General features: G+C 36.8%; 1 protein-coding gene across 1 annotated transcript; it reads left to right on the top strand.

Moving 5' to 3' along the window:
- The first annotated feature begins 14462 nt into the window (after positions 1-14462).
- Positions 14463-56497, top strand: LOC149261648 (filament-like plant protein 7). The gene is made up of 8 exons (XM_089422559.1): positions 14463-15260; positions 16486-16568; positions 16693-16843; positions 26284-26420; positions 45039-45207; positions 45487-48190; positions 48315-48396; positions 55064-56497. The coding sequence occupies exons 4-8, from the start codon at positions 26316-26318 to the stop codon at positions 55319-55321; spliced, it is 3318 nt and encodes a 1105-aa protein (XP_089278685.1). The 5' UTR covers positions 14463-15260; positions 16486-16568; positions 16693-16843; positions 26284-26315; the 3' UTR covers positions 55322-56497.
- Positions 56498-72089: the final 15592 nt, after the last annotated feature.

Genomic DNA, 72089 nt, shown 5'->3' with positions numbered 1-72089 from the left:
AATGTAGAGTTATCCCTGTCGGTGAGGAGAAGATGTCTTTATACTCTTCCACAACCTTGTCCACTTGCATTTTTTGCACAAAGAAGCCCTATGTGGAGGCCATGGATGTGGCTGAGATATTCCCCTTAATTTGAGAGTGAATTAGGAGGAAGATGAATTTTCTAGTTTGGAGATGATCTTACTGCATTGCTTAGCAAATATCAGAGAAATAGCACTAGGAGGGGCTGCTCCTAGTATCCTACACATTTTTCTTCCAAAAGGAGTGATAACAATGTGAGGTCTGGACTCATACTCAACATGATGCTTGCACAAGTACAATTGGCCCAACAAAACATCATAAACTTCAAGGGGAGCAACATGACACAATACCTCGTCCATGAAAGGCTTGATGTTGTAGGGCAGGCAACACTATTGGCTGACGCAAAGATCTCTCCCTTGGTGGAGCCACAAAATGGTGTATGGTTGTGGGTGTGGCGTTGTTAATAGGCCTAACCACTTTACGACCTCTGCTAAGATGAGCCTCTTTTGACTCTCACTATTGACAATGAATCACAATGGAGCCCCCTTTACCCACATTTGTGAGTGGAAGAGATGCTTACCTTCCTTCGGATCTTCAGGTTCCTTGTGCTGGGCCTTGGTGGTAGCAACAGTGGCATTGGGTTGTACATCATTGATCTGTTTCCCCTTGCCGGGATTTGGTTCAGAGTTGGAACTTGCATTTAACTTTGAATCTTTCATCTCAGCCACCAACAATTGCTTCGCGTGACACTCATTTGTGTTATGGGTTGGGCTTTTGTGGAAATCACACCACTTTCCCATGTCCTTCTTCGTCTTCCCATTGTTATTATTTGCTTGTGTCTTCAATGGGTTGTCCTGGGATGTTCCACCTTAGCTCTGTCCTTTGTTTTTCAGCTTGGGGATGCCCTTACCCTCCTTCAGATTCGTAGAACTAAGGTATCTCTTCTTCTATTTGATTTTTTGCTCAATTTCGATAGCATATCGGTACGTTGTGCCAAGCGAGGAGATGTCCAGGAAATCCTGGATGTATTTGTGCAGATAATCACAATACTTAAGCACTAGATGTCACTTAGAGTCCTTGATACCCAACTTCGTGCGCAAAGTATGAAATATATCCGTGAACTCTGGCACATCTTGATCCCTTTCCTGCCGTAGTGTGTTCCATTTTATATATTTGTCTTCGTAGAACCCTACAGGGTAATACTATTCCTTAATAACATCCTTAAAAGAGTTCTAAGGGGGTGCAAATAAAAACAATGCAAACTCCTCCATGGCCTTTTTCTCATAATAATTTTCCCACTAGTCCTTGATGTGCGAGGGGGGGGGGGGGGGGGGGGGCTTTAAGCAATGCATAAGTGAATTTTCTCTATTGGAAAAATCATGAACTGAAAAATATCCTTCCACCAGATTTAACCATTTATCTACAACATTTGCATCTATCTGGCCTTCGAATATACAAATATCAAATTTGACTTGTACCTTAAAGGGGGTGTCACCTCCAAAATGATTGTTGGATGAATATGTGTTGCTTATTGGTAAAAATGTCAACGGATCTGGGAAACATTATCAATCATTTCATTCCTCTATTGCTTGAGGGCTTCTTCGAGCAACAATTTGAAAGGATCTCCTACTCCCTTGTCTTTCTTTTGTTCTACCATGGAAGGTTGTTAAGGTCAGCGAGGATGAACAATCATGCAAGGTTTCAAGTAGTTCGAGTCCCAACTCCTTACATCCCAACCTCATGAGGACATACAGAGAAAGTGCAGATCACTTTATGATACCATTAATCCGGATTTATGCAGGAATGAAATGAAATACAAATTTAAATTAAAAAAACAGAGTTACAGCAAAAAGGAACTTCAATTAATAAATAGCAAATACTGAAAACTATTTACATGCAAAATGGAAGCAAAATAGCTCAAGTTGTAGTAGCTTATCTCTGAGAAGAGATGTGAAGTCTACATGCCTTTTGAACTGTGTTACAATGAGGCTATTATGTCTTTTTATTATGAAGAAACAATAAGAAATCCTAGACATCCAAAAGATTAACCCTAGGAGATGAAGCGCAAAAAAGTTATGGCCCTTGATGGGGTTAGTTGGAACGTCAACTTCCCGAGTTTGTAAGTTTGGTATACGATCTCCATTTGGCACACACGGTAGCTGATTAGAAAGGTTTATCCAGGAAAACAACTTTCGATTATGAATGTGAGTCTTCAACTCATGTTTTCATGTTTCCCCAAAAAAATGCGATTTAGGGCGTCAAAACGAATCTGGAAGTTCAGGACTTGTAAAACTACAAAAAATAGAAAATTGCATTGGGGGTCCAAGTGCAATAAGCGGGTGGCCACCAATATTCACCTAGATCAAATATAAAGGTGTAGTGTAAATAGAAAAGTGATACAATTTTGAGAATGAGTATCTTGGGAAGATGAGAACCTTAATGTCCCTTAGTGTCATCAACTAGGGATGAGGGGGAGGAGGGATAACTTCCCTCCCTTAATCTAAGAATCTCAATATCTATTGCTCATAACATTCAAGGCTATAGAGAGGAAAATCACGAGAGACCATTAGCTATAAGACTTTGAAGTGTAGGCTTGTGGTGTGCCTTACTGTCTAAATGATGTAAATCTCTACCAAGATATAGAGAAACTCAACTATTTTCTAGTGAGGAATGAACTATCTTAGGATCTAAGACAACATCTCTATAAGGGTCTTGCTAACCAAGCACAATAACATCTTGAGGTTTCACAAATCTTGCAACTAATATGGTGTTGTTGTTTGCTTACCTCTTACTCTCCTTGTTTGTTGGGAACACCAAAAAGAAATGTATAATCATCTTAGTAGCTTTCAGTTGGGGAGGTGGGGGTTTGCCAAAGTGAGTGAAATTATAGTCGAAGTGCCTCCCTCTTGAACAAGGCAAGTCTTGCTAACCAAGCACAAATAACATCTTGAGGTTTCACAAATCTTGCAACTAATATGGAGTTGTTGTTTGCTTACCTCTTACTGTCCTTGTTTGTTGGGAACACCAAAAAGAAATGTATAATCATCTTAGTAGCTTTCAGTTGGGGAGGTGGGGGTTTGCCAAAGTGAGTGAAATTATAGTCGAAGTGCCTCCCTCTTGAACAAGGTAAAACATGACTAGTTAAAATATCATAAAAGGATGGAGAAGGAGTTTTGACACTCCTTAAAAAGGGAAAAATACTATCCTCAAATCTTGTAATAGATGGGGCAACAGCATATGAAGTGCTCCTCAATATTTGTCTTTCAAAGATTGTAGATTAGGTAAATCTCATTTGCTTATATGTTATTATATTCAACTTCAACCTAAAGCATATATGATTTGATTGGCCCAAATGAATCTTAAGAGTATGCACTTAGTGACAAAGTGAGTAAGGAGGTCTAACAATGAAGTTGTCCCTCAAAACCACAAAGTCCTCTACATAGAAGGCCATCCTAGGTTTCAACTGTGTTGGGGGTGGAGGGTAATCCGAGTAAACTAAATGTATTTTCATAGGGGTCCTTTCTAATATTCCTATTCAACTTCTACTTATTTAACATAGATTGGCTAAGGACTTCTAGAGAATATTTAAATGTGAGGAGGTGATCCATCAAGATACTAATAAACTATAGTAAACATGTGGCCTCCACAAATTAGTAGTGAATCCAGATGAGAGTATTGATCGTGGCAATGGATTTTGAGGAGTAGCACGTGAGATAACAATCCATACTAGTAGTGGAGCCAACAAAGCTCTAAAAGCAATGAAGAAGTGAGAGCAATCTAAAAATGGTTTCAATCCAAAAGGGGCATGCCACGAACTTTGCTTGAATTATGGTCTAAGGAATTATCCTCTTGCTTCTGATAATACATCGAAGCACAAGGACTTGGATTCTCTCAAACTTAGATTAAATAACCATGGGCTTGATAATGTTGTCCTTGATCCATGTTGAATGATACATCTTAATTTTTTTCTTTTTTTGAAAACACAATCTTTTGAGAAGAGCAACAATTTTGTATCCCTTGTCGATTTGGTGTTAGAGAGGCTTCCTCCAACCAAATTTAGGCCTTGAAAATTGCACCACCAGACATGTCTAAGACATGGGGATTTCAATCTTCAACCTCACCTCATGCCTCACCCTTGCTCACTACTCAAGGAAAAAAATAAATTAGTGTGTGATGTGTGAGGAGAAATAAGAGGAAAATAACAAAGAGTGTGAGAACTATGGAGAAATGAGAGAACTTAGGGAATAAAATATGAGAAAGTGATAAAAATGTTCAAAGGTAAAGTTGGGGAGATGAGAGAACAAATGTGAATAATAAAGGGGGAGTGGCGCTCGAATGCAAGGGAAAATAGAGATATTGAATTAATGAGGTTTACCTTTTATTGTTAAGTGGGTTAGCGGTCGAATACAAGAATGTTGGCATTTAATAATGATGTGGGTATTTTACCATACATCGTTGCATAACCTTTTAATGCCTCCATGTGTTGGTCAAGATCCCAATCTACATAGTCAAGGTTTTGACTTATATACACTAAGGTGATAATGGCAACTTACCACGACTAACTTATTTTAAAGTCATCTTCATGATTCATATTATTGGTGTGTTTTATTTCCTTTCTTTCTATAATAAATTTGGTAGTGCAATGATTGCTTTTGGTTAACATTTTGATTCAATGAAAAATAGAGCGTTTGGTGAGATGGTAATGTTCACCTATATTATAGTTGGTTATTTGGTTATTATCAACTATATGTTATTCGAATAGTTTACATAGATATTATAAAATAAAAGAATGAAATTTCAAGAAAGCCTTGAATTAGGAAATTATTTAATTTTATGGAGGAGAAACTCTTTTTATTTAATTAAAGAAGAGTTTTGGTATTTTTTCTAGATGTAATTTAAAGAGACAAACTCTTTTCCCCCTTTTCACTCGAATTTAGCTAAAAACTATTCTTGGTAAGATCACAATGTTTTGTCATTAAATTTATATTTTTGAATGAAATAGATTGAACACCTTGAAAATTTTGTGAAACACTTGGATTATATAAGCTCAAAAACTTCAAACTACTACTTTCTAAAGGCGTAGTCTAATTTATACATGAAATAACTTTTTTTCACAAAATTCACCAAAATCTAATTTATGTTTTTGAATGAAATAGATTGAACAAATTGAAAATTTTGTGAAACACTTGGATTATATAAGCTCAAAAACTTAAAACTACTACTTTCTAAAGGTGTAGTCTAATTTATACACGAAATAACTTTTTTTCACAGAATTCACCAAAATCTAATTTATATTTTTGAATGAAATAGATTGAACACCTTGCCTTGGTGCAAGAGTTGGTCATATTTGACAACTCGATACAACTAGACCCTATGTTGGTGAGTGTTCTTAATCTTTGTGTCCACGATTCAATCAGTTGTCGCATGTTCAATGCAATCTGGGTTGAGATCTGTTGGTGTCAACTACTCAACAATGTCTGATGTGTCCAACAATGGTGGAAAGTCTGGTCGAAGGTGGTCCACATTGAATATTGGATGTAGGCCAAGGAATGGGAGGACACTTAGATCAAAATCATTGTCACCCACAACCTTAGTGATGGTGTAAGTCCCATATCGGAATAGTTGAAGCTTCTGATGGGCTCCTGCAAGGCGTTCCTTCTGCAAATGCAACCAAACCTTGTTGTCCACTTGAAACTTATCTAGCACTCGATGCTAAGTTGTTTGTACTTAATATTGGATTTAGCCAAAATATCATGAACCTATTGGCAGATCTGTTGAATGCATTCAATAAACTTGATGGCTTTATCAACTTCAAATTGAACATGTGTAGATTCTGCTTTGGTGGTTGTAAGAGGCATTGCAACATCAGTGGGACACAATGGTTGAAATCCCAAGCCCACCTAAAATGGGTTGTGGCCAGTTGAGCTATGGAGAGCTTTGTTGTAGTTGTGTTGAAACTAAGGAAGACTCTCATCCCATGTTCGTGGATGCTTAAAGTTGTAAATGCATAGTATGTGCACTATCATCCTATTGATGACCTCTATCTGGCCCTCAGTCTAGGGGTGGAAGGTAGTCAACTTGGTGAGCTTGGTATCCAACAATGACCAGAGGCTCGACCAGAATGTGTTAAGGAACTTGTTATCCCAATATGATATGATGGTCTATGGGATCCCAAAATGTACCCACGCCCTTTCGAAGAAGAGCTTGGCAGTGACTTCCATTGTGATACTTTTTTTGTATGCGACTAATATGGCCATCTTAGAAAATCTATCAACGACTGTAAACACACAATAATTACCATGCTTGGTATAAGTAAGGCCAAACATATATTCCACAATGATGGATTCTCAAGACCAACTAGGAGTAGGCAGAGGGGCATATTGACCTTGCTTCTTGATGGTTGGCTTAGCAACGACACAAGTAGTGTAGGCTCTGATATATTTGCAAACATCTTGTCGAAGTTTCAGCTAATAAAAATAATTTTGAGTAACACCACTATCTTCTCCATGCCAAAATGCCCTCCTACCCGACTATAATGTTCCTCCCAAATTAGCTTAGCACGCTCGCTTAAAGGAACACAAAGGTGTCCCAAGTAGTAAAACAACAGGTCCTGGAGTTGGAAGTCTGGAACCTGCTTTCCCTCCATCTACATCTAGTATGTGGTGACAAATTCAAGATCATTTATGTATAGCTACATCCATCCAGAAGTCTCGTGCCCACAAGAGTTGAGAACCGTGATCAGTGCTACAATCGGGGGCCAACTGAGGCAATATGCAACATGATCGGTGTTACTCTTCTTGTATTTAATGTTCATTTGGAATTGTTGCAGATGTGTGGACCAATTTTTATGGTGATCGTTATGTAACTTTCCTCGTGTCTACATAAATTGAAGAGGTCGTGATCTATGTGGACGTTCATCTCCTTCCCCATAATATAATGTTTCTACTGCCTACAAGCCTGCACTATGGAATACATCTCCTTATCATAGATGGGGTATCTCTAAATAGTATTAGAGAGTGTCTCACTATGATAGGCCACCAAATGCCCTTTTTGAGTGAGGATTGCACCAATAACATATTTAGAGGCATCTGTCTCAATCTCAAATGGTTATTACATGTTTGGAAATGTGAGGACTGGAACAGAGCAAAGGTCGTGTTTTGGCTCAATAAATGCCTTCTATTGTGACCCAGACCAAAAAACCTTTGCTTTCGCTCCATACTTAGTAACTTGAATTAAGGGCCAAGTGATATGAGGGAATCCCAACATGAATCTGCAATAGAAATTAACAAGGCCCAATAAACTACGATGCTCTGTGAGACTCATCGGGGTTGGCTAATATTGAATGACTTGGATCTTAGTTGGATCCACATGCACACCTTTCTCATCAATAATGTAACCCAGATATTGGACCTTGTCCATGCCAAAGGAGCATTTTTCCAAGTCTGCACATAACTTGTGCTATTGATGAGTATCCAGGACCTGCCCAATATGTTGCAAGTTCTCTTCCCAACTCTTACTGAAGATGAGGACATCATTGAGATATAAAATGACAAACGAGTTGGTGAAAGGGCGTAAGATTTCATCCATAAGCCTCATGAAATTTGTGGGGCATTTTTTAAACTGAAGGGCATGAACAACTACTTGAAAATACCCTCCTTGGACTTGAAAGCAATCTTCCACACATCTGTGGGTTCTATTGGAACTTGGTGATACCCGTACTTCAAATCAATCTTGTTGAAGTATTTTCCCCCCTTGAGTTGATCAAGAAGGTTGTTAATCCGTGGAATTAGGTACTTATTCCTAACTGGTGAATTTGTTCATGGCTCGATAATTAATATAGAGCCTCTAGGTCCCATCCTTCTTCTGCATGTGTATAATTGGACTCCCATAGGGTGAGGAACTTGGTTAGATGTGCCCTTTTTGTAGCAGCTCCTGGATCTGTCACTTGATTTCCTCGTTTTCCATAAGAGAGTGGCAATAGATTGGCCCATTGGGTAGAGGTGTGTTGGGGGGTCAGATCGATAGAGTTCTTGACCTGATAATGCAGAGGTACCCCTGTGGGTGAGGAGAAGATGTCTTTGTACTCTTCCACAACCTTGTCCACTTGCATTTGTTGCGCAAAGGAGCCCTCTATGGAGGCCATGGATGTGGTTGTGATATTCCCCTTAATTTGAGAGTGAATTAGGAAGAAGAAAACTTTCCGAGAGATGATCTTACTGCATTGCTTCGCAAATATCAGAGAAATAGCAGTAGGTGGGGCCGCCTATAGTATTCTATACATTTTTCTTCCCAAAGTAGTGATAACAATATTAGGTCTAGACTCATACTCAACATGATGCTTCCACAAGTATGATTGGCCCAACAAAACATCACAAACTTCGAGGGGAGCAACATGACACAATACCTCGTCCGTGAAAGGCTTGATGTTGTAGGGAAAGCCATACTGTTGATTGACTCAAGGATCTCTCCCTTGGTGGAGCCATGCAATGGTGTATGATTGTGGGCGTGGTGTTGTCAGCAGGCCTAACCACTTAATGACCTCTACTAGGATGAGGTTCTTTTGACTCTCGCTATTGATAATGAATCACAACGCAGCCCCCTTTACCCACATCCATGAGTGGAAGATACGCTTACCTTCCTTCAGATCTTCAGGTTCCATGTGCTGGGCCTTGATGGTAGCAGCAATGACATTGGGTTCTACATCATTGATTTGTTTCCCCTTGTTGGGATCTGGTTCAAAGTTGGAACCTACATTCAACTCTGAAGCTTTCATCTCAGCCACCAAAAATTGCTTCGAGCGACACTCATTTGTGTTACGGGTGGGGCTTTCGTGGAAATCACACCACTTTCCTGTGTCCTTCTTCATCTTCCCATTGCTATTATTTACTTTTGGCTTCAATGGGTTGTCCTAGGATGTTCCACCTTGGCTCTGTCCTTTGTTTTGCAGCTTGGGGGTGCCCTTACCTTGCTTTGAATTCGCAGAACTAAAGTCTCGCTTCTTCTATTTGAATTTTTGCTCAATTTGGATAACATATTGGTATGTTGTGCCAAGTGAGGAGATATCCAAGAACTCCATCTCTGTGTAGATGTATTTGTGCAAACAACCATGATACTTAAGCACTAGATTTTGCTCAAAGTCCTTGATACCCAACTTCGTGCACAAAGTATGAAATATATTCGTGAACTATGTCACATCTTGATCCCTTTCCTGTCATAGTGTGTTCCATTTTATATATTTGTCTTCGTAGCACCCTACAAGGTAATACTATTCCTTAATAACATCCTTAAAAGAGTTCTAAGAGGGTGCAACTAAAAACAATGTAGACTCCTCCAGGGCCCTTTTCTCACAGTAATTTTCCCACCAGTCCTTGATGTGGGGGAGCTTCTTTAAGCAATGCAAAGGTGATATTTTCTCTATCGGAAAAATCATGAATTGAAAAATATCCTTCTATCATATTTAACCAGTTATCTACAACATTTTCATCTATCTGGCCTTCGAATATACAAATATCAAAATTGACTTGTACTTTAAAGGGGGTGTCACCTCCAAAATGATTTTTGGATGAAGATGTGCTGCTTATTGGTAAATGTCGACAGATCTGGGAAACATTATCCATCATTTTGTTCCTCTATTGCTTGAGGGATTCTTTGGCAATAATTTGTAAGGATCTCCCACTCCCTTGTTTTTCTTTTGTTCCACCATAGAAGGTTGTCGGGATTAGCGAGGATGAACAATCTTGTAAGAGTTCAAGTAGTTCGAGTCCCAAATCCTTATATCTCAACCTCGTGAGGACATGCACAAAAAAACAGAGAAAGTGCAGATCTCTCTTTGATACCATTGATCCAGATTTATGTAAGAATGAAATGAAATACAAATTTAAATAAAAACCACAGAGATACAATGAAACTGAACTTCAATTAATAAATATACAATATTGAAAACTATTTACATGCAGAATGGAAGCAAACTAACTTGAGTTGTAGTAGCTTATCTCTGAGAAGAGATGTGAAGGCTACATGCCTTCTGAATTGTATTACAATGAGGCTATGAGGCCTTTTTATTATGAAGAAACAATGATAAATCCTATACATCCAAAAAATTAACCCTAGGAGATGAAGCATGAAAACCTTATGGGCCCTGATGGGGTTAGTTGGAATGTCAACTTCCCGAGGTTGTAAGTTTGGCATACAATCTCCATTTGGCACACACGATAACCAATTAGAAAGGTTTATCCAAGGAAAGAAACTTTCAATTACAAATGTGAGTGTCTTCATCTCATGTTTTCATGTTTCCCCAAAAAAATGCCATTTAGGGCCTGAAAACAGATCTGGAAGTTCAAGACTTGTAAAACTACAAAAAAAAAGAAAATTGTTGAAATAGAAAACTGTGTTGGGGTTCTAAGTGTAATAAGCGGGTGGCCACCAATATCCACCTGGATCAAATATAAAGGTGTAGTGTAAATAGAAAAGTGATACAATTTTGAGAATGAGGATCTTGGGAAGCTGAGAACCTTAATGTCCCTTAGTGTCATCAACTAGGGATGAGGGGTAGGAGGGACAACTTCCCTCCCTTAATCTAAGAATCTCAATATCTATTGCTCATAACATTCAAGGCTATAGAGAGAAAAATCATGAGAGACCAATGTCTATAAGACTTTGAAGTGTAGGTTTGTGTGTGCCTTATTGTCTAAATGATGTAAATCTCTACCAAGATCTAGAGAAACTCAACTATTTCCTAGTGATGTATGAACTATCTTAGGATCTAAGACAACATCTCCATAAGGGTCTTGCTAACCAAGCACAAATATCATCTTGAGGTTTTACAAATCTTGAAACTAATATGGTGTTGTTGTTTACTTACCTCTTACTATCCTTGTTTGTTGGGAACACCAAAAAGAAATGTATAATCATCTTGGGGAGGTGGGGGTTTGCCAAAGAGATTGAAAATATAGTCGAAGTGCCTCCCTCTTGAACAACGTAAAACATGACTAGTTTAAATATCATAAAAGCGCGGAGAAGGAGTTTTGGCACTCCATAAAAAGGGAAAAATACTATCCTCAAATCTTGTAATAGATGGGGCAACAACATATGAAGTGCTCCTCAATATTTGTCTTTCAAAGATTGTAGATTAGAAAAAATTCATTTGCTTATATGATATTATATTCAACTTCAACCTAAAGCATATATAATTCGATTAGCCCAAATGAATCTTAAGAGCATGCACCTAGTGACAAAGTGAGTAAGGAGGTCGAACAATGAAGTTGTCCCTCAAAATCACAAAGTGCTCTACATAGAAGGCCATCCTAGGTTTCAACTGTGTTAGGGGTGGAGGGTAATTCGAGTAAACTAAATGTATTTTCGTAGGTGTGCTTTCTAATATTCCTATTCAACTTCTACTTAGTCAACATAGTTTGGCTAAGGGTTTCTAGAGAATATTTAAACATGAAGAGGTGATCCATCAAGATACTAATAAACTATAGTAAACATGTGGCCTCCACAAATTAGTAGTGAACCTAGATGAGAGTATTGATCGTGGCAATGGACTTTGAGGAGTAGCATGTGAGATATAACAATCCAGACTAGTAGTGGAGCCAACAAAGCTCTAAAAGCAATGAAGACGTGAGAGCAATCTAAAAATGGTTTCAATCCAAAAGGGGCATGCCATGAACTTTGCTTGAATTATGGTCTAAGGAATTACCCTCTTGCTTTTAATAATACGTTGAAGCACAAGGACTTGGATTCTCTCAAACTTAGATTAAATAACCACGGGCTTGATAATGTTGTCCTTGATCCATGTTGAATGATACATCTTAAATTTTTTTCTTTTTTTTTGAAAACACAGTCTTTTGAGAAGAGCAACGAATTTGTGTCCTTTGTCGATTTGGTGTTAGAGAGGCTTCCTCCAATCAAATCTAGGCCTTGAAAATTGCACCACCAAACATGTCTAAGATGTGGGGATTTCAATCTTCAACATCACCTCACTCCTCACCCTTGCTCACTACTCAAGGAAAAGAATAAATTAGTGTGTGAGGAGAAATAACAGGAAAATAACCAAAAGTGTGAGAACTATGGAGAAATGAGGGAACTTAGGGAATAAAATATGAGAAAGTGATAAAAATGTTCAAATGTAAAGTTGGGGAGGCGAGAGAGCAAATGTGAATAATAAAGGGGGAGTGGTGCTCGAATGCAAGGGAAAATAGAGATATTGAATTAATGAGGTTCACCTTTTATTGTTAAGTGGGTTAGCGGTTGAATACAAGAATGTTAGCGTTTAATAATGATGTGGGTATTTTACCATACATCATTGCATAACCTTTTAATGCCTCAATGTGTGTTGGTCAAGATCCCAATCTACATAGTCAAGGTTTTGACTTATATAAACTAAGGTGATAATGACAACTTACCACAACTGACTTATTTTAAAGTCATCTTCATGATTCATATTATTGGTGTGTTTTATTTCTATTCTTTCTATAATAAATTTGGTAGTGCAATGATTGGGTTTGGTTAACATTTTGATTCAATGAAAAATAGAACGTTTGGTGAGATGGTAATGTTCACCTATATTATAGTTGGTTATTTGGTTATTATCAACTATATGTTATTCGAATAGTTTACATAGATATTATAAAATAAAAGAATGAAATTTCAAGAAAGCCTTGAATTAGGAAATTATTTAATTTTATGGAGGAGAAACTCTTTTTATTTAATTAAAGAAGAGTTTTGGTATTTTTTCTAGATGTAATTTAAAGAGACAAACTCTTTTCCCCCTTTTCACTCAAATTTAGCCAAAAACTATTCTTGGTAAGATCACAATGTTTTGTCATTAAATTTATATTTTTGAATGAAATAGATTGAACACCTTGAAAATTTTGTGAAACACTTGGATTATATAAGCTCAAAAACTTAAAACTACTACTTTCTAAAGGCGTACTCTAATTTATACACGAAATAACTTTTTTCACAGAATTCACCAAAATCTAAATTATGTTTTTGAATGAAATAGATTGAACACCTTGAAAATTTTGTGAAACACTTGGATTATATAAGCTCAAAAACTTAAAACTACTACTTTCTAAAGGTATAGTCTAATTTATACACGAAATAACTTTTTTCACAAAATTCACCAAAATCTGGTAATACAATTTCAAGATTTTTTATTGTTTAAAATAAATTTTTGAATGCATAGATGGATTCAAAACCATGAAAAAACCCCGGGGCACTAGAATTATGCATATTAAACAATTTAAACTAAAGTTTTTAAAATTCTCATATGGAGATTAAACAATTTAAACACAAATTTTTAAGTTTCGTAGTCCGATTTTGATTAAAATTAACCAAAAAAAATATCGTGAAAAAAATCCTTTCATCCACAAATTAAACTACACATTTTCTAAATTTCTAACAAAATTTTAAACAAAATAAACCAAAACTAAATAAAAATAAAAAGCCACCTCATTAAAACACTACTTTTATCTGTCACCCAACCTAACTAATTTTGGTTTTATATAAAAACATTGAAAATTTCAAAATTCAGTTTTTACCATTATAACAAATTATAAAATATATCGGCTTGGTGTATGCCGTAAAACTGTTTCTGCCTGGATAAGAGCTCGGAAACAAGTTAACACTACTTTTATCTGTCACCCAACCTAACTAATTTTGGTTTTATATAAAAACATTGAAAATTTCAAAATTCAGTTTTTACCATTATAACAAATTATAAAATATATCGGTTTGGTGTATGCCGTAAAACTGTTTTTCCCTGACTAAGAGCTCGGAAACAAGTTAATGGGCCAAGACCCAGGCACCTGGCACGAGTGAAAGCTTGCTCCCTTACGGACCACCAACGGGTTATTTCAGGTGGCGTGGTTTTCCTTGATAACAGTGATGAGTCAAACTGACATTCGTGGATGACAGCCAGAGATAGCTGTCCTACTGTTGATTTGACCCCTAAATTTGATAAGTTTTACCACCTTCAACAAAAATAAATTTTGGAAATATAATAAATTATTAATAAAAGTACCGTATACAAAATATTTCAAATGTATACTACGGATCAAACAAACACCATAACCTATTAAACGAATACCAATACCCCCTGAAATGTAATAATCATGATAGACCTTTTTTCACACAATATCCGAGTGGACGCTGTAAGAACCGCTCGTACCATGGGACCGGAGAGGGGGTTGGTTGTTACAGGGCAATATCATAAAACGCAAATGGTCAGTCGTCCTTCCGTAGCTCCCACCTTTCTCAATTCGGTTCACTGTATTGTCAATCTTAACCTCCACAAGATTTTTTTGGCAGGGGCTTTGCCATAGAAAAAATAGAAAATGGATGTAGCGAGGGTAGCATCTTTTGATGGGCTCCACACGCACCGAGTTGATGGGCTCGCTTTTCCCATAAAATTAAAAGGACATTTGCAAGACCTTTAAAGATTTGTCAGGAATTTAATATCGAGATTGCTTGGAGAGTCGGTGCGCTCGAAATGTTTCGACAAAATTTGTTAAAATTCAATAAAGCCTCTGATGGATGAGCTGTCTTCGCTCGACCGTCAATGGCGCATGGAGGAATAGTTCTGTCCGGCATTTTTGTGAAATGATTCGATGCAACGCGGGGGTTTCATGGCTGGATTCGTGAAGTGCCCTTGGAATCTCTCCGGTCCAGGTCGAGTTTTCTGGCGCACGGATTCTGAAAATATTGGACGGAGCATACGTGTGAGATTTAAGTAGAATGCGCTTCGATTTCTGTCAGAAAATGCAAATGCCTGCTTGCATACCGGACGTGCTAAAGGCTGCGTTCTTATTACAGCGGGAGAAAGTCCGTGGCCGTGTGCTTTGGCTTTTGGCGTCGAATCCCGCTTTGTTCGACGGGGTACTGGCTCTTCCGAGCTGACCGTTTGTGCAGTTGTTGGCGAAATGGTGCCAATTTACGAACGAAGTGCTAAATCGGGAAAAAAATTGTCCGGGAAGGCTGATTTGGCTCACATTTTGGACGGGCATTCGCACGTGACCGAACTCGAGCTGAATACTAAATGAAATGCTTCAAGTTCAAGATAATCCTCCTGAATTCGTAGAGAATTAGTCAATTTGTTAAAATATTGTACAAATTGCTGAAGCTGCAACAGTGAATTTCCAAAAATCTCACGAGTTTGAAGCGTAGTTTTGTAAAATCTCGTACAGGCTGCAGTGCTTTGGCTTCAAGTTTCAGTTTGCTAAACTTTACAGTGTCAAAGGTAATTTCTTCACAATTTGCTCTCTATTTAAAGATTTATTTTTAATCTTATCATTAATATGATCAAATGCCCTCCTTTTGGTGATTCTGCGATGCTATCCCATGCATCTGCATCACTCAAATTAATGACCGACCATACAATATTTTCCTTAGGAAGAATAGGTTATGCGTATATCGAACTGGCCGGCCCGATGCAGCCGGCACGCACGAGCTCCCCTCAATCGATTTAGCACTGGAATAGAGGGGGGAGGGGAGGGGAAAAGAGGACAATACAAAACATTAGTGTTGCTTTTTCCCGATACAGAGGGACACCACATTCTTCTTGCACATGATTTTATGATTCCATTGCGTGTCGTTTCATTCCAGAGTCAGATATATGATATATTCTATCTTTTTGTTCCGCGTCTGTTTTTGAAATAGCGCATAAAACCCCATTTACCTAATTTTACAAAAATGCTTCAGTCTAAACTTACGTTCGTCGAAATCTACCTTTACTTTTATGCTGTTTTTTAAATAGCTGCATCTTAAAGCTCGACTAGCCTAATCTATTTACAGAATGCGTAAACCTAAGCTTTAATAAGCATATGCTCCGCTAAATACGTTAGGGTCAAGCTTAATTTGGTCTAACACGCCTGTGTTCTTCTTAACAGGGCAGGCTCGCATGAGATTAATTTGGTTTAATGTACTTCCCAAATCACACGAATAATTCTGTTCTGTTCCTAAAACACAGTAACTAAAGTCTATAAAGTAAGTGAGGATCTAGACTTTTGAATAAATATTCTCATTACAGATCTGCCTTTTGATCAAGATTCGGATGCGACGTCTTCACAATAGCAATAACTAACACGAATTAATAAAAAATTCCGGTTATTTCTTCTGATGCTATTAAGCCGACTCTTTGTTAGGCACGCCACACAAATCTTCCCTAACTTGCTGCATAATTCGTGTTTGGCAGCTTGCTTTAGCAAAAGTTAGGTTGGGAATCCAAATCTTACTGTCTAGTTTTACACATCTGCATCTATCGGTATGTCCAGGTGGTACACTTACATAATACAAGTTGTGTTATGTGCATATTTAACCATGCTATCCTCCCAGACTTATTTTCTGCTTGTCTTGTTAACTGTTGGTTGGTTGTTCGTTGGCATCTTAAAGATTTATCTTTTCTAACTCGGAAGTGTTACAGTCGGGTTTTATTATTGACAGGTTGTTTGGCTTCTCTTTATTAGGTTTGTTTTGTTTGCGCTTATACGGCAATGGTACTAGTGCCCACTGCCAGCTAGCCTCCACATCTTTGATGTGCACAGACAAGGTGAGGTTTGAATTCGTCTTTAAAGGCATATTTCCATAGGAAATCAGTCCAAGCAAAATTAGTTTACGTACTACACTGTAGTTATTGGTATCCAATCCGAGTTTGCTAATTTATTTCCTCAAAGATGATAACGCATTATCTCTGGCGAAGCTTTAGTTGATTGTCTTGCATCTAAAGAGAAGAGCTGGAAAGAGGAACGAAGCAAGACACAGTCTTCACGAGCTATTGCTGTAGCTCGGCGAAGTCTGTTGTCTCTGTCAACTGTATTACTTCAGGTGAGGAATAGATTCAAACTCAATTTCTTATATATATTTCCTTTCACACTTCAAGCTAAATAAATTTTGCTGAGCTGGTGGAAAAAGTTGTTTGTGAACTGGGCAAATATTATCTTCTGATGAATTCAGGCACAAACTGTGGTATGGGCTTGGTGGTATTGAGACCATGGTCTCATTAATGGATGGTCTAATGTGCTTCAATCATCATTTAGTCTAAAGTCTTTTCATTTGCTTGGATGCTCTGTTAGGATGGTGAGAAGTATGGAGTCCGTAGGCAGATCTGTCAAAGTTTATTGTTTGAACAATCATCTATATTTGTTCTTATCCTGGTCTTGTAGATTGACTATATGATTTAGTTTTCTAGGTTATATATGTTAGGAGGACATGCAGATGTTATCTAATGTTCCATGACATTAATATTCATAATCCTTAATTTGCATGCCTACATTAATATTCAAGTAACAAGAATGAATATGGTTATTTTGCTATGAATCTGAAGTTTATTATTTGGAAAGGATTGCAGAATTATTATCGGCTGACCACTCTTCTATTCAAGCAGAATTTTAATATAGATATAATAAGCTTCTTATTTACACTAAAATTTTCCATTTTCCTTCAAATCCAAAGCCTTATTTTTATGTATGAATGTGGTATTTTAATTTGGTTTTTGCATGTACATGTTTCAAGAAGAGGCCTAATTGGAAGTATATGATTTTGTAAAAGCTAGAAACATTATATTTGGACAAATTGCTGCTAGTACATAAACTTCTGGAAGGTGATCATAACAACCCCAAGAATCCTATTAAGGCCATGGTACAGTATCAAACTTGTCAATAAATGAAAGGATATAATGAAGGGTCTCAAAGGATTTATGACTAAGTCACTTGGCTATGTTTGTGTGCTTTATAGCTTTCCTGGCTTTTACTATATTTTTCCTGGTTTAATTTGACCATGAAACAGCACACTAAAAGGATCTAGTGCAATTTATATATCTAATTTGGCAGAGGTCAATCTTCTAGATGTGGAAAAATGTGGTAGCCTTCCATTTGTTTGGAGCCCAAATAGATATATGTTGCTATCCTTGCAAATAAATTTTCTTTCACCTGGGAATGAGTAACTACTCTAGGTGTCAATGTGATGGGGCAGACTCTTTGCAGCTTTTCTACACGAGATATTAGTTAGATCAGAGAAAGGAAACTTGAGGTGTCACCTAAAAATGTCACTCTGATAACTCACAAGCCAGTTATTATTGTCATCATGTACAGTGTGGAAAAGGCCTCATCATTTTTATGTAGGGAAAGTGGAGATGGCTAAATCAGTATTGATGGCACCATACACTTTATGAAGGTGAAACAGGAGAAAATTTCTTCTTACTAATTGTTGTTTCAAGACAAAGTTCCATGGGATGCATCCTTGAGGGCAGGGGATGTGCAGAAGAAGCTAAGCCATGAGTTGCTAGTGTGGGTTGGGCAATTTGTAGTTGTTGTGGCTATATATGAGGTTATTGTGTTGATGTAATTGACAGTGTTGTGGTTGAGGTTTGAAGGAACACATCCATGTTTGTTGTGGTGAAGCTTGTTGAGCTAGAGTTGCTTTGACAATGAGCCTGTTGTTGCTGAGGCATTTGTTGGAATGTTTGTATTACCAATTTGTTGTTGCTATCCCATTCATTGTTGGAACATGGTCTCCACACCATGCATTAAATTGGCTTGGCATCTGTTTCTATTGTATTGCTTGGCCTCGAAGTCTTGAGATTGTTTTCACCATTCAGGCAATGCTTGGGGTAGCTGCTGGATGAAACTTGTGCTCCGAAATGGAGGTCCATCCTCGCAGGGAGCCATCATAATAGAATAGCAGAGAAACAATAGAAGAAAAACAACAGAAAGTGAGAGACAAAAGGACCAAGGTGGAAGTGGTTACAAAGGAGAACACGGATAACCGCTGATGAACTGAGGTTAAATGTCCATGCCAGGCTGATACACTATGGAACTGATACTGGACATGGGACTGAGGTGTCTAAACATTCCTCAAGGTTTCACTTACTCTTCACCAGTTACTGATCATAAGGGATAAGTTGGGTGAGTGCCACTTGTGCCCCACTCTCACTCTAAAGCTTGCCGTGTTTCCATATTTTATGTTAGTCGCCTTTGAAATTATGTCATGCTTACATGATATAACTTAGCTCGTCAAGTTAGGAAGGGAAAAAATATTCCCAGATGATTTGTATTATTTGTACTGGACATTGGCCTGGAGTTCCCAGTAGGAACATCACATAATTACAAATCTGTATATATTATTTACCTCCTGAAAAACCGTTTGCAAAGTCTGCATGACTTGGATAAAATATTTACACAATATTTACATTATATTTCCATGCACAAAATTAGGGGTACTTGTTATGAACCTAGCTTGTAATTTAATTTAACTTTTTAAAGACTGAAAAGACCTTGCAACAGAAATATGGTTTCTGGAACTTGGAAACCATGTGAAATCTGAAACTAGTAACAGAAATTCCAGCAATATTCAACAGGACTTTAGGTAGCAGATTCAGAAAAAGTCTAGCAGTTAGTAATAGTACATGAATATTTAAAACCACATCTTATAAAGAATGAAATTTTCTTGAGAAGGTTTGGACACCAACTCTGGCCCAAATCGAAGGGCAACATGGAAACTGCTTTTGGCCATTTACAGACTATCTCCATAACACATTGCCCCAAAAAAGATCCCTACTCTAATGCCTAAAAAGTTTTTATAGCGAATGGTCCCACTTTAATTTCTTTGTCTTTTGCATGAGGGATACCTAAGCTTAACATAAAATGCGTTTAACTTACAGGAAAACTATAACTAACAGACATACATTATCTAACTTAAAATTGTTGAAAATGTAGCTTGGAAGGTGATTCTGCATTGGTCAAGTGCCATGACGTGTGGAAAAGCACCAGAAATTCTCTCACAGCAATTATTTAATTATTTCCCAAGTTTGGATGTTTAGGCATAAAGTCATTATTTTAATTTTTGACTTTATTGGCCAATTTTTATAAAGTTAAAAGGGTCAACTTGAGATTATATCCTGATCATAGATCTCAAGTGTGGAGATGTAATCTCGGCCCTCCATCACTTTGGAGATTAGGTCAGAAAATTATAAAAGAGGAAATAGGTTGTTGGAGAAGCAGATCGATTGGCACAAGAACTGGGCATTTGGCTGGTGCAAAGGATTGAATTGATAGCAAAGTGAGGAGCAACGAACATGCTAATTTTAGGGCAGTGAGCAGGCAAGGAGGAGGCCAAATTACCCAGGCTGTACAGTGAATCAGCTGCGTTGAAAAGGCTCCACAGAACTGGGCCGTACCAGGCAAATTTACTGGGTCAATTTGGCTGGGTTGTATAAGATGATTTCAGTTAGGCCATACAGTCCTAATTTTGCTAGGGCTGTACAACGAATCAGCTATGTTGAAGAGGCTGCGCAGAGCTGGGCCGTACAGTGAACCAGCTGGTTTAAAGAGGTTGTGCAGAGCTGGTCATCACAGAAAAATTCTGAGTATAGTTGTTGCTGTAAATTTCCTGAAAAAACACTTGCTGCAATTGAGATTTTCTGAAGCTGAATGAAAACCCAAGTTTGTTGGTTTTCCCTACCTTGGGGTTTCCTGGGTAAAACTGTGTCAAGAATTTTTTATGTGCCTGGTTTATGGTTTATTTATATCTGCTGTGCATACTAAGTTAGGAACCTAGTGTATTTCTTGTCATAAATTGCAGATATGAAGAAATCATATTATTTTTGTTCTGAGAAAATTTTATTGGACATTAAATCTGACCTGGGTTCAAAAAAACTAACATGGTATCAGAGCAGTAGTCTCTGAGTACGAAACCAAGGGCATTTGACACAGGTACCAGTTCAAGAAATTGCAAGCCTTCAACAAGCAAGAGTTTAAGGGTTTAGTCAATCATGGTTACCAACGTTCATTATGAAGACAGATTGGCAGGTTCCTCAAGTTATTTTCAATGGAGGGTTTGAATTACAATCATCCTCGAGGAAAATAAATTGTGGAGCATTTTAAATACCACAGTTGTTCCACAAGTGTCAGATCCTATTGCCCTAGATCTACATGAGGTGAAAGAAGCAAGGGTGTAGGGGGTAATTTTGGATGGAGTTAAAGACCACCTTATTTCATATCTGCCTGAGAAGAAGACAATGAAAGAAATGTGGGATGTGTTCACTAAACTGTACCAAAGCGAATATTAGTCGAAAGATGGTACTGAGGGACTAGCTACACAACACATGGATGTCCAAGGGTGAGGGCATATCTTCCTATTTGACCAGGATCACTCGGCTATGGGATGAGATGGCGGCTGTAGGAGAATCTGAACCAAAACTAGTGCGTATATCCTTGAATGGCTTTATGAAATAGTGGAATGTGTTCATCAAATGCATCGTGGGTTGAGAGCACCTTCACACTTGGGAAAGAATGTGGGATGATTTCTTTCAAGAAGAGATCAATGAAAGGGCTCAACGTGGTGACTAGAGAAACAAATTTGAGGAGGCAAAAAATCTTGCCCTAGCTGGTAAGGGTAAGATGAGGGCAAAGAAAGGGCGAAATAATGGGTTAAGACCACCTTTTCAAGCAGCAATACTAAGGCCAAGGGAATTTTGGACCTAATTTACTCAGATGTGTGCGTGCCCATGTCAGTAGTATCCTTAAATGGATACCACTATTATGTGATCTTCATAGATGAGTTCTTCAGGAAGACCTAGATATACTTCTTGAAGAAGAAGGATGAGGTTTTTTGTTGTATTAAAGAGTTTAAAGCCCTTGTAGAAAACCAGATTGGGAGAAAGATCAAGACACTCAGGTTCGACAATGGAGGCGAGTACACCTCAAATTTCCTTAGGCGCATAATTTCCTTGTCCTTCTCTTTTGATTTATTGTAAAACATGTCTTCGAGATCTTTATATTTCTCTTCTAATGCATTGTTTTTTTGTTCAAGCTTTGCGAATTCTTCCTCTAAACTTTTCATTTGTGTCCTTGTATTACCTTGAGGTTCTTCGGTACTAAATAATCTTCGACATGTGGGACAACATAGTTTGCAATTTTTTTGAATATATATATATATATATATTATCATTCCAAAATTTTGTCTTTACCTAGTAGAACAATGCCGAACAAGGATTCTAAAGTGGTTCAAGGATACAAGACAACTTTGAGGAAAATTTATAGAGATATGGGAGTTGCAATGGAAGTATGCCAAGAATTTGGAGGATTTGTACAATCTACTAGTAGCTTTTTAGATCCAGTATCTATGGATTATCGAGGGCATCTTGATCCTCTTACTTGGTGGGGCTTCCATGGTGGGGATGACATTCATCTCTCCACCCTAGCCACCAGGTTGTTATCACAGGTTGCTAGTTCCTCATCACCTGAGAGGAATTGGAGTACATATGGCCTCATCCATGCAGTGAAACGAAACAAGTTGGGAGTGGTAAATGCTAAGGGTCTTATGTATGTTCATTCCAACCTCTATCTTCTATCACATGTTGAACTAGAGTATGAAAAAGGTCTGAGCTGTTGATTTTTGTGTAGCTTGGGAGGTACTCCAAGCCCTAGTGTTCAGGGTTTGGATGGCAAATCCCCACAAGTAGGCTTGTGGGCTTGGAACCCAAGCTTGCGGTTTTGCACCAAATTGTGTTTTGGGCATTTCCAGGAGCACATTTCTACATGTGATGGCATGAGACGGTAGAGGGTGGAAAGGAGAATCCAACGGTTCGAGAATCGTCGAATCCCGAGTTGTAGAAGTGGAGAAATGAATTTTTGAAGTTGACAAATAATTATTTGGTATTCAAGTCATGTAGGCTTGAAGTAAAATTGTCCAAAATACACGTTTCTTCTTAAATTCGTGGAGCCCCTCATTTGTGTATAAATAGAGGGTGAAGGAGAATTTGATCATCCAACAAGTGCAACACATTCTCTAAAGAGCAGCTCGATTAAGGAGGAGAAGGAAGCAGCTGGAGAGGGCAGAACAATGAGCAAGGAGACCTGTTTTAGGGTCAGAGTTCGCTGTTTGAAGGCCGTGACTCTTGTTGTACTAGGCCGAAGCTTGAAAGGGTTGAACGCTGGCTGGTTAGGGCATCCGAACTGCTGTTGAGTGGGGCCGCAACCCTGTTCTTGAAGGCTGCAACCCTAGAAGGAGCAACAAGGAGGTTGTGGGTTGATTTGAAGGGTAGACAGTCCTCCTAAGAGGTTGCCATAACCCTAGTTTGGGTGTTGAAGGGTGCCACAGTACTCTTAGGGAGATAGTCCCATGTTTTGGGTTGAAAACTACCCTAGGAGAGAAGCATAAAAGGCAACAAATACTTGGAGGACAACTGCAACAATAAGGAGTAATTTTGGGCCAGTTTAAAGAGTGGTTGGGGACTGTGGTTAGTGCCCTAACTAGTCCCAGAGTTGCAACATTGCAATAAGCCAAAACAACAACGTTTTGAGGTGCGTTGGGTCAAGGTTTGACCAGTATTTGGATCAATCTACATTGTAGATTGTTGGGAGCCATTTGTTGGAGCTGCCTTGGGCATGAACTCAAACTAGGAGCAAATCTTGCTATGGAGTGATGTAGGTGTCCTAGTGTGGACAAAGTTGTTGCAACTTGTGGAAGCCAAGGAGGTAGGGTCGACGTGGCACGTTAAAAGCCCTAACTAGTGGGTAGTTTCACAGAGAAGTTTGGAGCCTAGATTTGTGCAATAGCTCCTTTATTGTAGAGCAAAGGGTTGAGTTGATGAGAAGTCTGTTGGCAACCGTGTGTAAGGGTCTTCTAGGTGTGGGGATGCCCTAACTAGGTGCAAATGCTACAGCGTGGACTTGGTCACTTGTGGACTGTTGGAGGGCAGCGTGAGAGTGGACCAAGTGTGGATGTGGATTGGGCACTTATAGTTTGCTGGAGGATAACGTGATAGTGTCCAAGTTGGAGCATGGTGAGCAACACATTGATGGACAAAGGTAGTTGCTAGAGAGGCAATTGTTGAGCTCAAGGTTCTGATCAACTAGGAGCAGTTTGTGGAGCTCGAGACTTGTGTGTGGAGAAGGACATCTACAACAGAAGATGGGCAGTCCTCCTAGCCCGTGTTCATTGTGGGAGATGGACATCTTGCAGTGATAGGTGGCAGCCCTCCGTGCCCTATGTTGGTCTTCATCGAATTAGCACAGGAAGACCATAGTGGGCTAAAGTCCCAAAGTAGCTGAGGAGCAACAGTGGGCAGATTGAGCGTTGCTTACAAGTGGAGCTGTGAACAACTCAACAGGAGTCTCAATGTGTAGATGTGTTGAAGAACAACGATCAACTAGAGATTAAATTGACAGCCGAGGTTCAGTGGCCAAATGGACTTGGAGCATTGATAGAGGCAGGAGTTGCAGATCGAGAGCCGAAGGACCGGGAAGGTACAAGGTACGACAGAGGGAGTTGAGAGAGTCGACTTCATCAGCTAGATGGTCATAGTATCTTGTTGAGGGTAGATTGGTTGTTGATGTACTGACACCAAGCCCCAATTTGTATCTTGTACCAGTGGATGTATGAGGGCCATTATCCCTGGTACGGGAGCCCTAGGCTGTTGTATTATATGTTGTTTAATATAACGAAGTTGGGTTGAAAAATGTAAAAATATGTCTATATCCTGTCCATGTGTGATTTACTGCTATTTATATTCCGCTGTGCAAAGTAGTATCGTTGAGATTCTTGGTTTGGTAGCGTTAGAGATTTTAAGATTCTATCCTAGACCCAAGATTGTGGAAATTCAACATGAGTAGGATGTGGGATGTGGAGCCTGGGATCTCTGATTTGAACCTGACATTGAATGCCATGACTCACCTCAACCTACTTGAGGATATTGTTCCACCACTAGTGCAGCCTACTGATGCAACTTCCTACATTCTAGGACCCCATCATCTATTCATGATGTAGAGTTGCAATATGCAGAAGATAATGCAGATCCATTTGAGGATATGTAAATGTTTTTACTATTATCTTTTATGATATTATCCTTTTTTGTATGAGGGAGGATGCATCATTTCAGTGTTTCAGTCTTCATATTTATAATATATCTAATGGTTTTAGTTCTAAAAGTGTTTGATGGTTTCAGGGAGTATTTGATTTTTGAACTCTAAAAGAGTTTTTTAATTTTTATATTTTATATTTTATATATATATATATATTTTTATTCTTTTTATATATATATTTTTATTTGGTTCTTGTTGTTTTTAATTTTTTTTTTAATTGTTTTCTTAATTTAAAAAATATTATGATATTTTAATTTTTTTGGTACTTGACATATCCTTGCCGTGTCTGGATCCGTATCCATATCTGAATCCTGGTAACTTGGATTAATTGTGAGAAGTCATTAGTTGTTGTGACTGTTAGTTATAGTCATAATGGTTGGTTATGAAACACATTATAAAATACTATCAAGTTTTTGAACAAGATATGAGGAATTTATGACGATGTCTTGATGTCTGCCTCTCTCTTCTATTTTCATTCTACAGACACTTGCCATGGGTTTTAAATTTCCCCTTATCACAATTTTTAACAGTTGCTATTCTGTTTAAGCATACCTTTCTGATCCTAAAATTGGAATGTTTGAGTAAGAAAGGGTTGTCCCAGGTGCAGCAGAATTACGGAGCCCTTAAGACCCTTGAAAATGGATCTAAACTACTACAATACTGACTTGCAGCAGACCAAATTGTAATGGGTGGTTTGAAATGAAAAGTATTGTCAGGTAACTAACCCCCTTAACACAAGAAAACTGGAAATGTCTACAAGCTAGAAACATGAGTATGATTTCAGCCCAGAATGCTATTGTGAATGCATTCTGTTTAGTTTGACAAAGGGACACAGCATTGAGCAAAACAACCTTCAAAAATGTTGATCCTTTAGAGCATACTAGGAGCCAGAATGTCAAATTTTGTCCTTAGAAGAGCCACCCTTCAGTGGGTATTTACTTCCATTGTGGTTAAAGAAGACTTTTTGACCAAGGCTGAGTTGCTATAGTGAACCTATAATGAAATTAATTATTATTGTCATACAGACGCTCCTCAATCCTCTCAATGGCTAGTGATTTTAGGCTAATTCCAGCTAAAGTTATGGTTTCTTCAATCCGACAAGATACTTTTCCCTTCCTCTTGGAATGGTTGCTACGTTTAACTCATATGTGATACTCTATACTGGCTCTCTGTCTTTTGGAGTTTGGGATTGGATACTGAAATTATTCTATGCTTTTCTGTTTGTCTTTGAGTTCATGCTTGCATAACTTTCTTATTTTGTATTTTCCACCTTTTCCTATGTGAGGGTGTACAAACTGGCAGCTATTTATTTATTTGAAGCAATGGTAGTTTGCAAAGGTTGATTCATTTTGTGAATGCAAACATGTTTGCTTACTAGAGAGGTATTGTATTTGGGTTGTGAAGATAAAGGTCGCCGAGTCAATTCTGCAGTTGATATGGATCGTAGGAGCTGGCCATGGAGGAAGAGGTCATCAGAAAGGATAATTTCTACGGTGGAACATGGAGATGCATTACCGATGCAAAAAGCATGTGAAGAACAGGTGCAATTTTATTAAAGAATTGTATACCATTTTAAAGCGTCTTGCTTTCACTAATAACATGATATTCATTTTATGCTATTAGAATAGTTCGTGGACTTGCACCTTATGCTTTGTAACATGGTCTTTTCCATTTCTTGAAAAGAGATTCAAATCTTTAAAGTTGTTTTTAGTTATTTATAAGATTTTGCAACTTTGCACAAGTAAAATAGTTACAATGAAAACAATATCGTAGATGAGAGCCTCAATTTTTACACTTGTACTTAACTAAGCTGGTTGTGTTTTGCCTACTTTATATTTTTTACTATTTTAGAGTATCAGTAATTAGTTCATTTTTTCTAGCGTCCTAACATAAAAAGGGATGATGGCTAGAGAGTGTTGTATTGGGAATTTTTCCGGAGTCTAGGTTGCTTTTAGAGAAGGTTCCTAGAGCTAGTCTTTGTTGGATTTGAGAAGTAGGAATATCTTTTTACTTATTTTGGCATCTGGCTTACAGGGGTCCCTTTATTGATGTCATATCAAGCTACTTTTATGACCTTATTTGCACCTAGTGAGAAAATGATGGTTGGATTCGAGATGTAAAAGTTTTTCTTTCTTTTCTTAGGATGGCATCTGGCTTATTGTCTGCCCTATTCTTTCTGCCATGTCAAGATTCTATTGGAACTATATGTTTAACTTGCGAGCCAATCTTTGCAACACTCTGACATGGCTATGTAAATCATGTGTAAATATGAAGGAGGCCTGTGCAATGCTGATGCACCTGGGTGGCAGATCAAGGCGAAGGCTTCATTGATGGATATGATGAAATAATTTGAATATCTACTTTGGGAAGGATACAATATCTGGATTTGAAGAAAGTAAAGAAAAAGGATAAGTGAATGCAATTGCTTCCAGACTAGGAGGGTGTTTAGTTTTACTGACACAATAAGTCTGACAAGTGGCATGAGCCAAAATATTCACCACTCTTGTGGGCCAAGTACCCTGTAAAGCAAGCGTGCATTGAGGAAAGTGTGGCATCTTGTTGCTTGTGGCAACTCCACACCTAACAGTCACCTACTTGCTTATCTCCTACATATACCTGTCTAGACAGGAATGTGCTTTCTTTAGTTTTATTGTTGATGCTTTTGTTAGCCTGTTTTGTTTTTTGTTGTTGTTACCATGACTGCCAAGTTATTTATTTTGTCATTGTTGGGCCTATTGTTGCTCACACTGTGTTCGTAATATTGTATATAGTTGAAGTCAACCACTAATTGACTATGAAAGAGAGGAATTGGACTGAGATGGAATATATTTGAGTGAGCGTAGTCGTGGGCTGGTTCAGTTATTACCATCTTGTTAGCTCGCAGAAAAAGTGAAGGAGAGTGTCTTACAAAGAGATCCTTCCTAGTACCAGAGCCCGAGATATGCTGGAGTCATTCTGCTCGCACAACTATGCATGGCTTGGTCCCTCATAGCTAGGCTTGTGCTATGCCTACCAGATGGATATACTTATATTTTTTATTTTCCTTTCTAATCTATCCCATAGCAAAGCAAGCCAGATGGACAATACAATATTACTAATCCACCTTCAGTCCAAGAGATTTCAATCACAGAGACCCAAACGCTGCATGTATGTTTGAACTTTCAATGACAGAGACCCAAGCACTGCATGTGTGCTTGGTTCCTACATCCATGAGAGGGATGGCAGTGAAAGATGGAAAAAGGAAGCTTGCTGTTGTATTGTGATCAAGGATCTGGAACTGTCTAAGGGGTTAAGGTTAAAAATCATATTTGTGTGTGAAATGTTGTAGCTGTTCTTCTTTTATAGCAGGAATGTTGGCAAGGAGTTCCAGAATTGTGTGTGAAGGGTTGGCAAGTACACAGAATTACAATAGTACTATCTTCCTTGTGGGTATCTCACAATTCCGTGATGAGTATTATGCTTTGCTAGTGTGTAGGTTAGTGGCAGTACAACATTTAAATGTCTGACACAGGAAAAGGCTGAGAGGGTTTGTTCAGTTTTGCATGAGACCAGCCTTTGAGTTAAGCCCGTTTGATGCAAGTGTCTACTTGTGCAGTTAGGCCCTTGCTTGGAGTGATGTTCATTTTTTACAGCTGCTAAAATTGAGAAATCAATTGCTTTCTGATTGATTCCATTGGTATTCTGATTTGAATATGAGAGGGTTTGTTCAGTTTTGCATGAGATCAGCCTTTGAGTTTAGCCCATTCGGTGTCTACTTGTGCAGTTAGGCCCTAGCTTGGAGTGACATTCAAATAGGAACATCAATGGAATCAGTCAGAATTCAATTGGTTTCTGAATTCTGGCAGCTTTAAGTATATCTTGAGCTTATCATTATCTGTATAGCATGAAATAGGTAGGTTTAGTTAGTGTATATTTCATGGTAGAAGTTGCATTAGTAGAAAAGAGAAGTCTATAGTGTAGCCTTGTTACCTCCTAGGAGGTACCTATATGCATTTTTCATGATAACACCATTATAAGTACAAAGAGATGCAAGTCAAAAGCCTTGTAGGCCACATGATGATTATGTATTATGATATCCTAGGTCTATTATGGTTGGCCATGCTAGTAGAAAAGAGAAGTCTATAGTGTAGCCTTGTTACCTCCTAGGAGGTACCTATATGCATTTTTCATGATAACACCATTATAAGTACGAAGAGATGCAAGTCAAAAGCCTTGTAGGCCACATGATGATTATGTATTGTGATATCCTAGGTCTATTATGGTTGGCCATGCTTGTTTCTTTTAGTCTCCACTCTAAAGTCCTTTTGTCATGGATAGGGTTGGAGGCCTTGGGATGGATCTATTTGGGCACATTGTTTAGAGGAACCGTTTGTTTTGTAGGGGTGATCGCATTATGTAGGCCTAGTCTAGGCCATGTCTTGAGTGCACCTGTGTCTTTTCGACATGGCCATGTGTCATAGAGTCTATACGCATCTCTTTGGCCATGGTGCAGTGTAATTTACTTTCTCCACATGGCAGTCTCACACTTCACAACATTCCATGTTTTATGGGGCACTACATGGATCCCAATGCGTAGGGCTCCTATGACCAAAATTCAACAGTGGCTCAAAATGTTCATCAAGAGGCATACTTGACATGTCACGTTGAAATTTTGGTTAAAATAGCTTATTTCAAGCAAAATCACTCCTCTAAGGTGGCCGCATAAATGGCCAAAAAGCGGTCATCCCTTGACATGCATAGATAAACTTACATCAAAGTTGAAGTAAATCATGCTCCAAACAAAACCTAGATGATCCATCAAATCAAGCAGAGTGTTACATGTGCAAGCAAAAATCAACCACATGTCTAGCTCACATGTGGCAAGATTCACATGGACCTAGAGGTAATGTCCTAGGTCCAAATTGGGCAAATGATAGCTCATTGGAATGCTCGTGACATGGCCTACCTCCCTCAAGCAAAACATTGGACAAAGTTGGTAGGGCGTTTTCTCCATAAGGCAGTTTTTGCAACTCGTCAAAATAGATGTAAACTTGCATGTGGGGGGAAAGGGTGGCAAATCAGGGCCCATATTTGACAATGCAAAGACAAATTTACGTCAAAAGTTTTATGTAAATTTTTTTCCGGAGAAAAACCAAGTGTCAGATTCGTCAAATCATCAAGTGCTTCGAAGATCTAGCAAATCGCACATCCAAGCCATTTGTGTGGGTGGAAACTAATCACTAGTGGTTCAAAGGACATTGAAGATGGTAAAAAAGTTAAGTTAAACGTTGGGCCCCTTGTGGACACTGTTGAGAAATCAATGCTAGTAGAGTTAGGGTTAGATTTCTCTTTGTTGATAGTTCCTTGTGAATTAAGTTGCCTTCTTTTACTTCTTTGTTATATTATCTTTCATCAAGCAATTACCAAATTATGTGTGTATGAAGATCACAAAAACATGAGACACAATATGTAGGCACTCTGCCAGGGAAAAACCACCATCTAGTGGAAAACCCAGTCAAAATCTCCTCCTTCAATAGTTTTCTTGAGATAATCGAAGACTCTTCAACCTAGACACAAACCTCCTCCAACCACGAAGTCAACCTCTCCTTCCAGCAACTTTGACCTAGATCTTCAACCTTGCAGCGACAACACTTTGACCCAACAAATCTAGAATTTTGACCTTCTAACAGTAGAATCTTCGACCCAATACTTTTAGAATTTCACCCCTTCCAACTGTAAAAATTCGATCCAGCAACTGGCCCAACAACTTTGCATAAGAGAGAGAAAGAGAGCCCAAAACCTTTGACCTTGATCCTTCTAGCACTTCTTCCTCTCTTCTTGGAATTTCACACTTTTTCTGCCTCCTTCACTTGGATATCGAACTTGTGGTATAGATGTCTCCAAATGAATTTGAACTGCTTGTATATATAGGCTTTAGGTCAGGTCGAATTGCCCAGTTTGAGGCCGACTTGATCTCTTTGAGGTTGACTTGGTATGGAGGTGTCAAATACCTTATTTGACTCAATAATAAAACTTTTTACACGATTCAAAAGCCCAAGAAGGGTCCCATAAAATGTACAATGACTTTAATGACTCTATAAATTGTAGGAGTCCACAATGGGGACTTTGACTAATAAAAGATGACCTAAGCATGAAACCCATGCTTTAATAAGTCATTGTAGCAATAATACAATTTTTCTTTTTCATTCTTTTGATAAGTACATTAGATAATGACTCAAATATATTTATGAAGACCAAACCTAGTTACATTCTTCGACACTCCCTCTTAACTAGGGAGGTATTCATGATAACATATACAAGTACAAGGAAGATCTCAAAACATATGAACTTTGAAGAGTTTAGGCACCGCAATGCCATGGACTAGATTCTTGACCAGGGCAATCTATCCAAGTGGGATTAAGCTAGACTAAAATTTTCAGCCTTTTTAGGTCCCGTCAGGCTTGCTAACAATCAACCCAGGGATCCAGGTGTGTGTCCGAGGTCAGAGCTCTATGACCAACGACACCCTCCCTACTTCGGGATCTAGACATCAACACATAGTGCTAGCTTGATGTCCTCCTAGGCAATGCGTCACACACACGAAGCCTCAACAAATCTCTTCCAAACTATTATCATCATTAACAAGATCAACAATATCTACTAAACCAAGCATTTTTGCAAGATATTCAAATTTCTTATTAGGAAGAGACTTTGTTAGTATATCAGCTACCTGATCGTCGATTGAGACATATTGTAGCTTCACGATCCCATCCTGCACCAAGTTCCTAATGTAGTGGAACTTATTGTTGACATGCTTCGTCCTAGCATGAAACACAGGATCTTCAGACATCTTGATGCAGCTTTGATTATCACATTTTATCACAGTAGGACCCAAAGGCTTCTCGAACAAATTTGTGGGAAGCCTCCTCAACCATACAACCTCCTTTCCTACTTTACATGTAACCGCATACTTTGGTTCAACACTACTCAAAGCAACATGATCCTTGCTTTCTACTACTCCATGAGATCATGGTAGATCCCAAACTAAAGCATCCACTTGTAGTGCTTCTTCCATCGGTCTCACTGCCACCCCCAATTAGAATATGTGAAGCCAATCAACTCGAATTCCTTGCTATCGTACTTTAGATAGTGATGTATAGTGCCATGAAGATATCTCAATATATGCTTGACAACTATCCAATGATCATGACGAGGATCCAACTAAAACTGACTAAGAATGTTTTGACCTAGTATTTACTAGATACATCAGAGAACCCACCAACTTACGATAGGAGGTCGGAGCTACGAGACTTGAGTCAGATCTCCTCAACTTCTTGAGATTGGTGATCATGTGAGTAGTCATGGGGTTGGAATCCATTATTCCAAATTTTTGCAACAACATGATGATATACTTTCCTTGCCCCAGATATATCTCCCCAGGCTTCTGCCATACTTCCAGACCTAGGTAATAGTGCATCAGTCCCAGATCCTTCATCTCAAATTCGGCTACCAACATTTTCTTGCATTCTTGTATCCTTCGCTCCACACCTGTAATGAATAGATCATCCACATATAGTAGAATAATGACTGGCTCATTATCCACAACCTTGATGTAGAGATTTGGACCAGTTGTACTTTTCACGAACCTAATTCTTAGAAGGTATGCATCCATTCTTTCATACCATGCCCTAGGAGCTTGCTTCAAACCATATAGGGCCTTCTTGAGTCTACAAACATGAGTTTCTTTGCTATTTACTTCAAAGCCTTCGGGTTGTTCAATGTATACTTCCTCATCGATGGTCCCATTCAGAAACACTGCCTTTACATCCATTTGATGGATATTCCATCCCATTGTAGCAACCAATGAAACCAAAGATCTAATGGTAGTATACTTGGCAGTGGGTGCAAAGGTTTCATCCTAATCCATGCCTTTCTTTTGAGAGAAACCCGTTGCAACAAATCTAGCTTTGTATTTGTTTATACTTCCATCAACAACGTGCTTGATCTTGTAGATCGATTTGGAGGTGACAACCGATTTGTCACTAGGTCTAGGAACAATTTACCAAACCCCATTCTTCATGATGGATTGATATTCTTCTTGCATTGCCTTCTTCCATACTTCTTGATGAGTAGCTTCTTCAAATGTAGATGGTTCAACTTGAATAAGTTTTGTCATATATGCAGCATATCTAGAATATCTTTTTGGTCTTTTGCTTTCTCTAAATGTTCCTTTTGCAACTCCATGTCCTTTAGCATCTTCAAGAGTAACTTTTAACCAATTTGGCCTCTTCCTAGTGTTTGGTATGATCACAGGTTGAATAGGCTCACTTGGTCCTTCTTCTTGAATTGTAGAGGGATTGTCGTGGTGTACTTCTTCTTCTTCGAATATTGGTATATCTTCTTCATCAGAACCAATAGGGATATCTTTGGATCTGTTGTAGGCATGCTTTTCATCAAATATAACGTCCTTGCTTACTTTAGTATGTCTTCCTTCCTTGATGTAGATTCTATATGCTTTTGAGGAGAGACTGTAGCCAACGAAGATCCCTTTGATGCTTGTAGAATCTAACTTCTTTCATTTGTCCTTTGGAACGTGGATATAAGCAGAACTCCCAAAGATTCAGAGATGGTACACACTTGGCTTCTTCCCTGTGAATGCTTCCTCAGGTGTCACATTCTCAAGAATTCTATGAGGACTTTTGCTGCTTCTCCCCATAGAAATTTTGGTAAGTCTTGATCAAGGAGCATTGTTCGTATACCTTCTTCAATTGTCCTATTCTTTCTTTCGGACACTCCATTTTGTTCAGGATAGTAGGGAACATTGAGCTCCCTCTTAATCCCTGCCTCTTTACAATATGCAATCAATTCTTTAGAAGTGTATTCCCCACCATTGTTGGATCTCAAAGTCTTTTTTGTTTGTTTGTTTGTTTGTTTCGGTTAGGGTTTCCACTTCAGATCTAAACTCCTTGAATTTCGCAAATACTTTATCCTTTTTCTTGAGAAGGTAGAGCCATGTCTTTCTAGAGTGATCATCAATGAATGTTTCATAGTAAAGATGACCTCCAAATGGTTTATTAGACATAGGCCCACACACATAAGAATGAATGAGGTCTAATATTTCTTTAGACCTTGTTTCACTTTTTGTAAATGGTTTTCTTATATCTTTACTTAAAGAACATCCCTTGCAAACTCCTTCACGATCTTTTTTGATATTGGGGATGACATGAACCAGTTGATTAAGAGTGGGAATGACCTTGTAGTGTAGATGACCATATCTTCTATGCCATAGCTCAATGGGATTGATTTCCATATGAACTAGAGCTTGAGGAGATGGTGTTATGACTCTATATAAGCTTCCTTCACGAACTCCAATAACTGTAGCTTTATCAATACTTGAATCTTTTCCCCAAACCAAAACCTTTCCATCAACAAAATAAACTCTATCCCCTTTATCTTCTAAGCAAGAAATTGAAAGAAAATTTTTTTCAAACCTGGAACATAAAGTATATTGTTGAGATGTAGCTTAGCTCCATTCTGCATCTTCAAAGCATAACTTTTGTTGTCTCCCAATTCCACTGCATGAGAAGATGGTTCCTTTGATAGAGTGTGAAGTTGTTTACTCTCCCCTGTCATATGCCTTGATGCTCCACTGTTAATAATACATGCATTATCATTATTAAGTGAACCTGTAAATCCAACTAAGAACGCTTGACTTTTGACCTTGTTGAATAAATAGTAGAAGATCTTCTTGATCCAACTTCGTGCAGTATTGAATCCCATTCTCATATAACTTATCATAGAGGGAGTAACCATTTTCTTTGAGCCAACAGAGTGATATTCAATCTTTCTTGACCTTAGCTCTGAATCTCTGATACCATGTTGAGAAATCAATGTTAGTAGAGTTGGGGTTAGATTTCTCTTTCTTGATTATTCCTTGTGAATTAAGTTGGCTTGTTTTACTTCTTTGTTATATTATCTTTCATCAAGCAATTATGAAATTATGTGTGTATGAAGATCACAAAAACACGAGACACAAGATGTAGGCACTCTGCCAGGGCAAAACCCCTATCTAGGGGAAAACCCAATCAAAATCTCTTCCTTCAATAGTTTTCTTGAGATAATCCAAGACTCTTCAACCTAGACACAGACCTCCTCCAACCACCAAGTCAGCCTCTCCTTCCAACAACTTCGACCTAGATCTCCGACCTTGCAGCAATAGCACTTCGACCCAGGAAATCTAGAATTTTAACCTTCTAGCAGCAGAGTTTCGACCCAGTACTTTCAGAATTTCGACCCTTCCAGCGGTAAAACTTCGATGCAGCAACTGGCCTAGTAACTTCGCATAAGAGAGAGGAAAAGATAGCCCAAAACCTTCGACCTTGATCCTTCCAACACTTCTTCTCTTCTTGGAATTTCACACTTTTTATGCCTTCTTCACTTGGATATGGAACTTGTGAGATAGATGCCTCCAAATGAATTCGAACTGCTTGTATATATAAGCTTTAAGTGAGGTCGAATTGCCTAGTTTGAGGCCGACTTGGTGTGGAGATGTCAAGTACCTTTTTTGACTCATTAATAAATCTTTTTACATGATTCAAAAGCCCAAGAAGGGTCTCATAAAATGTACAATGACTCTAATGAGTCAATATAAATCGTAGGAGTCCACAATGGCGACTTTGACTAATAAAAGATCACCCAAGCATGAAACCCATGCTTTAATAAGTCATTGTAAATTTGTAGCAATAATAAAATTTTTCTTTTTTTCATTCTTTTGATAAGTACATTACATAATGACTCAATTATAGTTATGAAGATAGAACCTAGCCATTTTCTCTCATCAAGCAAATTGACCCCATCTTTTGGGTGAATTTATTTATTATTGTAAAAAGTGACTTAGTCTTCGACATCTGGATGACTAGACATAATATTATTTTGAGAGAGAGTCAAACTAGCCATTGTCTAGCTGTGAAAAGAAAGATTATAAAAAGGTAGACCCTCCTCCCATGAGTTGTTTAATTGTGAGATCATATGCCATTCAATATAATTATTTTTCAAGTGCAAACAACTTTTGTTTGTTGATTCTTCTATTCCTCTCCTAGTTTTACACTGCAATAATTCTTCATGGAATAGATATAGGTACTCTAGATTACTACAAGGTAACTGGGCTGATCCATTGAGGGGCAATGATGATGTGGAAGGGAAGATTAGTGTGTTAGACCTCATCTTGCCCTTTGTTGGCATCAAAAGTTAATTGAACTCAAGTATTGGATAGACTCTTATCGGGGTCCCTTCAGTAAGGGTGAAGATCTAGCTTGGAGCAGTGGTTAGCCTAGTGGTTAGAGACATCTTGAAGCCGGTACAACTATTTTAGACTAGAATTGGGTGTGATAGTCACTAGACCCTAATCCCATTTTTTAGTCCAAGTTGCATAGTTGACTTAGAGGGGGTTGTGATCGCAATATGACATTGAAGATAAGCAAAGCCAAGGTAAGCTCCACTGCAAAAACCAAACTCAAAACTTATTCAAAAAATTTCTCTTTCTTTAAACTAGAATTAGGTGCAATAGTTGCTAGACTCCAGCCCTATTCTCTAGTCCAAGATACATCGCTGACTTAGATGGGGTTGTGATCGCAATCTGACATTTGGAGCGTAAGCAAGGCCAAGGTAAGCCTTACTACAACCAATTTGAAAACTCATTCAAAAAAATTCTCTTTCTTTTCTATTTTATAAAAAAATAAAAATACAAAAAATAAATTCCTAGCTTGTTTTTTAATTTCCATCTTATTAGCTTGTAGATATTGGGGTTTTTAGCAATTAAAATATTTTTATACCTCAAGGTATTTCACCCTCTGCTTTATGCAATTATTTTTTTATATTTCATGAGGGTATTAGAAGTATTTTTTTGATCTATTTCTCGGCAAAAATCCACACGAGGGGCTTATCGAAGTAATTTTAGCCAAAAACACCTTTATTTATTCCATATTTAATTCAATGTTACCAGACTCGGAATCGGCAATAAATCGGCGAGGCAAAAGAGCGGAGAGTTTTAATTGGATCGGCAAAAAATCGGCAAAGAATCGACAAAAAATCGTTGAATTCATTAAATAAAAATATACACATATATTGAATTAAAAAAACCATTTTTCATTAATATTGGGTAAAGGCATGTCCAAACAATGCCTAATATCAATAGATGTCCAAAATATCATGAATAAATAAGTATCTCATATATGTTATGAGTCCAAACATGATCCAAAGCACTGAGTCTTGAGTCCTTAGAAGCATATGCTTCTAAAAGTTTACAAAAAACTGCATACTAATCAGAAAAAAAACAACAACTAAGAGTCTAAGACTCTTAAGAGTGAGAACTAGAACCGATTCCTTCCACTCCTTCGCTTGTTTGACTCTCAAAGTTCTCCAAGTCATGAAGGCTTAAAATAGGAGGCTCATCTAATTGAACCCAGTCTGCCGCATTTGTAGCTTGCAAATCTATCTCTTCAAGGTCGATTGGTGAATGATCCATACCTGTCATTATCATGAGACATTGAAATGTGAATTAAAGTTTCACTTTGAAGTTTGAAGTTTGAACTTTAAAGTACGAACTAGATTATGAAACCTTCAAATTCAAGCTCTCGAATCTCACCTAGTATTTGTTTGTTGCGAAGTCGTAGATTGTAATGGACAAATACAAGGTCATTCAAGCGTTTTTGTGTCAATCAGTTGTGCTTCTTAGAATGTATTTTTTCAAACATGCTTCAGTTGTGTTCACAACCTGAAGCACTGCATGCTTGGTTTAAGATTCGAATGGCAAATCTCTTCAAATCTGGCGTATCACTACCAAAGTTTTGCCACCAAAGACCTAGCAAGTGGTAAGGGTTTGTGAGTAGAAGTACTAAATTAGTAAATAGTAAAAACTTGAAAAGAAAAGAAAATTTAATAAAACATTTGTGAAGCACTGCATGCTTGGTTTAAGATTCGAATGGCAAATCTCTTCAAATCTGGCGTATCACTACCAAAGTTTTGCCACCAAAGACCTAGCAAGTGGTAAGGGTTTGTGAGTAGAAGTACTAAATTAGTAAATAGTAAAAACTTGAAAAGAAAAGAAAATTTAATAAAACATTTAACATACAAAATAAAGTTTAAATAAATTTAATGAATTGATGAAGCCTTCAAGCTGGGTACCTAGCAACATCTTAGACCTTTGTCTTATAGCACTGTTATAGGAAAACAATTTAGATGGTGCCCTATAATCTTGTAGTTGGGAAAGACACGACTTTGATGTTCTGGATCAGGGAAGCACCTTTCCACGCCTGTCATAAGTCCTCTGCCAACCTCCCCATCCTCATTAAATTTGCTCTTATCCTAAAAATATTGTGGGTTTAAGAAGTACCCAGCAGCATGTAAGGGGGAATGCAATTGCCTATCCCAACATGCATCTATAATGTCCCAAAGAGGCATATACTTTGTCTCATCATCCCCATATCTTCTTTTGGTGGCCTCCTTTGCGAGATCCATCGCCTCATAAATGTAACCCATAGCGGGTTTGTCACCATCAACCATCCTGAAAGTTCAAGCATTCAAATTTAAAGAAATATGAAACATTGTAAATAAAAAGAAGCTTGAAATGAAATTTAAAAAATGAAAAGTTAAAAGACTTGAAGTACCTGAGAACTCTAACAAGGGACTCCGTCACAACAATAATCTCTTCGACATCTTTCCAGAAACCATCTTTAAACACAAGTGCAGCAATTTCGATGCCTTCAAGGGTCTTGGAATGTTTAGATCCCATCCCACTCAGGTCCCAAGAACATCCTCTTCAGATTTATCTTTTGCTCAACCACAGATTGCAAAGATATGAAATTTGTTGCAAATCTAGTCACTGCAGGTCGGACAATTTCTTTAACTTCAGTGTATATTCTCATAGCGTTTAGGACAATAGTGTGGTTGTATAGGTATTTGGTTATGGATTTTGCCTTCTCCACAACCTCATGTATCCAACGAAGCTTACCAATGTCCTCAAGCATTAAATCTATGCAATGGGCAGCACAAGAGGTCCAAAAAATAGTGGGGTGCCTAATCTCAAAAAGTCTACCAGCAGCCATATAATTAGCTGCATTATCGGTGACAATTTGTACAACATGTTCTTTTCCCACTTCTTGAACGACTTCCTCCGTCATTTCACAGATAAGTTGGGCAGTCTTAACCTTGTTTGAAGCATCCACTGATTTGATAAACATTGTGCCTGCGGGACAAGATACAAGGAAATTTATTAAAGTTCTATTCCTCTGATCTGTCCATCCATCACTCATGATGGTGCACCCTGTTTCTACCCACGATGAACGAAACTCAGCTAGCACAAGCATGACATCTTCAACACTCTTTAACAACATATCTGTCCTAAGGCTCTCTGATGTAAGGGCTTTGAACCCTGGACCTGCAATAGCAATTGCATCAATCATAGCTTGCCAATAAGGACTTCTGGCACAGTGGAAAGGTATGTTAGAATAGTACCAAAAGTTAGCAATGGCCTTCCTTGCTTGAATATGGATATTTTTTTTCCAGCCAGTGGCATCCAAGTAGGTTGGGAACTGGGTTTTGTGCGGGGAGCAAAAAAGGTGTTTATGTTTCCACCTCCAGTGTTGAAGGAAGGAGTCGAAGGACTCGTATGGCTTTGAGTTTGACTTGGCCTTGGAGGCTTGTGTGGAAAACTTGGGAACGACATTGAGGATTCAACATAGTGAGGTGACATGGGGCTAGTGGTAGAAAAACTATCAACTCCAAGAGTTCCTATTTCAGTATTTTGCTTTGCTTTCTTGGCATTATGCTGATCTAACATCTCAAGGGCCAAGGCTGCTTGGTATTTGACATTATCGTCAACCTTGCTGCAAAGACCTATATCATGGCCAGGTATTTGTGCAAGGTGGAACTTGAATCTATAAATGCCTCCACTACATTCCTTTTTGCAAAATTTACAAAGGAGCTTGGGGTCTCCGGGAATCTTGTCACAATAAGCCCAAGCAAAGTCCTTCTCTCTCGGCATTGTTGTTGCTTTGAACTTGTGTTTAATTTGTGGCTTCTGTTAAGATTTGGAGTCGTTTAATTTGTGGCTCCTGTGAAAGACAACAAAAAATCAAATTTAAAAATGATCCAAAAATTTAAAATATGCTAGAAATCTAAAAAATTAAATGAAGACAGATGTCAGTAAACAACAGTCAACTAAACATATGTCATATATATTATAGAGATTATGCAAAAGGCGAGTGAGGATCACTGTTATGGAGCAATATCAGAGGTATTACTGCTAAGGAAATTTTCTGTTGGGTAGGCCGGTTTTGGCACCCAGATTGTACTCTGATATTGCTTAATAAGAAAACTCTCAGATCGCTGCACTGGTTTTCCCACATTGGGTTTTTCTGGGGACATTGGTCCAAAAATAACGGTGTCATTTGGTGTGATTGTTTCTGTTTCCTTCAGTTGTTGATTTGTAATATGTTGAGCATGCACTAGTGTTTATTTTCAGTATTTACATTGTAACTAAGTAAACTTATTAAAAAATGGAGGGTTTCTAACTAAGTAAACTTAGAAACTTCAACATTGATGTGTTAACAAAGTCTCTTCCTAATAAGAAGTTTGAATATTTGAGAAGCATGCTTGGTTTGGTTGATATTACTGATTTCGTTAACGAAAGGTGTTTGGAAGAGACTTGAGGAGGCATCTTGTGTGATACAAAATGCCTGGGAGGACATCTGGCCGACATATGTGTTGATGTCTAGTTCCCAAAGTAGGGAGGGTGGCGTTGGTCATAGAGCTTTGACCTTGCATTATGCACCTAGTTCCCTGGGTTGATGGTTAGCAAGTAAGCCTAATAGTACCTAGAGAGGTTGAAAGCTTTAGTCCATCTTAGTCCCACCTGGATAGAGCTTTGACCTTGCATTATGCACGTAGTTCCCTGGGTTGATGGTTAGCAAGTAAGCCTAATAGTACCTAGAGAGGTTGAAAGCTTTAGTCCATCTTAGTCCCACCTGGATAGATTTCCTTGGTTAGGAATCTAGTCCGTGGCACCGTGTGTGCTGAAGTTCTTCGTAGTTCTTGTGTTTTGAGATCTTCCTTATACTTGTATATACATGTATAAATTATGAATACCTCCCTAGTTAAGAGGGAGTGTGGAAGAATGTAACTGGGTTCTGTCTTCATATTTATATTGGAGTCAAAGAATTAAAAAGAAATTTTATTATTTTTTACAATGACTTATTAAAGCATGGGTTTCATGCTTGGGTCATCATTTTATAGGTCAAAGTCCCCATTGTGGACTTCTAGGTTTTATACTGATTCATTAGAGTCATTGTCCATTTAATGAGACCCTTCTTGGGCTTTTGAATCATGTAAAATTAATTATTATTGAATAAAAAATGTAATTTGTCACTTTTACACCAAGTCAGTCCTAGCCTGATGAAGTTGGCCTAAAAGAGGACAATTCGACCTACAGAAGAGGCTATATATACAAGAGCAGTTCTATCTATTCGGACATCAACTCAACAAGTTCGATACACATCAAGGAAGTGGAGAAAAAGTATCAAGGAGAAGAAGGAAGAAGTGCAAGTCGAAGTTTCTAGGCTATCTCTCTCTCTTTTATGCAAAGTTACTGGGCTATTTGCTGGATTGAAGTTATGCTGCTGGGAGGGTCGAAATTTTGAATGTGTTGGGTCGAAGATTCTGCTACTGGAAGGTCGAAATTCTGGATTTGCTGGGTCGAAGTGCTTCTGTTGCAAGGTCAAAGATCTAGATCAAAGTTGTTGGAAGGAAGGGCTGACTTGGTGGTTGGAGGTCCGTGTCTAGGTGATATTATGTGACATAAAAAAAAATAGTGTATGTGCATCTAGATTCTATATGACCAAACAAATAATCAAACAAAATATAAGTAATTACATATATGCATAGGTACATGACAATATCTAAAAAACGAACTGGTGTAGATCCACTTTAAATCCGGATCTATCAAATATTGAGAGGGATCAAATTTCTTAAGGTGTAATGTTTCTACTGTTTTAAATATGAAGGAATTAATACATGACATGGATTTAAATAATAAAAAATTTACACCATAAGTAATTTGATCCCTCATGGTGCTTTATAGGTTCAGGTTTAATATTGGATCTATGCTGGAATTCTAACAGCCCTATGGCTGAAATTCACAATGTTAAGATTTGGGCAACCTGTAGTTAAGGAGTTCAAATTTCTGACTTGTGTTAAAGTGTGATTTTTTTGAAATTTAAACATAGTATAAAAGTTTGTTTGGTTTAAATCACTCTAGAGTAGGAGGGAACTTGTATTTCAGTTGAATATTATTTGGAGGCTAGGAGAGGTACTTGACCTTGTTTTAGGTTGTTGGGTGTGAAACCCTAATTTGTTTGGGAGAACCATTCAAACCGCATAAAGGGTTGTGCCTACTTTGTATAATGTTGGTTTGTGCACTTGATACTTGTTTAGGATGTGTGAGATGAGTGTCGATCTTAAAGAGTGTGGTAGGTTGGATGGAGCTTTCAAGTTTTTGTTCCATTGAAGATTCTTGCGGAGGAGGTCAATCTTTGCAGCATGTTGAGAAAATTTAAAAAAAATCTAAAATCTGAAACCATAAACCTAATTTAAAATGCTAAACTTCACATATTTGTGTCTAATGGTTTAGATTCATGGAGATGTACATGAATAACATTTTTAATATAAAATGAAATATTCAATATATTATTTGTTTGATTGGTTTTTGTGTTCATTTTGTTATTGATTATGGTCCAGTTCCAGTTTGATTCCATCTTTTGGGGTTGACCAGTTTGGTAGCTGTTCAAGGTGTGATAACATTGCTTTGAACTTATTGATCATAATCTTGTTGGTCTCTATTCTATATATTGTTTGGTTGATCGGTTTTTGTGTTTGGTTTTTTATTGGTAATGGTCCGGTTTCGGTTTGATTCCATTTTTGTGATTTACCGGTTTGGTAACTGTTCTCGGTGTGATAACATTGATTTGAACTTCATTGACCATGGTCCATAATCTTGTTGGCTTCTATCAATGTCAGCAAAGTTTTGAAATAAGATTTCATGTTGTATATTCAACAATCGAGCTTGTCGCTATTTAGAGCTCCATCAAATTTAGGCTTCGCTAATTTAGCCCCACTATTCACTAGGCAATCCCCATTGTTCAACCCCTTATTTACTAGGGGGTTTGTATAGTGGGCAGTGGTGGTTGATCAATTTAGCCCAAGTCACCCATAAGAGAGAGATAAAGTACAAAGTGTACTAAGTGCAATATAGAAAAGTTAAGTGTAATACATGTTCACTAGACCAAGTCTCATCACTTTCCTACGCTGCCATTTGATTATTAAATCGGTTGAATCCATTGAGTAGCCTTTAGGTTTTGATTAGTTGGCACCATTGGGGAGCCTTTAGGTTTCAATCAGTGGGCCTCCTTTGAGCAGTTTATATTATCTTGTAGATTTCGATCTTAAGAATCCTAAAATTGCGAGCTCAGTATATGCAGGGGAGGTAGATATAGAATCCTGTTTTGAATATAAGTTGAAATGCTTAAAAATCTGTTAGAGTGTGTTTAATGCTGGAAAAACACCCCTGTAGATATTCTCTTGGTGCGAGTTCAGATGGGTCTAATTCCATTACCAAGCATCTTGAAATGGGGCCCCATTTTAACTTTTAATGTTAAAATTTGGGTTTATTAAAGTAAAATTTAATAATTAATATTAAAGTTAAATAATAAATATAATGTTAGAAAGGAAATTCACTGGTTGACAATGGATGCTGAGGAGGGTTAGGTTTCTTCAATCATTGCATGATCATTGATGATGAATTTATTTTTGTTGTTTTTTATCTGGCTCCTGAACCAGATGGTTTAGGCATGAATCTGTCCAAAAATGGTTCAGACAATTGATTTGGACCAGCTTAGAGAAAAACCAGTCAAAACTGGCCAGTTCTGATAACACTGCACACAAAAAGTGTTGTCTTTGAGTTAGCTGCTAATTAGTAGCTAATTACCATTTTGATCCTAAATTGATACTCGCTGATAAATGTGAGATACATATAGTTCTTGATTTACAACTTTTTTGTTCTGTCTTGGCATTTTTCTGATAACAATGTCGCTGTTAATGTTCTTTTGACAACGGGCAGTATATGTGCATGTGCATTCTGCTGAAGGTGCTAAAGCTATTAGGTCTTTCCTTGCCTCCAGTCTTTCTTATGAATCCATTCCTTAATTTATTGGATTTAGTTCAATAATCTGTATAATCCAAGAATAATGTGGATTAGCAACTGTAATTATTGGCAGTATGATGTATTGGAGACTGGAATTAATATTTTCATTTTGAGTTGAAACTTGAGATCTTATTTCAGTCATGTAGGGTTAGTTTATGCTAGATGATGTGTCAATGTACACAAGTAACAGGTGACATCTTAAATTTGGAGCAAGCAGTGGTCCGTGGTCCGTCCAAATTTCCAATAATCATAAGGTGTCTGGGCATATAAATACCTATGCTGTTATATTTGCAGTGAGTTTGGATTATGTCTTGCACTGCTTCTGTTGAAGAAGCTTGTGGGTAGCAACACTGATGCTTGCATCTACTCTTGAATCTAATATGGTTTCATTTCTCATTAAAAGTTTATTCTAATATCAAGCTGTTGCAATCTTGTTTGTTTCTACTCTTGAACTTCCAGTGGCTCTATTTCTTGTTATAATTTTATAGCATTATTTGGCTGTTGCAATCTTTATTTTTCAGTCATCACAATCTATTTCTATTAATTTTCATGGTGCATCATGTAGCAATAATATCTACTTCTAGTATTCTCTAGAATGCATGGCAACCTTGGGATGACAACTTTCTTGTAGCATTTTCCCTATCCCACAAGATATTAAGCAGCCAACATTGATGATTTTGGAAGATATCTACTAAACCACCATTTTTCTTCATTTAGTTGTGTCCAAGAGTCTCTCTTATGGGGCTCTTATTGAGGAGCTAATTCTGTGTGGATTGTGCAGACAGGCGATAGCTTCATGTATTTTGAATTGATGTTCACAATAGTGCCAATGAAATTATGTACTCTATGCATATAGACTTTATTCATCCTGAAGTACAGATTATGGATTTTACTTGGGTGATAATGAAAACTGATATGAATGTGGCAGGACGTGAAAGGAAAGGTACTAGAAAATTCAGATGAATCTGAGAGTCTATTGGTGCTTGTGAACAAAGTGAAAGATCTAAATGAAAAGCTTTCTGCTTCCTTAGCTGAAAGTAATACTAAAGATGATCTGGTGAGGCAACTCTCAAAGGATGCAGAGGAAGCGGTTTCAGGTAAAATAGCATCTGCATTCTTGTTTTTACCTATTTCATGTCATCTAGATTTTCCTGTTTCTTTTGCTTTAATCAAAAAGAAATCCCAGTTTTGGAGGAAACTTTAGTTTCCACTTTTTGCTGTAAGGCTTGTTCAATGTTACCTCCCATGTTTCTAAATTTGATCCTAAGAAAGCTTATTAGACGTTATAATTTAAATTGGAAAGTATAGAAGCATAATTTTGTTTGCCAAAAGCTGGATGCAATTCCGTGAATCACTTAAACATTTTTGTACTTCAGGCTGGGAAAGGGCCAAGGCAGAGGCAATTTCTCTTAAACAAGAACTGGATGCTGCACTCCAACAGAGGTATGCAGCTGAAGATCGTGTTTCTCATTTGGATGGAGCACTGAAAGAATGCATGCAGCATCTACGATTTGTTCGAGAAGAGCAAGAACAGGCTATTCATGATGCTGTCATGAAGAAAGCCAGAGAACTTGATGTAATTCGGATAGAACTAGAAGGAAATTTGGCAGAAACAAGAGAAAGGCTAATAGAAGCTGACGCAGAGAATAGTGCATTACACAAATCTCTTCAAGAGGCAATCAGATCAGCTGAAGAACTGAAAGAGGGAAAAACTCAAGCTGAAGCTGAAGTAAATCTACTACAGATCAGACTAAGCTCTTTGGAGGAAGAGAATGCTGCAGTAAAATATGAACTCCGTGTGCTAGAGAAGGAACTAGAAATACGCAATGAAGAGAAAGAGTACAACAGAAAATCAGCTGATGCTGCCAACAAACAACATTTAGAGAGTACGAAAAAGATTGCCAAGTTAGAGACAGAATGTCAAAGATTGCGTATCCTAGTCAGGAAAAAATTGCCAGGACCTGCTGCTGTGGCTCAGATGAAAACAGAAGTTGAAATATTGGCCAAGGACACAGCCGAGTGGAAAAGAAAAAAGTTGCATGCAAACAGAGGTGGATTTTCTGTAGGTTCAGTGCTTGGAGAGCCTGTCCATGTTAATGCTCAAGAAACCAGCATAAAACAGATAAATATTCTATCAGAGCGCTTGTTGTCTATGGAAGAAGATAATGAGATTCTCAAAAGAACTCTAGAAAAAAGGAATAATGAACTTCAAGTTTCAAGGGTCATGTGTGCACGGACAGCTAATAAATTATCACATGTTGAGTCACAACTGGATGCTTTGTGCAGAGGCCACGGTATTGGTAGAATAAATGGCATGGCTATTGATGGTCATGTTGAGTTCTCAAAAGGTACAAGTATGAGTTATGAACCAAGTCTTGCTTCAATTTCAGAGGATGGTGGAAATGAAGATGAAGCTAGCTGTGCTGAATCTTGGGCATCTGCATTGATTTCTGAACTGGCACATTTTAAGAAAGAAAAACCTGGCATGCTCTCTAATAAGGTGATTGGGTCACCAGATTTTAATTTGATGGATGATTTTATTGAGATGGAACAGTTAGCAACAGTTTCGTCCAACGAGATTGCAGAGTCTGCAATAGTTTCTGGAAAGCCAGAAGTGCAATCACAAGGACCTATTGAAGTGAAAATGGATCAAAATAGCAATGCCTTACTTATGATGGAGAAGAAAGGTGCTTTAGAAGTAGTCGCTGCAGAGAGGGAAACAGAGCTTCTAGTCACTGATAAACACACAACATGTGACCAGCAATTTTGTACCTTACAATCTGAGAATTTGGCCAATGAGGTGGCCCTTTCCAGTCCTGAAGAGCTTTTGCACATGATTTTGGATACTCATGCAAAAGGGCAAAGGTTGGATGGAGTATTAGAAAAGGTGAAAGCTACTATTCCAAAATTACAACATTATGATGCTGAAAAAATTAACAAAATAAAAGAAAAGTTAACTTGTCTGAAAGTTTTAAATACTGATGGTTTGAACAATAGTTCTCAGGAGGGAGTCATGTCAGGTCAGTTTTCACCAAAATCTCTATCTGAAGGCAATTCTTCTGAAGATGAAACAGTTCCATTTACTACTTCCAAAGGGAATAAAAGGCCCTCTAATTGTTCAAGACTAAATGCATCTATTCATAAAATAATGGGGCTTGTTGAAGGATTTTTCCACTCAAGCTGTGCAGATAATGCTCATTCTGAGAGCACGCCATTCACTGCTTCTGGTTCACTGCCTTTTGAAAACTCTACGTCTGTTCCAGGCTATACCATGCGTGTCCTCCAGTGGCAGAATTCAGAATTGGATTCTATCATTCAAAACCTTGTCAAGGTTTGCAGTAATCTCCTCCAAGGAAAGGCTCAAATAGTAGAGTTTGTGGAAGAAGTGGGTTCTGCATTGGACTGGCTTGTAAATCATTTTTTTTCACTTCAAGATGTATCAACCATGAGGGCCACAATCAAGAAACAACTCGAATGGGATGATGAATCACACAGTGACAGTGAATCAGAAGCTCCAGCTGCAAATGGCCCAAGATTTGAGCAGGAAAATTCTAATAAGATGGAAAAAGAGAAATATGAAAGCAAATCTTTAATTTCTACACTTGCTATTGGAGATTTTGAGTCGAACTCTGTTGCAAATGGCTTTAACAAGCTTGGGGAGGCTCAAAATATCTCATCAGAAAAAGAAACTCTTGAATGCCAGTTGAATGAAGAAATCAGCAAACTTAAAAATGAGCTTAATATCATACAATCTGAAAAGCAAGAACTAGAAGGGATGTTTCAAGTGGCAAGCAACAATCTAGAGGCTCTCAAAGCTCAACTCCTAGAATCAGAGAAAAAAGTTGCAGATTTACAGACAGAACTTACTGCAAGTAAGGAATTGAAGCAATTGAGGGAGGATCAATTTGAAAATCAAGTGTCATTGAATGAAGAGCTTGAATTCCAACTCAAGGCTGCTCAAGCTGAAACAAATCGGTTTAAAGAAAAATATACATCACTACAAGCAGAATTTGAAGAGAAAGGCAGCTGTTTCCATGATTTAGAGACCACATGTCTTGACCTGCAACTACAGTTAGAGAGGTGATGCTTGAATTTGTTGTAGTGTTAGTAAGAATGTGCAAGTATTTATTATATATGATATATATGTTTACATCTGAAATGAATGTGTTATATTATAATTAATATGCTTACTATTGACCTGCAGTAGACACAAACCTGACAGCTCGAGAGATGGAAAGATGCCAGCTCTACACTACGCTGATGAGGATGAGATACGCTCAAGAAAGGTAGTCTCTGAAGCAAGGCTAAGTAAACTATATACCATACATTAGCATTCCATATTATTCTCTGAAGTTAGTAGATTAAAAAAGGCTGAAAAAGCTATCAAAGAAATAGTGAAATAGAAATTCGAGATTTGTAATGTAAGACATTCCTCAGAACTTCTGCAATCAGTCTGGCATTGTTTTGGTACTAATTATGTCATATGGGTTTGCTTAGTTAAAATATTTAATCCTGTTCATTAGACATACCAAATATTCTTCAATCGTCAGTAACAGATCTTTTCTAGAAGTTTCAATGCATACCATCAAGGTTGCATCTGTGTTGAAAAAATAGATACTTTTGCTAATATACTACATGTTGTAGGGGACAACCCCCTTATAGTTCCCATTGGGTTCTTCTTTCCCTGCATTTTCTTCTGACACAAGTATTACGTAAATTAGCATTGAATTAGCACCTAGAAGAACAAAGCTTTGGGTAGATTTCCTATGATTCAGAGTCAATAATAAAAGTGGGATAGTGTAATACTCCGGTATTGACCCCTAGAATATATTGGATCAGTTTATGTATAAATTAAAAAGAAGTGGCTATAATGATGGGAGTGAGTGACGTGAGCTTTGTATAAATGACCTTATATGGAAATGATGTTTCTATATAGTTTCTTATTGCAGACCTCAATGCCAATGCACAACTGGTGAATGATTGGCATTTAGACACTATAATATATTTCTATGGACTGTGTGGTAGGCTCTCCATGGTGAACTTGAGCTTTGCAGATATTAACTCTGCAATATTATACAGAATGGTCCAAGGTAGCTGTAGAGAGCATGCGAGGGGCTATGATACCACCAGAGGGGAAGATAAGATAGATAAGACAAGACAATTACATTAATGTCTGACGAATGACCACAAAAGTACCAGTCTGAACAATGTGGGAGTGCAAACACAACTCCGAGAAATGTTGAAAATAATATAAAGATTACACAGGTACTGTATAACATCAGAACATATGTGTAAATGTATAAAACGGTGACAAAGGTATGCTGTTATGAAATACTAAATGAGTTTGGACAACTCAAGAACCTCTCAAGAGAGAGAGAGAGAGTGAGAGAGAGTTCAGATGATGAGGCCGGTGATTTCCAGATCTCCTGAGTCTGATGGCCAAGGGTGAAGGGTGCAAACAAGGCAATGGCTCGCGGTCAGATTCCTATGGAATCATCGGGGTGTATGGCTTATAAGGAAAGGGGGATTATATGGGAAAGTAATCCTTTAATGCCAAGTGTTGGAAAGACATAATGAAGAACATGAAAATTAAGAAGTGGCAGAAAAAGATCTCAAACCAAATCTCATTAATTTCATTATTCACATGATAGAGTACATCATAAAATACAATAATCAATAAACACCTTGTAATGGACCATGATATAAGAGTCAACTTTAACACATAACCAAGTGCATAATAGTTAGGATAAAGATGTCTAGTTGCACCGAGAGTAGCAAGGTGCTCTATAGCCCAGTATGTGGGAGATGTTTTCATGTAACGCTAGATAACATTAGATTAAAAAATAATAAAAATATTTACATTAAATAAAAAATACAAGTTTTCTTTAAAGTAAATTTAGATTTATGTTTGAGTAAGAACTAAATTAGAAAAGATTGTTAATTTTACTGCATGACAATAATAATCAACACGTATTTACTTTTGATTATGAGTCGGTCATGGAAATAGAAAAAATGTCTATTTAGTTAGTTTATAATAAAAAAAATTAATTACATATGTAATAAAAATAAATAACTACATATGTATACATGTACATGACAACATCGAAAAAAAGCCCAGCATGGATCCATCTTAAACCTAGATTTATCAAGTATTGAGGGGATCAAATTTCTTAAGGTTTACTTTTTTATTATTCAATATGAAGGAATTAATACATGACATATAATTAAATTATAATAAAATTTACACCTTAAGAAAATTGATCCCTCTTGGAGCTTGATAGATCTGGGTTGAAGATGGATCTACGTTGGTATTTAAGATTATGAGTAAAAAGGATAATAGTGTTAGCATAGGATCTCATCTCTTTTCCATCAAGTGCTTTAAAAATCCACTTCCATTGACATAGAAAGCCAACCATTGAATGCATGTAGAGGTTGATGAAGATGTCTACCGCATGTAGTTATGGAAGCATGAGCAAGGAACACTCATTTGGGGAAATGTAAGAATACTTCATTCTCCCACCCTATGGGATTATCATTCCTTTCATTTCATCATTTTTAATCTCAAGCCCAAGCTTCCACCTCTGATGTTGTGTTCTGCTCTATTGTAATTTTTACTCACAGCATAGATCCATCCTAACTTAGATATGCTTAGCACTGAGGAGATCCAAAATCATTAGATACATATATTCTAGTGCTTAAAAGATCTCAAGTTAAGATGGATCTATGCTTGTGTGACACACACACACTTTATTTTTAGGTTAATATATTTACTATTTAGTCAATGGATGGTGGGATAGACAGTGGGACAAACATTGCAATATCTTCAATGCTGGGCTGTAGAATGCCCCTTGCTTATCGTGGTGCAATTATGAAAATCTACAAATTGACCAAATTAGTGCTGTGAAAGAAGGTTTTGCAGAGCCTCTCTTGGGGAAGAGACCGAGAAACTATAAATTATCAAGCAATGGGCAATTTAGATTAACTTTATCCATTGTTTATTTTTGTTCATTAGAGGCTACAGAGCCATGTTTTATTCTTCCAAATTATTCTTAAAAAGCATTTAACGTGATGTTTCAATTTATATTGAGCACTGGGAATAATGAATTTCCTTGAGGCATATTTGAGTAGAGAAAGGGAAGATCTCACTAGAACTATGTAGGGCAGTGGAAAAGAGTACCATCGTTGTTTGATTGTTGGATGAAAGCATAGAGTGCTTTGTAGTGAGTAGTTTGGTTGAGTCATGACATCAATGGTGTTGGGTAGAGTGAATTGTGAGGTTATAGCATGGATTTCTCTGCCATGGTTGCCTCATAGCGTAGCTTAGGGTGGCATGTACACCAAATGCCTATGATTTGGTGGGAAATTGCTTGGATGCAGATAGTTCTAAGATATCTTTTGTTAGGAAGAAAGTGTTCTATCTCTTCTACATGCCAGCCTGCAATTCTATGTGATTTACTATTATGAGTTTATGTGGTCTTTTTTCCCCTTTAATTTTATGCTCTGCACGTGTGTTTATGTTTAAATTTTGAATATGGGTATTTGGTTTCGATGAACCCTGTTATTGCATGCGTGTTTGATTCTGCTGCATTTTATTATCCTAGATTACACACATACTTAACCATTTTGGTCCTCTGTGGAAGGCCATCTTTGCTCTAATATGGTGAGATGGTCTTGTGTACCAGAACTTTTTTGGGTCATTCGTGGTTCCTTGTTCCATGGTGAGATTGTTGGGAGTGTGTGCGATGGGATGCCACACATACTATTGGACTTTTGTCATTGCTTCAAGCATGTTATTTGGTCGTGATTGTGTGGTTTTGTTTATGAAGGGTTTGATAAACCTCTGTGGTGTTGTTTATGGTGTAAAGCGTAAGAATAACAATGGCACATTCACACAGTGTACACAAGAGTTAACCAGGAAACCCTTAACTAGGGAAATCAACCTAACTTAGAGCTGCACCCATCGCTATCTCACTGTATTAACTTCATCATTCACAATACAATATTTAGGTATTCTCCCACATCCAGTATGCTAATCTGTTAACCTAGATTGGTAATAATCCATATAAAATCTAGAGGCATATTAATATTGTGTTGCCCAACCAAGGATTGATTCCCAAGGCAAGCATAATTGAAACCTAGTTTTAGGTCAGACATTGTTCGAAATAAAGAATTGGCAAGTGACAATTGATGTTTATGTTTTCAAATCCAAATTTCAGTTATTTTTCAAGAAAACAATCCGTTGGGAAACCTAGGGACACATCTCCTCATTTCATGGATGGTCATCATTGTATACCCATTAACTTAGATTGATATGACTTAATTCCTGTAGGACACAAGCATAGGCTTTTACCCCCTCTGCTTCCTGTCGTTAAACCCTCAACCCTACGAGAGGGATTGGACTTGAGTTGGTGGTAGGGCAATGTGGTACTTAAATCTATTTAGCTACTCCAATGGGCCATAATCCAAATTTAAGGTTGGGTGTGTGTTATAGTGATATAATTTTGGGCTCAACATAAATGGAAGCGTTGGGTTCTATTTCTTTGAATGTGAGGAAGAGATGTTGGTCATTTGGAAGAAATAAAAAGATAACATTGCATGACCCTTAAAATGAATGTGCATGCAAGCTACCTCATGAGAAGAAATAAGTGGTATGCTAGATGTTGTCATTCGAATCGGTCAAGAATTGCAACAAAAGTACAAGATCACAAGGAAAATTTCCAAAATTTTTAACAAAGATTTGTCAGAAAAAGAAAAGGCAATTTCTTGTTTTAAGAGTCGAAACAATATCTTTCTCGCAAACTTGCTTACAAAGTAAACTAATTAAAATGATTGAAAAAATGTTTTTGAAATTTGAAGTGCAAAAAGTCGACAAAGAAAGTTGTACATACTACAAACACGATTAAATTTAAAGATCACTTTGTTAGTACTAACAAAATTTTATCAACTCAGAAATCGAATCGGTGAAGAATTGCAACAAAAGTACAATATCACAAGGAAAATTTCCAAAATTTTTAACAAAGATTTGTCAGAAAAAGAAAAGGCAATTTCTTGTTTTAAGAGTTGAAACAATATCTTTCTCGCAAACTTGCTTACAAAGTAAACTAATTAAAATGATTGAAAAAATGTTTTTGAAATTTGAAGTGCAAAAAGTCGACAAAGAAAGTTGTACATACTACAAACACGATTAAATTTAAAGATCACTTTGTTAGTACTAACAAAATTTTATCAACTCAGAAATCAGCTAAAGTATATGATGGAAATATAAATACACAACCTAAGGTCGATCGAGATTATCTAAAGTGGAGATTGAGAAGATTTTTTCAGTAAAATCCTATTTTCATTCTAGTCACAACTGTTGTCTCTTTGATCAAAACAACTTATTTACATTGTCTTTTTATGTAAATTATGCTGTTAAAAATGGCTGCTATACCAAATACCCTTACACACCATAATGTTGAGCAGACTACATTGTCTTTTTATGTAAATTATGCTGTTAAAAATGGCTGCTATACCAAATGCCCTTACAACATCATAATGTTGAGCAGACTCTAACTTGCTTTTGTCAGTGAGCCTCCCATAAAAAACGGAACCATAATATTTGTGGCATATTTTGTCAGAACATCGACAGCTACTCATATCAATCATGACTTAGGATAAATGCCCTGCAACATTCTCCACCTGAATGCCCATATTAGTCTACAAATACTAAGTGGCTCAAATATATTTATATATATGTTACAAGTGCATGGGCTTGTCTTACTTTGATGTCTTAGAAAACAATTGCAAAATAACATCAAGCCAGATGAAACCTCTTGAATGAACATCAATATGGTTCTTTTTCATAATCTTCCATGAATCTTTTTCTCCTAAAATGTTTAGTTTGCAAACATGGAGAATTCTTTGATGGACTTTACTGAAGTCATTGAAGGAGTCTTCACGTTCTGCTGTCACCAACCACAAAGGTTTCACATGCTGCTACCAGAAACAGACAGAGGAGACTAGGAGATTATTGTGATCAGATTCTATTACACAAGTGGCAATGGCACCAATGTTTGGTGGACAAAATATTGCACGGTTAATTCTCAAAAGAACTCAGAATACACACACTAAAGGGGCACACGAAATTCAACATGAAGCTGTAGATTCTATTCTCTCAAATGTCCCTCGAAGAATTACAGATCGTTTCATTTGACAACAAATTATCAACTAATATACCTAAATCACATGTTTTAAAAAGAAATTAGTCACGTATTTTGGTCAGTTTCATTTAATGCAAGAGAAATATTTTTTGTTTCGTTCAGATAAATAGGAAAACAAATATGTAGATTTGGCATTTATCTGTTGCTGATTATCTTGCAATCCTTCGATGGCATACTGTTGATTTTCTCCAAACATGACCTTTTACACCTAGAATTCAGCTCAAACTAAGCTGTGTATATTACTATATGTTTCTCATATCCTAATCATCTTCCATTGCATAAGAAATTGTAGCATTCAGTCAGAAGGGAAGAAAGTAAAATTGTAGGGTTTCATCTTCCAAGATCCTCATGGTCAGGTATGCCCAGGAAACTGTGTGATTCCATAATAACTGGACACAACTAATCAGAACCGACCATTGACCTGTAGAAGTAGAGCATTCTTTCTCTGTCCATCCGCTTGTGTGCCATGATATGGTCTTATGTGGAAGATTTCTTTGTTCTAATGTATCATGGACACTCTGTCAAGGAACTTACTGTTAGCTTAATAAAATCTGTGAAAGTTCATTGAAATACAAATATTGGAAACTACATCCAGTTTACTCTCAAACAATTGTTCTTTTGACTTGACTACAAAATGTTGCCCTATTAAAAAAATTTAAATTTTTGCTAGTGTTTAATATCAGCATCTATTGGAAATGAACAAGAAACATTTTCTGCTACTCCTAATCTTTAAGTTTTTGAATTTTGTATGCAGGAAAGAGATATTTCAGCTGCTACCAAGAAGCTTAGTGAATGCCAACAAACAATACTTGCTTTAGAGAAGCAATTAAAGGTTCTTGCTGCTCCAAGTGATGCTAAAGACTTTTCATTTCAGTCGTCTTCAGGTTCACTGTCACTTGAAAAAAATACTCCAAGCAGAAATCAGCGCGCCTCTCTTTTTGACCACATGCAAGTGGAAAGTACAACTGAAGAATCTCAGGACTGTCCACCTGAGTCGCCAAAACCAAAATAAGTTCTGCGTCCAAGAGCAGAGAATGATGAAAATTCTCAGCAAGAGTCACATACTCCAAGGAAGAGTAAAAGTGGATTATTTTATGGTTCACAGATACCGACAGATTCCCCAAATGTTGATGCTCACAAAGATGTCCAAAATCATACTAGTGGAGACAATTCTCTTGCAGATTCAAATACCACCTCAACCATGTCTCCAGCAAAATTCTTTAGTATGAAGAAAAAAAGCTCGGCAAATGAATCTTCCAGTGCTGGAGCAATCGAACCTTATCCAGCTAAAAAGCGTAGCCGTGCAGGAGGTTTTAGTAGATTCCTCATGCGGACAAAGAAAGGGCGTTGACAGGGTTCAGTTATCCAATTGATGAAGACTTGAAAACTTCCCTCCGCTCCCCCCACTATTATTTTCATTTCAACTTTCTTACTACTTTGATGCATCTCGATAACTTGTTAGAAGGTTATTCCAGGTTATATTGTATCATGTGAATGATATGGATTTGGCATCCTCACTGTTCATTACCACACCTGGAAATGAAGCATTAGTATTTTTTGGAGTGGTAGTTGAGTTGTTAGGCTGACTGGTTAATGCTGCTGCTGCAAACTTGATATCTGGATGACATCTAGTGATCTACTGAGTGAGGAGTTTTATACAGAAAGGAAACAGAAAAGGCTGCTTGAAGTGATCATAACTCTCCTGGACTCTACCAGAAAATGATTGTATAAGTAGGGCGATCTCCTTGCTCTTTTATATAACTGTTTCTTGAGGATGTTAGTAATCTGAGGGAAAATTTGTAGCATATAAATTTCAGGTTTACCATCTTGCTGTGACCTCCTTGTGTCCTATGCAAGAATTTAATCTCTCAATCAGTTGTAGCTTGCTTGTGCAGCAAGAGATGGGCATTCCCGCCCTATTTTCCTGGTTCAAGGCCTGCTACATTGCTTATCATGGAAGAGATGCATCAGGGAGAGATTGCTGATTCATTATTTTGGGGCTTGGTCTTAACCCAAGCTCCTTTCAGACTCTCTGACATAGAATGAAGTTTTGGCATTTGTTGATCATGAGGTTGGGATAGCTAGGGTTCCCACCATGCTGATAAGTGGAGGGTTTTGTAACAAAACCTTGAATTTGAGGAGAATGTGACACCAACAGGTACAAAATAAAGTGAAGTTAACAGTCAGATTGCTTCTCCAAAAAGCAATGCTCAGTTATAGATAATAAAGAGGCTGCTAAAGGCTTATGGCAGGTCCAGTCCCCTGGAATGACAAAATATGAAGCTCTGCAACTGCTATTTTCAACAATACTTGGTCAAAGTAGAATTGAACAGGTTACTTGTATGTGCATTGAACAGAGAAATCACCGAACTTTGGCTCAGCATAATTTGCATGGATTTGACACTCTTGTGCAGGCATTATGTGTGGTGTGAATAAATGAAGTAAAGGAGAGACAGTATGAACTGCAACTTTCTTAATGGTTGCAAGGACGATGGTGTTATATACACGATATGTTTTAAGTCATTTGTCCAAATAAAGAAAATCAGCATATGTTGCTTGCTTAAATTGTTACTGATATATGCAGCTGCTGTTATACTGGTTTTTTTATTTTGGTCAACGCTATAAGCATTTAAGTATTGTTTTTACTAAATCTGACCTTGATAAATTGTGTTGTAGTAATGTCTCCAATATCCTGGAGAACCTGGTGAAGTTGATTGAACCAAGATGATACCTTTCTTTATAAACAAAATGCCGTGACATAAGAAACAAAGGATATATATATATATATATATATATACAAAATAAAATGACATATATATATATATATATATCCTTTTTGTTTGTTATGTCATTTTATTTTGTTCTATATATATATATAGAGAGAGAGAGAGAGTAGATAGTTTGTAATAAGTTTGTAGTTTATGCAACTTATGATGACTAGATTTGACATTCTAATTTGTTTTAAATTGTATGGCGGGAAAGTCGTTCAATTAAACAACTAGAGAACGTAAAATCTTAAAAAAATTAATTTTAGTAGTCCCTCCAGGTTTTAGTCGGTCATTTTAAGTCACCGTGATGCAGAAGACGAAATGTGAAGAGGCAAACCTGTCCAGATCTTCCCTCAATCGCAACTAAATGAAGAGTGTCCAGTAGGTCTGTTGAGGTGCACTATATTCTGTAAATAACTAATAGTCATGCCTAGAATTTCATGGCATTGTGTGACCATTTAGGATTAGTATATATAAATATTCTAGTTATTTCATTGACTCTATCGGTAAGGTCCAGTTTAATAATGCTAAACTCCTAGTTACCTCGGAATTGCCCACGGTTCTTCACCTAATCTAAACTGTAGTCCATGATATCTGGAGACTTCTTACCATTCCCCATAATGTTAAATAATGCCATATAATGAGATGTCTTAACATGGTTTTAAGAAATCCCGTGCAAGGAAGTGGTGTATGTTTAAAAATTAAGGCCAGTTAAAACAGGGCAAGGGAGAACATTGTGTTTATGCAAAAACGTAGTGGCATTTGCCAAAGTGACACATTGTGTAAATTGCCCTCTCTACTAATCAAGATAAAGTGCAGGGGAACAGATGATAATATCTTCAGAGACCAGATACATACAGACGTAGATCAGATATAGTATTTACAGCATGTTGATGTTTTACCTTATCTAGCATCTGGCTTGGTGGTTTTGCTGAATTTGGGTGATCTGCAAATATTGTAACAAATTGAGATAAGTTGAAGTATTCCGTCGTTGGGTGAGGTAGCTGGTACATTACAGATTGATATGAGTATAGATCAAGCGCTATGGACTTTGGGGAGCACAGAATTTTGATGAAAAGAAATCTCGTAGATGCCTTGTTGCTGGTAAAATCATATAGCTGTTTGATTGACAAGAAAAAGCCTCCGCTACTGGCAAGTGGAATAATCAAAACTATTAGTAAGATGGTTGTGTCATTCTGCTAGCAAGCCATTTTGGCGGGAAAGGATTTGTATGTAAGCGGAAGAAGCCATTCCACTAGTAAAAGAATTTGTGTAAACAGAATGATTAAACTATTGAAAACGTCATCTCATTTTACCAGAAAATCCATATCCAAGTGCTAACCTTTGTAAAGGTATTGTCAATGGTATAGTGGTCCATTTGGGGGCATGCATTAATTGAAAAAATTTCTTGACGGAGAAGACAATCATACAACTAGTTGCTTGAAATAGACATTTCAATTTTAAAAAATTGTAGAAGACAAAAGCTTTTGGGTTTGATTTGAACACCAAGTTGTCAATATGAATGGTTGCCAAGATACCATGAACTTCTAGGAAAATGTCTATATTGAATTGTGTATAGAGAATGTTCACATGCATACAAATAGACATAGGATTTGAGAAATGTTTGGTAAGTTGTAGAGCAGATAGTGAGGAGTTGATGAAAGCTCAAGAGGAGCATAGCAAAATTAATATTCAACTATTTCGTCTCTGATAGAGATGCAAAGGCAATTATAATATAGAAATGAGTCCAACTGCGTCTCTGATAGAGGAGATGCAAAGGCAATTATAGTAGAGAAATGAGTCCAACTGTAAGGATTTGGATTGAAGTAGAAATACCAAAGGGAACTAGGAAGTTGGGATTGAAGTAGAAATACCAAAGGGAACTAGGAAGACTTTGAACTAGATGATTCTAGAGGAGGTAATGAGGGGTTGACGAAAGCTCAAGAGGGCATGGCAAAATTTATAATCGACTATTTCGACTCTGATAGAGATGCAAAGGAAATTATAATAGAGAAATGAGTCCAACTGCAGGGATTGGAGACTGAAACAATAGAAACACCGATGTTAACTGGGAAAACTTCGAATTAGGTCCCTGATTAAAGCAACATAAATGCCATAGTCAACAAGAAATATTTTGAACTAGATGACAATAATAAGCTAAATTAGACTATGACCTTGATGATGATAACAAGGTAGATTCTTTTATTGGTTTAGTGCGGGTAGCTTATTAGACTATGACCTTGATGATGATAATAAGGTAGATTCATTTATTGGTTTAGTGCGGGTTAGGAAGGAGGACCTGGAAGGGGTTAGTCTTATCAAGGTAGACTTTTCCCTTTTTCTTGGTGGACCCAATAAGGACGACTTTGAACTAATTGGAGTTAACGATAAATATTTTCTCAACAATAAAAACCTTTTATTCTTAGGGTTACTAAGATGTATGAAGATTCTTAGTCTTTTTAAGATGGATTAAGATTCTTAGGGTTACTAAGATGTAGGAAGATTCTTAGTCTTATTAAGATGGATTAAGATTATATTTTGGCTGCATTATTTTTTTAAAGAAGGGAACATCACTCATTCTTAGGGTTAAAGAAGGGAATATCACTCATTCTTAGGGTTATTAAGATGGATTAAGATTGTATACATAAATGTTTGAAGGCAGGGAAAATATCACTCATTTTGGTTATTAAGATGGATTAAAATTGTAATTTAGTTGTATAAATGTTTTTAAGATAGGGGAATATCACTCATTTTTAAATTGAAGTCAACAACAAAAATCTTCTATTCTTAGGGTTACGAAAACTGTTTTTTAATTCAATAAAATGTTTTAAATTAGGGAATATCTGGTGTTGGTGTTGAAGTATCTTATTAAGATGGATTAAGATTGTTTTTTGATTACATTAAATGTTTTAAATTAGGGAATATCAAAGTGTTGAAGTATGAAGATATGATTTCAAGTGGCATATAATATATAATATATACAAGTTAATAATATAATTAATAAGTTATATTTTATTTTTTAGTTTTACATTTTATTTAATAAATTAATAGTGAAATGTCCAAAGTATATATAAGGAGGTTATGTTTTTTTCTTATTTTCTAAGTTTTAAATTTTATATAGTAAATTAATGATAATTTTTTTTCTAAACATGTAAGATATCAATTACTAATTTATATTATTATTGTTTCATTTTTTTAATTTTATATAATAATTTAATGATAAAAAGGTCATAATATATGGAAGTTTTTCTGTGGAAAAAAGACACGTAATTTTATTAATCAGAGACGAAAAGAATTACATTTTGTAGATGCGTAATCACATTCTAGAGATACAGACCAAGGGAAGAGCAAAAGCTCTTCCAAAAACACTGAAGAGGTCGACCCAAAATCCTCCCTGAATGAATGTAGCTACACATTTGTCATTACAAAATCTTGCAGAAATAGGGGTAGGGTAAGGTCCCTAAAAACCCTATTGTGAATTGTCCCACAAAACCAAAAGGAGCACCAAAACTCACATACAATATCCTAGAAGGATAGAACAACTGGGCATAGGTTGCCCAAGAAGCCTTGAATAGTTTGACATCTCTTTCATATAATCCTACAACCACCAATCCCTAAAAAAAGTCAAAATTCATGTGGATTGGAAGGATTGTATCACATCCTTATGGGGAACTTAATTAGTAAGGTATCCTTTTCAATTTAGTTCTATTAAAGCTTAATATAGTAGGTTATAATCCTATATAATTAATTCTTGCAAACATATTCTAAATTCAACCATAAAAGATGCTATGGAAAACATACACAAACACATTTTTTTTTATTTTCTTGGAAACCCAAAACCTAGGAAAATTAAGAAGATTTTTTTCAATATATATTTTTCTGTACAATATTATAATACAATATATATCTAGTGGCATCAATGAACTGCTAATCCATTTACCCTAGATTAAAATACAACCATAATTCCTTAACTGAAACTACACAACCATGGGAAAAACTGCTATGCGCCACAAAATCATTTGTAGTAAAAAATGTGGTAGGACTGCCAAAAATGAATGCAAAAAACTACCCAATTTTTTTTAGTGGTGTTGCACCCAAACTCCCATGTCTCCTTGCAAGCTCCTCAAATAGGGAGGGTCATTGCCCCCTTGTGACGTCCATGTTGCGCATCACACATTTGTACAACACGTGAGGATAGTCATGCAAAGAATATAACACATACCTAATATTCTCCGACTTTTTTTCTTTACACAATGGGGGTCACAAGAGTACATGTCACCAATCTAAAGAAATTATGCCTAGTGTTTCTCGACACCATGAAAATTTCTCAGCGTTGACAAATTTTGTTAACGAATCTATACCATTCTTCAAAGGTTCCACTTTTTCCAACACCACCTTCTTGTCTTCATTCATATCTCTCACAAGGTGATATTGAATATCAATATGCTTTGTTTTCGAATAATAAGCTAGGTTCTTTGCTAGGAACTCTGTACTCTATCATAATATACCTAATACATGAATGCAATCTCTGTAACCATATTGCTTCCTTGCTTGCATGAGGGGTTTCCATGTATTCAACTTCTATAGTTGAGAGTGCCACTACATATTATATTTTGTTCATCCAAGTGATTGCTCCTCCAAATAGGTTAAACAAATATCCACTTGTAGATATTTTGTAATCCAGATCTCCGGCTTAGTCTGCATCAACAAAGCCATGTATGTCCAACATTGTCTAACCCTAATTTTCCTTGATAACATAATCTATATCTAATAGTGCTTCAAAAATACTTGAAAACCTCTTTACTACTGTCCAATGCTCCCTCCCCAATTTAGACATATACCTGATCAATAAACTCCCACTACACGTGCAATGTTCAGTCTAGTAAAGACCATTGTATATATCAAGTTTCCAACCACATTGGCATATGGAACATAAGACATGTCCAATTCCTCTTTTTGTTCCTTGGGACATTGATTTGCATATAACTTTACACCTACATGAATATACACCTTTATTGGTTTACATTCCTGCATATTAAACCTCTGCAATATTGTATTGACATTCTTTTTCAACTTAAGCAGAGTTTCCTATTTGCCCGATCTCTTCTAGTTTCGATGCCCCAAGATGACATTTGCAACACCAAGATCCTTCATGTCAAATTTAAAGAACAATTGAGTCTTCACAACAATTTTCCTGTCATTTCCAATCAACAAGATCATCCACATACAAGACCATATAAATAACACAATCACCAACTAATCTGAAATATATGCAATGGTCTACTTTGCTCCTAAAGTCAAGTCCCAATATATAAGTATCAAATTTTTGATACCACATCTTTGGTCATTGCTTTAATCCATACAAGGGATTTTCCAGCTTGCATACTTGCTCTTTCTTTCCTTTCACAACAAAACCTTTTGGTTGCTTCATGTAGATTTCTTCTTCCATATCCCCATGTAAGAATGCTGCTTTCACATCTATATGTTATACTTCAAAATCAAAAGCAACAAAAATAGATAAAACAAATCTAATAGAAGTTAACTTGACAACTGGAGAAAATACATCACCAAAGTTGACTCCCTCTACCTTGGAATAATCCTTTGCTACTAATCGAGCTTTGTATTTCTCCACTATGCCTTACCTTCTTTTTAAACATCCATTCTGCCAATGGGATTTATTCCAACGAGAAACTCCACTAGATTCCAAACCTCATTCTTGTCTAAGGCTGCCATTTTTCAACCATGGTTTTTTTCTAGAATTTTTCATCCTCTAAATCCATTGCCTCCCTAACAGTTCTAGGATCATCATAAGTAATTAACAAAGAAAAATTTGAAACCAAATAAGATGGAGTATACTTTTTTGGCTTTCTTATTTCTCGAACCTATTTCATTTGAAACAAGAGTATGTGGTTCTTCTTCTTCTGATTCCTATTCTTTTGTCGAGTATGATTCATCATATTTCATTTCAAACTATATTTTTTAGTTCTTTCTCCCTTGGTAAGATTTCCTATTTGACATCTCTGACTTCCTTAAATACCACATCTCGAGTATACATAACCTTCTTAGTTTTTGGGTTCCAAAGCTTATAACCTTTTAGACCATTTTTATATGCAATAAAGATACACTTTTCAGATTTCTTATTAAACTTACTCCTATTCTCATTTTAAACGTGTACATAAGCATCAAAGCCAAATAACTTAAGATGTTTAAGTGAAGGTTTCTTATTAATCCATAACTTATGTGTAGTCTTGTCATCCAATGCTAATGACAATGATCTATTTACCAAATAACACAAAGTTCCCATTTCCTCTGCCCAATTTTTTTTTCCTAACTTAGCACCACTGAGCATGCTCATTGCTTTCTCCATCAACGTCCTATTCATCCTTTCTGCAACTCCATTATGTTGAGGTGTGTATGGAGTAGTCTTCTGCCTTGCTATACCACATTTACATAATTCTTTAAAGTCGTTCCTACATAATTTTCCACCATTCTTTGTACTTGACACCTTAATTTTATTTTTTGTCTGATTTTCCACAAGATCCTTAAACTCTTTGAACTTATTAAAATCTTGAGACTTATTCCTGAGGAAATATATCTATGTATTCCTCAAGAAGTCATCCATAAATGAGATATAATACATAGATTTACCCAGTGACAGAGATGACACAAGTCATTTTGTATTAGTCTTAGAGATAGTTTTTGGTTGGGAAACTATGATAAGATAATAAGCTGACCTAATTTAGGCCCAAGATGGCCCTTGAACTAGAGGGGGCTCCCTCAAATGTTACGAGTCTTGCTTTATGTTCATTGTCACTGAACAAAAGTCTTTAAAACATAGTGACCAGATTTAGGGAAAATGGGGGTTTATTGAGAAGTGGTTACTAATGGGTTAAACTCATCGCTTTAATTATGTTCCCCCCATAAGTTCAACCAAAAGTCTTTCTCTCAACCCTGACATACTCGCATATGTAGATAATGAAGGAAGACTACAAGAATATATCAGAAAACCACATTTACTCTTGAAAAAGGGTGCCGATAACTGCAAGTCTTTGGGGACTCTCGTGTGGTTATAAATTGGTTCAATGAAGTTTCTCTCTGTCACATGCACACACTCAGGGCCATATTGGATGAAGTTCTTTTGATCAAATGTAATTTTGACTATATCTTTTGACGTAATTTTGACTATATCTACAGGGAGCACAACTCCAGTGCAAATGCTCTTTCCAAGGAAGGTGCACAATAGGATTAGGGTTCATGGAAGATTCATGAGCAGATAAATCGAGACTATTTTGAGTTCTATCATCATCCCTTTATATAGGAACTTCCATAGGATATCATGCGACCCTAAATTTCTCTTTCATGTTAGCAACTTTTGTGTCTCACAGGGTTCATGTTTTTTGGTATCAGTAGTGCGAGGTATATATTCATGAGCTTTCTGGCAGTTTCATAGAATCACATCTATTTTCCTTGGTCACAATTTTGATGTATTATGGATAGATTCTGCAACATTTTTCAGTAGTCAATTTTCAGGTCATGTTATTAAAATCTATCTATCTCAGGAAATGTAATCTAGACATATTCCAAATGATTTTTAAAGTGTTTCTACAAACTTTTTGATTTTCTATCTAACTTTGAAAATTACGATTTTTCCTTAGGGAAACAAATATTAGAAAACCACATACCCAATTTATGTATATCTATTATCTGATATAGAAATAAAGCTCAAAGAAGATCATCCAAAGGCTCAATGAAGAACATACCTCGATCTTATGAAATTAGGGTGACAATTTATAAGTGCAGAGTGATAATACTGACAATCTTCCTGTATTATAATATTAGTGTTGAACATAACATCACCAGGGGAAATAAGGGAAGTTGATTCTCAATTTTGACCCTCCTATGTTCCACGTAATCTAAATATGCTCAGAAGAAAAGATTATAGAAATTAACAAAAGATACCATTCACAAAGAAGACAATCTGCCACAAGCCGAGATATGAATCTCTTGATTAAAACTTATGAAAATCAAGTCTCAAAATACAAAGTACAAGTCTCTCCAAAAGCCAATCCTTATTCGATTACAAATGATAATATTTATAAGAAAATAATTGATCTACTAGTTGTTTTCATCTTTTAGGAAACTAATCCTATCAATAAACTAAAAAAAAAATAAAAAATTCTAATTTGTTTAAGGAAATATGGAATTGCTTCATGAAAAACTATCAACAACCCTCTAAATAGGGCAAGCTCAACCACCTGTTTAACCATCTTTTTATTCTATTTTGGAGGAGTAACCTTTGCTAGTTGTTGACATTTGTTATTCACCTCCTTAAAATGTTGCAAGTACAAGGTTCTCTATCACTCATGTTTGCCACTTGTTCTCGAGTTGACCCTTTGACTGCTATATTTATGTCCAAAGATTTGGAAATAATCTTATGCCTGTTGATACTTTGCCACAAATCTCTTTTACAATACTCTATCACTTTTGAAAAATGGGAATTTTTTGTGACTCTCTCATTTAGGCTAATGAATGGTCACCTGCTACAATATATTGAATAATCCTGTCCACCATATCTTCCTTCACCTCTTGCATCTCTAGAGAAACTATCATTTTCAAACAAGAACCCTAGTAAAAAAATCATCACTAGTAGTTCTACGCCTAGTAGTAATAAATGAAACGATAGCCTCATACATATAGCCCAACCTATATTTTTCTCGAGATATAAATTTGGCCATGGTTGGTTGTATATTAGGGCTAGACATTGAACCTAACTTGTCAATAAGAATAACCACATGATGTGGTATGTTCCATATGCTTCACATTTCTTATGACAAACATGCTCATTACCATAGATATGTTTACCACTTGGTCATTTCATGGAAGTGATCTTCGTAACCACAACTTCGAGGACACCCCTCCATGATGACAAGCATGTTTTTTATGATCTCCAAGCCCAATTTGTATTGCACAAGAATATTTGCAGCTTGGATGAGAACGTTTCATCTTACCCCATGCTGTGGTGAATTTCACTTGTGAAAACCTTCATGTCCAACCTTCAAGCAACATGATTTGCTTCAAATGAATGATTTGTCAAATAAATAATAGATCTCCATACATGTATGATTTTTCCTTTTGCAACCATGATTCCCATTTTGACCTTCAAAATTCTGACATTGCTCCACTTCATTTTCTTAATTTAATTCGAGAGAACAATATCTACATTTCTTAACACAAACATGATCACTCATACAAGAGTGATCAGAGGAATGGCCTTCTCTCGAACACTTTTGCCAAAAACATCATTGGAGAAATATTCAGGTATAAAATGGGTCTCAAAACAAAAATGTACAACAAAAATCAACTTTATAAGAGCCAATAGGATTCAATATGATGATGTCATACATGGGGGATGATTCACCATTTTTGGAGTAAAAAGGTAAAAAGATAAAAAAATAAAAAAAGTAAAAAACTATTTTTTTCAACTTGTATTTTCAACTTATCTCCCTACGATTTCACTGAAATTTCGAATGGGAGTACTCATTAGAGACAAAATTTAATTTTGCATCCAAGGAGTAGCCATGTTGCATACTTTTTATGGAACCTACTACACAAAAAATGTGAAATACATGAGAAATCATGATTGCAATCACATTTTTTCATGTATCTCACATATTTTGTGTAGTAGGGTCCATCGAAAGTATGCAACATGGGTACTCCTTGGATAAAAAATTAAATTCCACATCCAATGAGTGTTTCCACTCAAAAATTGAGTAAAATCATAGGGAGGTAAGTTGAAAATACGATTTGAAAAATTTGTTTTTTCTTTTTTTTTTTTCCAAAAATTGATGATGTAATCTAGTTTTATTTTATTAATTCCACTATTATTTGATAATATTCCTTAGGAGACCCATTTTAGACCTCAAAATTTCTCTAATGACAAAACATTTACAACCACAGACATAAAGTCCCTACTTCAATTCTCCAAGGGCTAAAATTACCTCTAGTTGGTAGGTTCTGCCATAGAATTTCATAGTCCAAGTTGTTAACATCCATTTCCATCTTTTTGCATAGCACTGCTACTTGTGCCTTAGAAGCCTTGTTCTCCAGCTTGACTTTTTGATTGCTGGTTTCCCTTTGAATATTGGTTTTGACCCTCAATACTCAATGCATGTCTTCAAATCTAGAAATAATCGTCTGCAAGTACCCAATTAATGAATAAATGAATGAAACGCTGAATAGAATCAACTGCAAAAATTGGAAGATCTATTTTCTTTTGCAAAAAATAGATGAGACTTCTAACCTATAACAAGAAAAACTATTTCACTATGCCCGTGGTTGTATATTAATCAATAATCTCTTTATTCCATGCTAGAATCCTCTAAAATGGAGGTCCACTTGGATATTGTGGACTAAAACATAGTAAAGTAACTAAATAAAAGAGTGCCCTCTCCTATAATTACAAACAAGCGAGAGTCTCATTTGTTTCTCTTGATCGGATATACTAGGATGGGTGTTTGCACAACAACTTTCAAAATCTCTTTAAACACTTTTGCATCAAATTTTGAGATTTTGGACTTGGGGACAAAGAAACTAAACCACATATGGGGGAAATCCCATATTCCATTCGATCTGGCTTCCAGTTCTATCATGTTGTCAAAGTGATCCAAAGGAAGCTTTTAAATTCACCAAAAGTATTGGCGATTTACTCAAACCGCAACAAACCCATTACTGTATAATAAACAATGCTTCAAACTTTAGCCCATTGCAAATTTCCAAAAATTCCTCATCCAAATATTCAAATCATTTGTATGGTTAAGAATATTTCATGATTGAATACACAATGTGATTTGATAAAAGTTTGTGCAGATCACAATCTTTACACATCTACTCTATCCTTTTCACAACAACATGTAATCTTTACTCTGGCAGGTCAATTGAGTATCCTGCCACCTTTTGCATCTAGAAACTATCATAGATTGTAATTGGGTGCAAAGGGATGCACAAGCTCTGCCATCAAGACCATACGATTAAATGTATCCACTTTAGGAGATGTCAATAAGTTAATTGAGACTTTTTGATACTCAGAACTTTTGTGATATAAATGATGAAACCTGTTGTAGTGCCTCGTTGTTTGGTAGAAAACTAGTACGATGAAAACCATAATCCGAATAAAGGGGGTGGGGGAGGGGATTCTTTGGGTAGTCCTCTATTTACTTGAACGCACCATATATGGAAAGTGGTTTCCACTACACAACGAATAGCAGACACCTCCCCCGCAATTGCCTTGATAAAAGTCGAAAGAGAAGGGGGGTACACATTTGAACTATGATTGTCAATTTATTTACTTTGAACACGACTTATCAATTTGAGTAGTTAGCCTGCTCAAGATTTAGCAGACAAAATATTCTTTCTAACCTTTGATTTTGTGTTGAAAACAATTCTCCTCCATCAAACAAACTAAATGGATCTAGATCATGGTTAATGTCAAAAATGAAAATTCAACTATTTTGACTAGTAGAACCTCCTGGAAAATATGAAATAACATAATATAGCAATGCCAAACACTGAGCATTAGATAAAATGGCAGAAAGAAGATAGTTGCATAGCATCGCTAATTAGGATTGAATGATGTATGTCTAGAGGAATGATATGCCTTATCAACCTCCACATATAGACATGAGGACATCCTCTTCAAATGAAACTCATCAAGATGAAGATTACCAATGATTCAAGAAGTTCGAAGGCGAAGGTTTTTGTCATTACCTATCAACTCACATGATGCTAATGGACATAGTGGCCATTAAAATAGGAATAGATTAATTGACGTCAAAGAGTTTTTAGTTTATTCTTTGAATCTGCCTCCCTATTAACTTCATTATGCTGTTCAATATCAACATCATAGTGCCTCAAATTATCAATTTAGGTATGTCTATAATAAAATGTACCAAAGATGAGATTGAAGTTGTCACTGTAACAAAATACTTTCTTTGTTCCATTGGAAATTTGTAAGTGGATTTGCTCTGTGAAATAAATGATTCTTGGGATGACGATTTGGCTGATTAAATTGTGTAGGACATCATACCAGATTTGGGATCCAACTATGATTTGGGGTACACATTTGAACTATGATTGTCAATTTATTTACTTTGAACACGACTTATCAATTTGAGTAGTTAGCCTGCTCAAGATTTAGCAGACAAAATATTCTTTCTAACCTTTGATTTTGTGTTGAAAACAATTCTCCTCCATCAAACAAACTAAATGGATCTAGATCATGGTTAATGTCAAAAATGAAAATTCAACTATTTTGACTAGTAGAACCTCTTGGAAAATATGAAATAACATAATATAGCAATGCCAAACACTGAGCATTAGATAAAATGGCAGAAAGAAGATAGTTGCATAGCATCGCTAATTAGGATTGAATGATGTATGTCTAGAGGAATGATATGCCTTATCAACCTCCACATATAGACATGAGGACATCCTCTTCAAATGAAACTCATCAAGATGAAGATTACCAATGATTCAAGAAGTTCGAAGGCGAAGGTTTTTGTCATTACCTATCAACTCACATGATGCTAATGGACATAGTGGCCATTAAAATAGGAATAGATTAATTGACGTCAAAGAGTTTTTAGTTTATTCTTTGAATCTGCCTCCCTATTAACTTCATTATGCTGTTCAATATCAACATCATAGTGCCTCAAATTAGCAATTTAGGTATGTCTATAATAAAATGTACCAAAGATGAGATTGAAGTTGTCACTGTAACAAAATACTTTCAAATCTTTGTTCCATTGGAAATTTGTAAGTGGATTTGCTCTGTGAAATAAATGATTCTTGGGATGACGATTTGGCTGATTAAATTGTGTAGGACATCATACCAGATTTGGGATCCAACTAATCCAGAGATATCAAGTATTACCACAGAATGGAACATTTTACATAAATGATAGCTGCCATACTTGTAAAAAATCCACTTGCCAACAAAAATCTCTCTTTTGATGCCATATGAAGAGGCCAATTTTGGAACCTTTCAATAGAAATAACAAATAATAAATATCCAACCGAGAGTGAAGCATATTACAAATTTGTTGTCGTTGCGACAAACACTCTCCAAAACTTTGCCTACACTTGAATTTTGGAGCCTACTGTGGATCTTACGATCTATCATTTCATACTAACTTCATGATTAATTGATGTTTTTCTAAGCACTCAAGAATTATTCACAGATTCTAAGTGTCAAAGTCACTTTCTCATACATGCTTAGTCCTTGAAGAATTCACAAATTCACTTCTTTCAGTGCAAGTGTACATCGACATTTCATAGCCCCTAAAGGTAAGGCTTGTGAAATCACTATTGACAGTGACTGTGTAATCCATCATTACAATAAGCTGCAAAACCTATGATGACAATTAATGCACACTCTCCATTAATAGTCTCCCTCTCACTTTGGTTGCATTTGTACTTCTATTCTAGTGAGTTTTCTCAATTGTTGATTTTGTGCGCTTTGGTTTTATTAGTGTCTCTTTCGCTTTTGCGGCTGTCTTTTTTTCTTGCTTTCATTTCTACAAGTGGCACTTTTGTGTTCTCTTTGCTATAGTATGTGTCTCTTTCACTTTCTTTAGATTTTTCAAGTGTCGTTTTCACTTTTTCTTGCTGTCGCCTTTTGGTAAGAGAAGTGTCGCACATTGTAAAAGGGAGTTATAACACATTTTTATGAGGTGAATTTGGTACTAATTGGCCCTATCTATCATAGATACATGTATTATACTCATTCCCAAAGTATTATGCGTTGTTTTGTAGGTTTCGTTGCATGTGTCGCAAAATGTGTGATAAATTTCACACTTGGAGGTAAATGTCGTTTCACTGTCGTCACAATGGGTTCATGCTGATTTTGGAAATTAAGTGTGCATGATTGTGTCTTCAATCATCCTAAGTGTGTGATCATGTTCAAGTCTTACCCTGGTGCTATCCTAGTCTCATTGATCTCACACTTAGTCAAATTCTAGAAATTTCCTTTCTCGACCAACCTTGCTTCACCTTGCCTCCTTGAATTGTGCGTTGCACAGTTGCAAGCCTTAGTTAGAATCCCTACCTCCTAGAACTGCACAATGTGTAGTCACTACCTCCAAGGACTGTGCATTGCATAGTCACAGTGCTCAAGAACTGCCTCTTGCTCCCCAAAAATGCATAATCTTTCCTCCCAGCCAGCCTCTTGCTGCACACTATGCATTTTCAGTCAACCTGTCTCTCTACCTCCCTGAATTGCAAACTGTGCAATATAGTGGCCCAATCTCTCTCCTGAATTACGCATTGTGCATTCACAGTAGGAAAGTATACCTCATTGTGACCCTAAAATGCATAGTATTTCTTATCAGGCCTCCATCCAATACACATTACATAATCACAATCATTAGTCTCTCACTCCTACCTCCTGGAACTATGCACTACACAATCCCTGAACCTTCTTATTTGTCTTGTACCTAGTCACAAATTGATTAATGAATTGCACCAAGAAATATAGACTAGGATATTTCTGGACTGATGTCGCCTTGTCATGAGTGAATTTTACTTTCAAAGACTGCATCTTGACATGAGAAGATGATGTTCAATAAAAATGACAAGGAGACCATGTAAGGTGATACTCAATAAGATTGAAAAAAAATATGATCATTGAACGAAAAGATGAAGGGAGACTAGGTCGTGACAAAAGTTGGAATATCCAGATCACATAAAAGACTCCATATCTTCAAGCCTTTTGGAGGAGAAAGAGGAAGAATATGAAACATATATAATGAAGATACAAATATAACATCAAGAAGATAATCTTGGCATAACACACCATCATAAATTCCACGTCATCAGTGTCAAGTCATGTCTTGTCAAAGTGTCATATAAAGATTCACATGTGTTATCATGTTGTCACATCATTTGTGGATGTAATTATGTAATTTTAAAGAAAATAAGAAATGTAAATGTGTGGAAATCGAAGAGTCACATGTGGAA

Source organism: Pinus tabuliformis, chromosome 6 (genome assembly GCF_031772625.1).
Source record: "Pinus tabuliformis cultivar Carrire ecotype Pingquan chromosome 6, CPIR1, whole genome shotgun sequence".
Lineage (NCBI taxonomy): Eukaryota > Viridiplantae > Streptophyta > Pinopsida > Pinales > Pinaceae > Pinus > Pinus tabuliformis.
Note: the sequence above shows the minus strand (reverse complement) of the source record. Positions and strands in the feature narration are given on the sequence as shown.

Excerpts from the sequence above, each read along its gene's own strand:
- LOC149261648 (XM_089422559.1), top strand. The coding sequence starts at position 26,316 with ATGGATCGTAGGAGCTGGCCATGGAGGAAGAGGTCATCAGAAAGGATA. Across the intron at positions 45,208-45,486 it reads TGCAGAGGAAGCGGTTTCAG|GCTGGGAAAGGGCCAAGGCA; the intron begins GTAAAATAGCAT and ends TTTGTACTTCAG. Across the intron at positions 48,397-55,063 it reads ATGAGATACGCTCAAGAAAG|GAAAGAGATATTTCAGCTGC; the intron begins GTAGTCTCTGAA and ends TTTTGTATGCAG.